At 42.6% G+C, this 60,948-nt stretch overlaps 2 protein-coding genes across 4 annotated transcripts in view; both read right to left on the reverse strand.

The window, feature by feature from the left end:
* Positions 1-3,934, reverse strand: part of pcsk1nl (proprotein convertase subtilisin/kexin type 1 inhibitor, like) — a 29,732-nt gene extending 25,798 nt beyond the window's left edge. Inside the window, exon 1 of the mRNA XM_060932752.1 lies at positions 3,857-3,934. Coding sequence (XP_060788735.1) covers positions 3,857-3,934 — 78 coding nt within the window. The remainder of the gene's footprint in view (positions 1-3,856) is intronic.
* Positions 3,935-8,935: 5,001 nt separating this feature from the next.
* On the reverse strand, positions 8,936-60,694 carry ssuh2rs1 (ssu-2 homolog, related sequence 1). 3 transcript variants are annotated; one of them, XM_060932472.1, is made up of 13 exons: positions 60,588-60,694; positions 60,395-60,459; positions 47,067-47,159; positions 39,554-39,629; positions 32,261-32,390; positions 31,855-31,915; positions 27,808-27,929; positions 22,078-22,140; positions 21,899-21,981; positions 21,649-21,741; positions 15,833-15,938; positions 15,619-15,726; positions 8,936-14,545 (listed from the first exon to the last, which is right to left on the reverse strand). In XM_060932472.1, exons 1-13 carry the CDS (start codon positions 60,608-60,610, stop codon positions 14,405-14,407), a joined length of 1,164 nt encoding a protein of 387 aa, XP_060788455.1. In that variant the 5' UTR covers positions 60,611-60,694; the 3' UTR covers positions 8,936-14,404. The 3 variants fall into 3 exon arrangements, with proteins under 3 accessions (XP_060788455.1, XP_060788457.1, XP_060788456.1); XM_060932474.1 differs by lacking the exons at positions 60,395-60,459; positions 60,588-60,694 and adding exons at positions 47,308-47,350; positions 47,497-47,624; XM_060932473.1 differs by lacking the exons at positions 60,395-60,459; positions 60,588-60,694 and adding an exon at positions 47,497-47,623.
* Positions 60,695-60,948: the final 254 nt, after the last annotated feature.

A 60,948-nucleotide genomic window follows, 5' to 3' on the forward strand; every position in this document is an offset into this window, starting at 1 on the left:
AGATTCTGGTCCATGTTGCTTCACATAATTGTGGGAGATCTCTCAGGTGCACATGCATGCTGTGAATCTCCTGTTCTACCACTTCCCAAAAGTAGATTCAGGTCCTAGATTCCGGTCTGGTGACTGCTGAGAACAGTGAGGTACACTGAACTCATTGTGATGTTTATGGAACCAATTGGAGGTCAGTTTGTGACATGTTGCAAGATCATGCTGGATGTAGGAATTATAAGATGGATACATTTTGGCCATTACCATGAGTTGGCCTAGTGGTTAGCGTGTCCACCTCTCGACCGGGAGATCGCAAGTTCTACTCACAGTCAGGTCATACCAAAGACCATCATAAAAATGGTACCTACGACCATCTGGCAAGGCACGCTGCAATATAGATGTGAGTGGGGGAAGTCAAACTCTTGCAGTTACCAGAGGACTAGTCCCCTCACTGTAACCCTAGCTGTATAGGCGAGAGGCAGAGGACTATTGAAACGGAGCTTGGCGCTGCACCCATATGCCTTAAAGAGTTGGTTAGTACTGGGACAGGAGACTGCCTGGGAAGACCAGATTCTGGCGTGAGAAGGACTTTGACATTTTGGCCATAAAGTGATTCATATGTTCAGCAACAGTACTCCGTGGCATTCAAATGATGCTTGGTATGAAGGGGCTCATTGTGTGACAAGAAAACATTCCGCACAGCATTACACCACCCCCACCAGCCTGAACAGTCTGAATAAGGGAGATTGGGTTCATAGATTCATGCTACTGATGCCAAATTTTCACCCTAACATTTGGAGAAATTGAGATTCATCAGACCAGGCAATATTTTTCCAAACTTCAACTGAACAGGCCTGAGCTTCCCAAAAGCATCGCAGCACAAAGATCATCGTTGAATGGTAGAGTGAGCAGCACAATGAACTCTCTCCTAGTTAAGACGCTCTTAGCATTAAGAGTCTTTTGGGAACCTGACCACAGGTTTGTTTTCCTTTAGCCCACTGTAGCCTCAGATTCCTGTCCTTCATCGACAGCAGTGAAGCCAGTGTGGTCTTCTGCCAATGTGGTCTTCACTGTTCAATGTCTTGTATGTTCTGAGATGCTTTTCTGCTCAACATGGTTGCAAAGAGTGATTATTTCAGCTAATGTAGCCTTCTTGTCAGGTTAGATCACTCTGGACATTCTCTTCTGACTTCTCATCTCAACAAGAAGGCATTTCATTGGATTTTTTTTTTCATTGTGTCCTGCGTGTGAAAATCTCATGAGTTCAACTTAAACCAGCCCATCTGGCACCAAGATCAAAAATTCCCCCATTCTGATGTTAGATGTGAACATTAAAAGTAGATGGCCTTTCGATTTCATAAAACCGGTGAAATTTAGTTCCCTCTGAAATTTGGTCATTGTGATGCGTTTATTTCTGTAATATCTAAAAAAATAAATAAAAATAAAAATACAGGCCATCCTGTGGCTGGGAAGTTATTTAATTTGAGGGGATTCCCGAGCAAATAATGTGCATGAAATTGCTCGCTTTGTGCAGTCAAGCAGACAGAGGAAGTCCGTGTGCGCATGTGCATGTTTACCTTTTGGTATCATCGTCTTCTTCTCTTGGATTTTACGGCAGCTGGCATCCAGTGTTGCATTACTGCCATCTACAGGTTTACCTTTGACCGTGCACTGACAGTTCCATCATTCTGTCGCTAAACAAATAGCTGATCACACGGAGGTGCTCGCTGACCACCGATATTTATTAGTTTATATAACATAACGTCTTTTCTTCTCGCTTTCCGTTACTGTAGTCGGTCTTTCACGTTTCATTCGCACACTCACGCCCTCCATTTTTCTCTCCTGTTTCAAATTTGTATCCCACAATGCCTTGTGTGAACGGGGAAAGCCCACCATGTGATGCATGATGTAGCATCTTGAATTGGGTCATGGTGAAGCAGGAAAAAATAGCGGAGAATTTAGGGCCATGTGGCTCACAATTCATTAATTGTTCTATTTAAAAAAAACTAATAAAATTGGAAGTCTGTGATTCGAATTCAGTAGCTTTCGGTCCACTGAACAAAAATAATTGGGTGTCGGGGAAAATTCTTTTTATGACCTACATTTGAAAAATCTGAAAGTCAGTCTACCTTCAACTGAAGTGCTTAACCTGTATCGACATGATTTTATACATTGTGCTGCTGCCACATGATTGGCAGATTGAATAATTGCATAAACATGCAGGTGACCAAGGGTTCCTAATAAAATATGCAGTTTTATTCTATCCACATTCACTGGATATGAGCTATCGCGCACTCCGATTGGCTACTCTACTACTCGGCTATTGGCTCATATACCGTGAGTAGAGAAAAACAAAATGGCGGAGCGTGTTATTGAACCAACTGAGGATGAAATAAAAACTCTACTTGAAAACAAACCCCCCCCCCAAAAAAAAGCAACAAAACATGGAATGAAAGTATTTGATGGTAAGAACTTTTTTTTAAAATTATTTTCAAGAATTATTATTATTGCATTTTTCACAAATTGCTCCTGTCATTTCGCCAGTTTGTTTACATTCTAAGCGGAAATTATTTTGTTGGACGTCTTGTATCAAGTTTTTATTTATTGAATTTGCAAAAAATAAAAATAAAAACGCTGTTTCTCAAAATCCAGTGAATGTGGATAGAATAACAGTTATACCACTCAATCTTGTCATACATGGATTTTGTGAAATAACTTAAATATATTGTGAAATTGTAATTTGCTTTTACGTTTGTTTATAACAAGGAGATAATTATATTATTTCTGTCATAATGCAGATCTCGCACTTTGTGACAGAGCAAAATGTAGACATCTCTTTGCTTGAACATGATGCACATACAGTGATGATTTTTTTTAAATAAATAAATATTCTATTCCATGGAAAAATATTGAATCTTGAATATTGAGTCCTTGACCTGGGCTTGGTCTGCCATTTCGTAGATATAGTATGTTAGACAATACGAGGCATAATCCTTATAAAAACCTGTTAGAACACATCAGTAATCCTGAAATGCACTGCTGTCCTTTCTCGGCTATTAAGCATAAATCAACACTCTTCTCTCTCCAGTATCACTGAACACGAAATTGTGTTTGTTTTTCCCTGTTCTGAGATTGCTCCATCATAACTAACATCCATAAAATAACCAGGAGGACCGTTTTCAGAAAAACAAATATCCTGTTAATCGTGAACATCCCTGGGGGTTTTGATATTTAATCTTCACCGTGATAGCTTCTCAATTTAGCATCACGTGCCTTTATAACCTGCGTGCGTTTTTTGTTTGCTGGAAACAACGCAGCTCGTCTCCTAGATCTTTCCAGACTTTATGAGGAGACATGTCTGTGTTGCCTGGTGATGAACGTGGGTGCGTTTACTTCACCTCACAAGTCACATATCCACCCAGCACAAATTAACACCTTCAACCAGATGGTCACATGGTTGTAACATTATTACGAATGCTTGGAGATGCCCTGGAAGGCATTTCAGATGTGTTTTGTCCATGTGTGTGTGTGTGTTTTTTTTTTTTTAATGCCATAAAACACATCTAAAATGCCTTTGAAAAATGGTTGTGAATTAATATTCAATACAATACATTTTCCTTGTGCACATTTCAGATAGCTTATACTTTACATTTTATATAGTTTATAATTTGCATAGAATTGTATGGTTTATATAGAATTTTATATAGAATTAAGCAAAAAATGGATGCAAAGCACGTGCTGAATATCTTTCAGTGACTTTGTAAACATCACGTTGCAAAGATAAAAGAAATATAGAACGTGTGTGTGTGTACTTACCATCATAAATAAGTGTGTGATGTGTGTGTGTGTGTGTGTGTGTGTGTGTTACCTTGGCCTCCAGCAGTGGACTGTGGAGGAAAGCCACACAGAAGAGCAGCAGTACGGAGCTGGTGTAAGGGCCCGACATCCTGCAGGAGAGAATGAAGCTGCCCCTAATGACAGACTGATACACCACCACTGAGCTCCGGACCACAGATGGAGTGATCCAGATGGAGGGCGGGGGAGAGAGTGAACAAGAGCGAGGGAGGGAGAGGAAGAAAAGAAGAAGGGGAGGAGCCTGTCTCTAAATAAAGAGGGATGAGAAAGCACTCCTGGGAGAAATGAGAGGCAGAATGAACAGTACAAAAAGTACACAAGGACGAGAGAATAATGAAGGTAAACGTGAAACGTGGTTTGCATGAAAGAGGTGTGTAACGTGAAGGAGCTTGAGATGGAAAATTAGGTGCCTCGATATCAGGACTCAAATAAAATCGAATGTGTGAAATGTATAAAGCATGTTAAATATTTAAACCAGGCTTATAACACATTAAAGAGGTGCTGCACAATTAAATATATATTTTTTAGAGATGTCGACTAAATGAGATGACGGTACTGTGATGAAATCAGTATCAATACTGGTGTTAATATTAACAAAAAATTACCATTTAAAAAAAAAAAAAATCCAGGTATCTCATTTCAGCCTGCGAGGTTGGATGTGGGTGGAGAAAGATGTCGTTCATTTGCACAAAATGTATACTGTTCCTAGTCATCAGGTGACATTGGGTATAACTAACAACCTGTTTTTTCCATCTCTTTCTCTTCCTGCCCCACTCTGTCTGTCTCTCTGAGTTACATGTCAATCCTGAAATTGAGATGCTGACCTCTTCTGCTCCTCGGACCTGCCTGATCCATCCTGATGCCCTACGTCTGGTTGGAGTCTCATCACATTGCTCCTGTTGAGGACGGCCCCATATGGACAGTCGAAAGTCACACTTGGAAGACGCTCTGGACGCTTACAGTAATGCTTTTATGGCTGAGGACTACAGTTGACTTGCTAACTTTAGGACTGCAGTTGTCATGAACAGTTTTGCACTCAAGTTTCCATCAATGAAGAGTTTATAACATCAACGGAACTGACTTCATGTTAAAACTGTTAACGTTATAGTCATATTGTCTGTTGTCGCCCAAATGAGGATGGGTTCCCTTTTGAGTCTGGTTCCTCTCGAAGTTTCTTCCTCATGTCATCTGAGGGAGTTTTTCCTTGCCACTGTTGCCACAGGCGTGCTCATTGGGGATAAAATTAGCTCATGTTTAAAGTCATTAAAATTCTGTAAAGCTGCTTTGCAACAATGTCTATTGTTAAAAGCGCTTTAAAAATAAACTTGACTCTCACCATGTATGGAGGCTATGATATACAAGGGTTAGGGTTATGGCTGGGCTGGACATCCAACACAGCCCACATCCAATCCTACAGGCTGCAGCCTGAGGCCTCTCTGAAAAAAACAGCCTCAATGAGGCTAATCGCTCATACCGGCCACTATTGTTGTTGTTTGCGAGTTTGAAGTCTGATCAGTCCTGTAGGAGGAGTAGCAATTTTTGTGAAATTGCATATGACCCCTGTGTAGCTGTAGCCATTGCAGGTGTCGCCACCTGGTGAACAATTCTTGTTGGTATATGTCTTTAGAGTCTTCTGGGTGAGTTTCAGAAGTGGACAAAGTACCCAACTTCATTACTTACGTCAAAGTACAGATCCTGCTGGTCAAATGTTACTCTGATACAAGTGAAAGTTGTCCAGTCAAATTTTTACTTAAGTTAAAGTACTGAAGTACTTGCTTTTAAAAATACTTGAGTATTAAAAGTACATTTTCTGTTAACAAATTGTTGTATTATTGCCACAATGCTTACAAAACCTAATGCCGTTACCAAAGACAGAAATGTGAATTCACAAAATGAACGCATGCTGTGCCATCATGGTGGTTTAACGTTAAGCTAGCTAGTCAGTGAAACTCCATCTGACATGCTAGCAAACTCTTTTCAAACTCGAAATCATATTGGGTCGCTAACGTTACTAGAAAAGAAAGATTTCTACATTCTGTTTATTTGGCAGGATTATGCTAAAACATATTTCTGAAAGGACTTCAGATAAGTTAACGTTATTCATGTTAGCGTAATTCCGTTTTTACATGCTAACTAACAGTGTCCAAGTTAACTAGCTATGTGTAGACGTTAGCCGTGGACAAGGCTACGGCAACTTGGCGGGCAAATCCATACAAAAAGTCATTTGACTATCCAGACTGCATAACTATTGCAACATTATTGCTAGCTCTAAAAGCACAGGACAACTTCATTACAAGCTTTCTCTTGGAATAAAATGTTTACATTCCTCTATATGCTTCTGCAGGTTGGATGGCGAGTTTTCGTAGGCCGTGATGTGGTTTGTTTTCAGCAAACAAAGCAAACATTTAAAACGGAATGAATCTTTAGTCCTTTCAGAAAACTGAAACATGGGTTCTAGGTATGGCCACGAATGCATGCATTCTCCAGAACAACTGCCCCTTTCCATTCTGCCATCAACTGATCATGTTCAAATAATGCTGCTGAGAAATCACTGAACTTGATTTTATCCAGTCTATGGACGTGACGTGACCCTAGTGATTACTGATCGGCTGTCTCAGTGTCACCTGCGAAAAAACCAATCACGTTTTAGAAAAGAAAAAAACATCCACTTTCAAAGCTGCTTCAGAGTAACGAGGACCTTGATAGAAATGTAGTGGAGTGAAAAGTACGATATTTGCCTTTCAAATAGTGAAGTTAAAGTCATAAGTTTAAAAAAAAAAACACTCAAGTAAAGTACAGATACTCAAAAAGTGTACTTAAGTACCGTACTCAAGTAAAGGTACTTCATTACTGTCCACCTCTGGTTAGTTTCAGTGAAAATGTCCCAGCAGTTTACGAAGAGTAGTGTTTAATGTGACGAGTCACCCAAAAATTTCAGACGCCCATAAAATGTTAAATATGACCGGTGGCACCAACTTTTATATATACCAACCTGGGGAACATTCCATAGGAGTTTGATCAAAATCTGATCACTCCTGTAGGAGGAGTAGTGATTTTCGTGAAATTGCACGTGACCCCTGTGTAACTGCATCCATGGTAGGTGGTGCCACCTGGTGAACAATTCTTGTTGGAATATGTCTTTAGAGTCTTCTGGGTGAGTTTCAGTGAAAACATCCGAACAGTTTACGAACAGTAGTATTTGGTGTGACGAGTCACCCCAAAATTTTAAACATTCATAAAATGTTAATTTGCATTCTTGATTTATATGATTAATAATTGCAATCAGTGCTTAATTTGTGAAGTGGGAGGTCCCGGAACGCCAAATATATTAAAAATACATTTTCGTGAGAGCCATATATAAAAAGTGACGCTGAATACAACTAAAATGCATTTTTACATATGACCAACAATTTGAGTGTAATATATTCTTTTTCATAATGAAGAGGCTCTTGACATGTCGTCTTCCTCCTGTCCCCCGCTGAATATTTTGACGCAAATGTAGCTTGGCGTGTTTCGAAGTGCCGCTTTATTTCATTGTTTCATTGATGCAATCTTGTCATTGTATAGGCCTATTGGACACAAAGCAGAACCCTCTCACCCCACAAAAGCGAATTCCTCTGTCCATTCCTGTTGAAATGTACGGTAGCCTACCAGTCACCTTTTTTCCCTTTTCGCCATGTTCTTTGTCAAAAGGCTTTGCTTTGCGGACAGCTAACTGACTTTTTCATTAAATGGAGGTGTACTTCTTGATCTCAATGTGAGCTGATTAATCTGCGAGCCAGATGCAGTCACCAAAAGAGCCACATCTGGCTCCCGAGCCATTGCAGACCCCTGCGTTAAGGCAACAACTGGATCAACAATTAACAAATCAAACACAGGTTACAATATATTGATGGCCATAATAAAACACAACAGACTAAAGACTTAATCTTGCTTGTGTATCTGACTGAGATTATAAAGAAAGTAAATAAATAAAATGGTCCTGGCATTTGCACCCACAACACAGCCCCATAGACTGTAGAACGCATTTGAACAATAGACCTACCACGTGTCAACCGACCCGGCAGTGGCCCCACTTGGCAAAAAATAAAATATCAGACATTATGATCTTAGAAAACGCTTTAGTGACGAACAGTGACAGACAGTAATATGTCGTAATATTATGTTATAAAATATTTTTTTATTCGGCTATATATTAAATTTATCTTCTAAAATAACAGACTGTACTCATATCATAACCGGTTTATTTCACCATTGGAGATCAGATCACACAAGACATGAGTTAAATGACTCATTTTAAGGATTTAAGTAGGGTATTTAAAAGCATAGCCTAGGATTTCAAGCATATTTCAAGTTTAAAAGCAGTGCCAGCAAACATAAGTGCAATCAATTCAAGTAATAGTTAAGAAATAAAAGGGTTTACAAAACAAGTTGGAGAATTCATTTTAAGGATTCAAGTTTTACTATATTCCAAGGCTTCAAGTAGCAGCCATAAGTCTCTCCCCCCCCCCATCTGTCCCTCTGAGTTACATGTTGGTCCTGGGATTGAGATGCTGGCCTCTTCTGCCCCTCGGACCTGCTTGATCCATCCTGGTGCCCTGTGTCTGGTCGGAGTTTTATCGCCCCACTCCTGTGAAGGACGGCCCCATGAGGACAGTTGAGGGTTATACCTGTTAAAACTGTTAATATTATAGTCAGGCTGTCTGTTGTTGCCCAAATGAGGATGGGTTCCCTTTTGAGTCTGGTTCCTCTCGAGGTTTCTTCCTCATGTCGTCTGAGGGAGTTTTTCCTTGCCACCGTCGCCACAGGCTTGCTCATTGGGGATAGATTAGGGATAAAATTAGCTCATGTTTTAAGTCGTTCAAATTCTGTAAAGCTGCTTTGCGACAATGTTTATTGTTAAAAGCGCTGTACAAATAAACTTGATTTGATTTGATAAGTGCAATTGATTCAAGTAATGGGTAAGTAATAACGAGTTTTTAAAAAGTGACGTGAACTGGTACACTTGCAGCAGGTGCTGGTGCAGTGTCACTGTGTCCAACGTCGCCCAACTTTGTCTTAAAATGAACCAATAATGTAACAGAGAGAACAGTGAGAGTATACAAATGCACAATGTTTATTAACGTACAAAAAAACAGCAGTATAAATGAAATCTTATTCATTGGTACGTGATTACAAAAGATTTCCATGAATACACGCATACATACACAATGAAGACTACATTTAATAAGAAGAAAATTCACTAAAATAAACGTCAATTATCAGTATGGCAGGAGTAAGGGATAAATCATTTTGGGCACGCTGTTATAGGAAAATAATCAATGGTGGTGTGATGAAGCGGAATTACCATTCAATCACCCGGAAATTGATAATATTCCAGAAGCTCTTCATTTCTATTGTACATCAATATACCACAGATATAATCATAACGGCTAGACTATTTTTAAGACGAAAAAATAAAATAAATGCAGTATATCATGTTTCCAAGAAACTCCTCAGTCCTCAAGGTTTTCCTGTGTCTGAAAACTTCCAGCTTTATCTCTGACTGTTACAAAACACCGACACTGGAGACTCCTTCCATAAATAAAATCTCCTTTTTGAAAATTTCACTACAGCAACAATTACACACAATTTTCAAAATACGCTTTATGTGACTGAAAAAATAAATCAGGGTTTTTGGACCAATCAGGATTGAGAATTTAAAGCGCTGTGGCATAAGTGCTATTATTCTATCCACAGTCACTGGATATGAGCAATCGCACGCTCCGATTGGCTACTCTAATCAGATACTAGGAGATCAGCTCATATACCACGAGTAGAGAAAAACAAAATGGTGGAGAGTGTTGCTGAACCAACCGAGGACAAAATAAAAACTCTACTCAAACCCCCCCCCCCAAAAAAAATTTTTTTTAAAAAGGCGCAACAAAATATGGAATGAAAGTATTTGATGGTAAGAACATGTCTTTATTTTTCAAGAATTATCGCATTTTTCACAAATTGCTCCTGTCATTTCACCGGTTTGTTTACATCCTAAGCGGAAATTAATGGCTCCGTTTTCTCAAAATCCAGTGAATGTGGACAGAATAAAACAGTTATTCCACTCAACCTCGGTGCTACGCGCCCTGTTGGTTATCAGCTCATGTACGATTCGATTTTGTGGAATAACTGCTAAACAGTAGTGACCTCTGACATGCTTAGATGACAAAAACACATGTATAAATGACAAAACAAAGGATTCTCCAGGAAAAATAAAAAAAAGTTGTTAGTCTGCCATCATTACTTCAACGTTTACCTGCTGATTGGAACTGTGTCAGTTTAAATCCCAAAAATGATATTGTTGGATCGTGAACAAGACCTTTCCCTTCAAATGCTTACCTTCATCCTGTCTCATCTGGAGGTCACTTTGGATAAAAGCATCACCCAAATCAATACACAGGTTAAGAGATCGGAGACAACATGTACACACACACAAAAAATTCTATAGGACCTACTAATTACACTGACAGAAATGGGGTACAGCAGGAGTCCATTTCTGTCCCCCAAGGTCCAATCTATACTAATGTACCCCCTACGGCTCATTATTGGACCTCAAGGTAACTATGTTCCCAAGCAGTATATAAAGGGAACAAATAAGTACCTTAGAGGGGACTGATCCAGCGACAAGCTGTTGTATCTTTAGCGGTACTATAATGTACTTTATTTTCTGAGTGTGTGCAACTACTATAATAAAACAATTAACATAACTAATAATTCACATTTAACACAAATGATTAATAGGGTAAGTATAATTTGTAATAATACTATTAGGATGAGTGGTGCCAGTTGTCAAGATGATTTAAAGGGGTCACGCAGTGGCGATAAAAGTCGCATTATTCTGCACCAGAATGCTTTCGAGATTCGAAATAAATTGACCGTCGATTTTTCAAAAGCTTCCCGCGGTTGTAATCGGTCCTTATTTGGTCATGCCCATCACTTGAAATTTCCCGCGTTCGCAGCGCCCCCTCTCGGTCAATGGAACAGCTGCGTGACGTCATACCAGTAACCACTCGGTGCAGTTGCAATGGCGGACACACCAGAAAATAGGAGCGATGCTGAGGAAATTAGCTTTGATTTTACCGATACAGAAGAAGAAAATGGCCCACAAGTAGAGATTTTGACAGCTGAATGTCCTGGTGGTATCCAGCCTTACAGATTTGAACCTGAGCGCTCATCTTCAGAAGAAAATGAGGACAGTTCTGACGACGACAGAAACGAAGACGAGAATGAAGAAGAAGACCGGCGACTTGAAGACTTGTTTTGGTTGGTTTCTCTGACTAAATCACTACTTGTGTGTATTTTTAAAGACCATTTTCACTTGAATTAGAATGCTGTGTGATTAATCTATGATTATGTGTAATACTGATAGCTGTAGGGGGTGAAAGTATAGCTAGAAAGATTGAATTCTAGCAACTTGACAGCTTGCGATCTCGCGAAATGCAGTGGGCCTTCTGATACAGTAGACCCCTTGATATTCCAGTTTTCATCATTTTCCTTTTATTGCGGTTGATTTTAACTTGATATTCAGTATGTTATAGGCTGGGAGTATTGAGCTTTGTATTGTATTGTTTAGTAAACGTACAATCGTCAGTAATAAGTGATAATTATTAGTTAAAGGCAGCTCTGTGGCATAAATCTTTCAATTAATCTTCTGTCATCCATTTGCTAAAATTATGTGCCACATATGTTATCAAGACAACACTTCATGTGACAAAAAGATGACAAATACATAAATGTATGAAAATCATTTTGTACAATTAATGATTGATACATAGAAACACTTAAAACATGTGTTTTAAACATTTTTTTTTCTATCAATACCTAGCCATGACCTTGAAATCAGATCCATTGATAACAGTCACAAATAGTGTTCAGTGTTCGTTGTTACAGCCAAACACAATACACCGATTAGGCATTTTGTATCACAGAATATTAATACATCATTTCATAGTGTTTTGAGTGTTCAAAACTATCCACAAACTGAATAAATCCACAAAATCCGCAATGCAAACAACTCTGGTAAACGCACGCTATAGAGAAAACATGGCGACAGGCCAGCATCACCCAAGGGAGGTTACTGGTATGACGTCACACATAAGTTGACCTAGTTAACGGCTGGCTGCCTAAATTTGGCTGTGCGCGTCAACTTTAAATGCTTGTAGCGGGCGCATCGTGACACCGAGATCGCGGGAAACCGAGGGGCTTGAATAACCCACCAAACCTGACATTTTGACACATGATATAGCCTGATTGCTGAAATTACCGCACGACGCCTTTAACAGCATGCACATTTTAAGGATCGTAAAACAAATGTGTGTGTGAGAGTGAGTGCGTGTGTGCGCACATTTAGGCCAATTAATCACAATCCTGATGAACTGCAGGGCTGAAAATTGAGCATTTTGGTTAAACAAACAAACAAAAAAAAGTGGTTGGAAACATTTAACTCTTTGAGTCAAATTTTAAGGTGACTATTCAGAGCCGACCTGCATATAGTACAAGTTTTCTTTCTTTCTTTCAATGTACACCATGCAATTACAATGCCCTATATTGCCAAAAGTATTTGCTCACCCATCCAAATTATCGGAATCAGGTGTTCCAATCACTTCCATGGCCACAGGTGTATAAAATCAAGCACCTAGGCGTGCAGACTGTTTTTACAGTTTGGAGCTGGCCCCTTCCTCTTCCAGCATGACTGTGCACCAGTGCACAAAGCAAGGTCCATAAAGACATGGATGACAAAGTCTGGTGTGGATGAACTTGACTGGCCTGCACAGAGTCCTGACCTCAACCCGATAGAACACCTTTGGGATGAATTAGAGCGGAGACTGAGAGCCAGGCCTTCTCGTCCAACATCAGTGTGCGACCTCACAAATGCGCTTCTGGAAGAATGGTCAAAAATTCCCATAAACACACTCCTAAACCTTGTAGACAGCCTTCCCAGAAGAGTTGAAGCTGTTCTAGCTGCAAAGGGTGGACTGACATCATATTGAACCCTATGGATTAGGAATGGGATGTCACTTAAGCTCATATGTGAGTCAAGGCAGGTGAGCGAATACTTTTGGCAATATATATATATATTTTAAATCAAAATGCTTCAGGATAAATGGAAATGCAGCACAGCTACAGCAGCACAAAACCGTTACTACACTATTTTTCCATTAAAAAAAAAACAACCTTTGCTGATACAGTTAATTAAGTGGACTTTACAAAACACAGTACAAGGCAGTCATTTTGTTAATTAAAAGGTAATGTTTTTATAACAATTGGAGTCATAATTAGGCAAAAAAAACCCCAATCAATCTCTGGTTAAAATATTGAGCAAAAATATGGGAATGATTCATTTCGGAGCCAAAAGAGTCGACTCTTCTTGGTGAATTGAGCCAAATGATCTGAGGTGGGTTTCCCAAAAGCCTCTTAACGCTAAGAGCATCTTAACTAGGAGAGTGTGTGTTCATTGTGATGCTCGCGCTACCATTTAACAATGATCTTTGTGCTACGATGCTTTTGGGAAACCTGCTTACAAACGAGCCAGGTTTTCTGTTACAAGTGGTTAGAGCTGCTCATCTTAAAAGCCAAAAAAAAAAAAAAAGTGAGCGATAGGTTATAGGGTATGGCCCTAATTGCATACACTGTGCTAAATACATAATATGTCGAAATATTATACATACAGGACACTTTTTCCATGGAATAAAAATGTGTTCTATTCCCTTCCCGCAGGTTTCATTCATTTGGCTCGATGGAATGCAATATTGTTAGCATATCGCTTATTCTACGTGTACTACATCACTCTACCCAATGGAAAACGAGTGTTGAATATGGTTTACGATACTGCATGGTTGTCAAGATATGACACACGTTGTAGACATAAAACTTCCGCACTAGTGAGTGCTTGTGACAATTTGTAAACAAACAAACAAACATGGCCACCTGGTTTCCTTCAGTAAATACGGAAGATTTTGAGAAAATTTTGAAAGAGAAAGACACGCTGAACACCCAGAAGGAATGTGCATGTATAATAATCATAATAGTGGCTGGCTTTTTTTCGTGGTGTATCATATATTGGATATCATGCTAGCTGAATGGAATATATCTGATATACCACTCAACACCAGCCAATATTATTTAAAAATAGTACATAACTTCATAAAAGTCAATGGAGTATGATTTTGATTGATAGTATGCCGTTTGTGATGGAGCACTCGGTGAGCTGCGTGCAATTAAATATCACGTGAATTCTGTATGGTTTATATCCACAGTTTGTGAAAGGCTAGATCAGATATTTGAACGTATTGGGTGGAAACAAGCGGGTCCAAAAGTAATGGAACAGACGCGATGTCCAAGAATCGAAAAGATTTCAAAGTGTTAACGAAAAGCATGAGACGAGAATTGTCTTGAACTATAGCCTACTAAGACAGGCTTTCACGATTTTGCTGAGAATCAATAAAGACTACACCAGTGTAAATATAATCAACATTGTGTGTCATTTGGCGTTTCAGCTGGTAAAAATACTGAATCACATGACAGATTACATGACCGAGCAGCAGCACGTGGCCGGGTAGCTGTCAGTGTACACGATGTTTTCAGTCCCAAACACAAAGTAAGAGTGGGACTTCCCTTTCCAAGCATAGTTCACCCGGGTGATGGGGACCAGCTCAATGGTGTGACGCTGCAGAAAGAAAGATTCTCAGATCAGTAATGTGACGATGACTTGTGTTAAAAATACCATGCAAATAAAATTTATGATGCTCAAGCATCAGTAAGAAGCTGATTAGTGGGGAGAAGTGAAACACTTGGGGGCCTCAGGGACGGATCCAGCCCAAGAATCTGACAGATGCACATATGCAGAAATATTTTCACTAATTTTACCAGATCACTATGAATTTTCACGGGGGCGCAGAGCACACCGAGCTCTTTCCGAAGAGGGCAGCCATGGCCCGTTACGACCGCAGCTCAGCCTGTTATTCGCCTTCGAAACCCGGTGAGAGCATGGCTTGCTGAAAACTTTTAAAATGAGCCCTGGCTCCGATTTAAAAATGCATAACTCGGACACAAAGTCATAGCAAACATTACAGGCACTTCCCTCTCCCCGAGACCTTTCGAAAAAGCTCAGGCATGGCCCGCTACGACCGCAACTCAGCCTGTTATTCACCTCCGAAGCCCCACGAGAGCACGGCTTGCCGAAAACTTTAATATGAGCCCTGGCTCCTACTTAAAAATGCATAACTCAGCCACCGAAAGTCCTAGCCCCGCCAAACATTACAGGCACCTCCCTCTCCCCAAGACCTTTCGAAACAGCTCAGGCATGGCCTGCTACGGCCGTGGCTCGGCCCCTTATTCGCGACGAAATTCGAGTTTTTATTTCGACCCCTTTCTGGAGCATTTTATTGGTTTGACCTAGATTCTTTGTCTCAGGTCACGCTATACAAAGCATCATGAGAATACAGGTAATTAAGGATCTCCGCTTAGCACAGGTGGTCGGATCCTCAACAATTGGTCTGTTGGTTGAGCGTGGCTATAGCCCATTTAGCCGGCTAGCGGTAAAGTAAACAAATGCCCCGTGACCGATGCCAAGTGGTGCACATATATTTGCATCGGTCTGGATCCGTCCCTGGGCCTGGTAAAGTTAAACAGACACACTTTCCTCTGGTTCGAGCATGAAATCTTAAACTAAATTGTTATATTTTGAGTTTTTGTTAACATTAATGTGGAATTAATATGGGTAGTAAAGAGGAACTGTACCTGCTGCAGAATGTGAGAAGTCTGGAAATACTTGGATTGATGTTCTTGTATTAAACGCTCAGACGCTTGGCTCACGGAAGGGTCGGGGAAACCCATCACCGGGTAAAGCTGTAACACACACAATCAACAAACTGTTTTATTCAGTCATCCACCCAAGGCACATTTATGATGTTTATGGCAAGTAAGTGTGCGCGCGCGTGCGCATTATTATTACCATGTACTGGGAGTCCGTGAACATTGCCCTGCCAGAGACATGACTGAGATTTTCTGACTTGAGGCCGCTCAACTGCTCCACCATATAACTGTCTTTATAAGTAATCCTGAGGAAAGCAAAACATTTACAGACCTCACACAATTTATCCATTCTTTTACATATCCTACACACACTACTGCTGCTTTTAAATAACTGATATTAGTATAAATACACAGGTGATTATAGAAAATCACGCACGCTGATTGGTCGATGTAGAGGAAAATCTAATTTTTAGAGAATTTATAATTTCTAGAATCTAGAGAGTAGTGATCAGAGGTGGACAAAGTACCCAACTTTGTTACTTAAGTCAAAGTACAGATCCCACTGGTCAAATGTTACTCCGATACAAACTGAAAGTTCTCCAGTCAAATTCTTACTCAAGTTAAAGTACTGACGTACAGGTAGTCGTCAACTTACGACCTACGCGACTTACGACCGATCGACTTTACGACCGTCTGGTTATGACTGGCAAGTGTTTCCCAGCTGAGCTAGCTGAGCGTACGACAGTTTCCGCCCCAGCTCCCGGCAGCGCCTCTCGCCGCGTACAACAGTTTCCGCCCCAGCTCCAGGCACATGCACGGTCTCTCTCGCGCGCCCTTGCGCACTCCGTCATACAGTTTCCGCCCCAGCTCCTGGTTTATGAAACGAGCAAATCAGTGGCGGCTGCTGGTTTTTAAAACAGAGGAAGCCCATTTTACGTATTCATCGTAAAACCTGTAGGCCGGATATCAAAGCATAGAAAGGTGTGCCCCATTAGCATAGTGAACTAGACAACCCTACCTAGTGGCAGAAAGTATTTTTGCTTGTACATTTCATGTTATAGTCTGGCTTGCCAGGCTAGTGCCTCATATCCTTAATCAAAAATATCAAACATCCAAAAATCACTGGCTATTCAACGAAGAGCCTTGAACAATCATACCCTGATATGCAACACAGAGTCTTTAACACAACACCCAGCTGTGCAACACATCCTTGAACATCTTCTGCAACACAGTCTGGAAATTCATAACCAGGTAGGCTATGCAACACACAGAACCTTGAATATTATACCCAGGTATAACCTATAACACAGAGCCCACACTGCAAAAACCTGGCTTACAAAAACAAGAAAAAAAAGTAATAAAATTAGGAATATTTTACTTAAAATAAGCAAAGTTATCTGCCAACAGAACAAGAAAATTTGACTTGGCAAGATTTTTAAAAAACAAGTAAATATATCTAGCTTTAGAAACCCCACAGATGTCTTAAAACTAGTGTATTTATACTAAAAACAAGTAAAGTTGTACTACTCACTTTAACATGCTAGATACTTTGTCCCCCAACCAACAGTTTGACTATTTCATCTGGGCGTATTGGTGTGCTCTGTTTAAGTAAGTGTTTATACCAACTGAGACCGCCAAATAAATCAAAATCAAAACAACAAACCAATCCATTTTGTAGCCTATTTTTGTTGCCAGATTGACAATACAACAATTCATTTCATTTAGTTATCTGTTTTGTGTTAGGAGATTAAAAGAAAGGATAAGATGCTTGAAATAAGAAATTCTGACTTTGACAAACTCGTCATGGTTAATATAACACCGATGAAATTATGGTAATTCTCATTTTAAGACAGAACTTACTCATAACCAGTAATAAAATCTCAATAACAAGTTATAATACCTTATTAAGATAATTGAGGGAAAAAATGCTTAAAGTAAGTGAAATACTCTTACACAAAACCTGCCTGGAAAGGAGAATTATCTTGGCAGACAAATAACAAGCACATTTTGTCTTGATTTAAGATATTTAATCTTGGTTAGATTTTACTTTTTGCAGTGCACCATTCTCTTAACATTACTGAACAATATACACACTTCAGATTCATGAACATTATATGATGCACACTATTTATGCACAAATTCTGCCCTCCGCTCCTTTTCCAGAAAATGGTCTGTGACCCTGTCATACCAGCTGGTTGTGCTTTCCAGAGACTTCACCAATTTCTGTTAGCAGCTAGCACTGCAGATCCCAATAAGGCTCAAGCTAGCCTACAACCAGATTGAACTACAAATGAAATAAACGAGTGAATTCACGAATGATCAAACTGATAGAATGGATGAAAGTTAACGGAGCACAACGAGTAATATTTACATTTATTTACAGAGTAATGTACAGAGACATCAATGAGAAGAAACGTTTATATGAAAAGAAATTCGAACAGCACTTTGGCACACGACTACACTTTCTCGACATCCGCTAGGGACTGACTGATCATGCTTCCGTGTTCCTTGCCGACGCCGAAGTACAGAGCCCGCCCTCCTCATGTCTTTCAAACACTACCTCCAATAATCCTTCATCAGCCCGGCTTCTTGTCCCTCCCACTGTCTCGTTTAGTCCCAGAGAAGCCCGGCTTCCCTGGAAGTGACGATTTTGTCGATTTTAACCAATAACAACTAGACGAAATTGGCTGTTCAGAGCCCTCTCATAGACTGCAACGGATACCCGGCTGCCAGCGCATAGAGCCCATTGAAATAAGAAAGGTTACAGCGTGTTGCCAGATTGGGAGGTTTTAAGTGCATTTTTGCGGGTTTTGAACATATTTTGGCTGGAAAACGTCAGCAGTATCTGGCAACGCTGGTTACAGCCTGGCAGCAAAGGTGATTCTCGTAGCGAACTGCAAATTCGTCAGACATCACTCAAATAAGTTACAGGATAGTTATGAACGTAAATACAATCTTGGGCATATATTATGTTATGCAAGTTATTGTTTTAATGAGAATTCAACGTCATAGATGCCGCAGTTTGGGGAGAGAATTTTAGGGGAAGCTCGGCTTCCCTTGTTGTCTCTGAGAAATCGCCCCTGGAGCAAATGCTCCTGCCAACCCGAGCGCTGCAACAGCTGATGATGACGTAGACGACCCACAGCCAAGCACCAGTGATGCCAGCGGTCACTAAATTTTGTATTTTGCTATGTTTTACATTTGTATTTCGGTACGTTTCAAACTAAAATGGTTTTCTATTTTTCACACCTGTATTTCGTATTTTTTGTTTTGCACATATTAAACGAATTGTACTGTACGCAGTGTAGTATGCAGTGTTTGACTTAAACCAAATAATGAGCCAAGGTAATGAAATAAGAAAATGTTGATGAAATAAGACTTTAAGATGATTACAATATCATTACACATCACAATATACTTACGTTCATTTAACACAGGCCGACTTACGACCAGATCGGTTTACGACCGGTCAGTCGTAACCAAACGCAGTCGTAAGTCGACGACTACCTGTACTTGCTTTTAAAAATACTTAAGTATTAAAAGTACACTGTCAACGCATCGTTGTATTATTGCCACAACACTTCCGTTACCAAAGACAGAAATGTGAATTCACAAAACGAATGCATGCTGTGCCATCATGGTGGTTTAACGTTAAGCTAGCTAGGTGAAACGCTTTGTGAATGTTATTGCAGAGAAGCCTGCTCTTGCGAGAGTATAATAAACTCATATTTCTGTCTCCTTTTTCCTAACAGTCTCAAGGTGTTGAATTATTACGCTTTTCCACCACATCGAGAAACGATTCGGACTACTTCTCAATCACCTCGAGCGACTCGGCAAAATGGCGGTCGATCGCTTCGTCACCGTAAGTGAGGAAGAATTACAAATGATGAAAGAAAACGCTGTTCCTAAAAGCACTAAAGATGCTACAAAGTTTGGTCTAAAAATATTCAAAGGTAAGGTGGAATTAATTGTGATTTATCGATTTCAAAACAAAAGTATTTTATATGACTCAGCGTAGATCAGTGACAAGTCTGCACCGTGCCTTTATTACATTTACATACCGCTTTTGAAGTTTGAAAGATTTTTTTTCTTAAATATATCTCATCTCATTATCTCTAGCCGCTTTATCCTTCTACAGGGTCGCAGGCAAGCTGGAGCCTATCCCAGCTGACTACAGGCGAAAGGCGGGGTACACCCTGGACAAGTCACCAGGTCATCACAGGGCTGACACATAGACACAGACAACCATTCACACTCACATTCACACCTACGCTCAATTTAGAGTCACCAGTTAACCTAACCTGCATGTCTTTGGACTGTGGGGGAAACCGGAGCACCCGGAGGAAACCCACGCGGACACGGGGAGAACATGCAAACTCCGCACAGAAAGGCCCTCGCCGGCCACGGGGCTCGAACCCAGGACCTTCTTGCTGTGAGGCGACAGCGCTAACCACTACACCACCGTGCCGCCTTCTTAAATATATGATTTTTTAAAATAAAAATCACCTGTTGTAGTGGTTAGCGCTGTCGCCTCACAGCAAGAAGGTCCGGGTTCGAGCCCCGTGGCCGGCGAGGGCCTTTCTGTGTGGAGTTTGTATGTTCTCCCCGTGTCCACGTGGGTTTCCTCCGGGTGCTCCGGTTTCCCCCACAGTCCAAAGACATGCAGGTTAGGTTAACTGGTGACTCTAAATTGACCGTAGGTGTGAATGTGAGTGTGAATGGTTGTCTGTGTCTATGTGTCAGCCCTGTGATGACCTGGCGACTTGTCCAGGGTGTACCCCGCCTTTCGCCCGTAGTCAGCTGGGATAGGCTCCAGCTCGCCTGCGACCCTGTAGAACAGGATAAAGCGGCTAGAGATAATGAGATGAGAAAAATCACCTGTGTATTTATACTAAAACAATCCATTTATACTATCCACCTCAGGCTCAGTGAATTTCAATGAATGATAACCTCGACTTCAACTCGATTATTATTCTCCGAATAACTGTTAAATAGAAGAAGAGTTCAGAGCTTATTGAGAAGTGGTCTGGGATTAGCAGCATTCCCACTCGAACCATATGCCGCCATTTTTTAAGACAAAATGAAAAAGGTTGAAAAGTTCTGCATGTGAAGGAAATAGCCATGTGGAGATAAACACTGAAAATAAATCAATCAATCGCATAATTTTGCCTTTATACTGTATAACGCGTAGATCCATTGCCGTGTGCTACCGGATGGTTTAAACAAATAAAGCAAGCTACGACAAATCTGTGAAAGCTATATTTCTAAAAATTATTCATCAAACATCCAGTTATTCCACGAAATCGAGTCGTACATGAGCTGATAGCCGATGAGGCACGTAGCAGAGTTGTCTATAAGCCATGTACGACGAGATTAAGTGGAATAACTGTTTTATTCTATCCACATTCACTGGATTTTGAGAAACAAAGCATTTTTATTTTTTGCAAATTCAATCAATAAAAACTTTATACAAAACATCCGACAAAATCATTTCCGCTTAGAATGTAAACAAACTGGTGAAATGACAGGAGCAATTTGTGAAAAATGCGATAATATTTCTTGGAAAAAAAAAAAGATGCGTTCTTACCATCAAATACTTTCATTCCATATTTTGTTGCTTTTTGTTTGAGTTTTTATTTCGTCCTCGGTTGATTCGTCAACACGCCCCACCATTTTGTTTTTCCTCTACTCACGGTATACAAGCTGATATCCTAGTAATAGAGTAGCCAATCAGAGCGCGCAATTGTTCATATCCAGTGAATGTGGATAGAATAAACATTTATATTAGGCCTATTAAATAAAGAAGTAATTTAACAGATCCATTTAAAACCAGGTTTTATAACACAGTAACTGGTTATACCGGTAGAATCATTTTTTAACCCTTTCTGTCAACGTCAAGTTACAAAGGCGTGCATGTTTATCACATTGTGAATGCTTCACACCGTCTCGCTCTCTTTAGGAAGGCATGATCGTCTAGCCTATTAAAAAGCTGCACATGAATGCTGAAGATCTCACCACTGGATATTGAGCTTGATGAAGACATAGAGCTGTCTCTTCCCTCGGCATGTTTGACACTCACGGGAGCCTTGTCCATGGCACCAAGTACAGCTACACACACACACACAGGTGAAAACACAAGCTTCTCTCTCATGGAAAATACCTACACTTGTGTAATGTCAATCTCATGCATGTAATAATATTTCCAGTTCACTGTATACTTGCACCATTATTACATGTGTATAACTGTAATAGTAATGTAGCTCACTTTTCTCTTCCTAAACCGTGACAGTGAGTGCAGCGATCAGTTCCGTGGCGAAACCCGCTCCCATTACACACCCAGCAGACTTTCTGAAAATAGATCACATTTCGGTATGTCACTCACACTGTCGGAGCATGCTCAATTATGGAGTAATGTGGACTGAAGTAACTTGAAATATGACTCACATTCCCAGAGCCTGCGCAGTCCTTGCATGGCTTTCTTCCCATCCCCAGACAAGTATGACAGCTCTGTGGAGAATCACACACACACACACACACACACACACACACACACACACACACACACACACACACACAAGAGAAGAACTGTCAGGGCTTTCTAGTCCTTCAGAGAAGCCCAAACACAGCATTTCAAATGTTATATTTAATTTTGTTCATGATAATTATTCTCTTCTAAGTCAGCCTCATTTTCTATCAAATTTACTTCAGAAATGAAATACAGAAATTACGGTCCTGAAAACATTAAAATAGTTATCCAATGAGATTTTTTTTTTTGTTTGCTGTGTCTAGGCTGAGAAGAGTTTAAAGCTGCTCACTTCATTGGTTAGGACTTCATTGCCGGGACAGAAGGCCATGGCAGTGTATGTTTATGTAGGAAGTGACAGATGAATTAACCAAATCAGACTGAGTTATAGTGGGAGGGACCAAAAATTTATCGCCCTACACAGACAGACATTCTCGAACCCCAATGTGAGCTTAACCACGAGTCAGCACCATCAGCGCAGCAGTGAAGTCACCTTCCAGCTGGTGTAGCGTTCATCAGTAGTGTTAGCGAATGCGAATTAATAAAGCAGTCAAGCCAGTGCCATCTATGGAGAGCGAGTAGCACAGGCTAACAACCGAGAAACTATTGCCGCTTTTCCACTACCAACGCGGCTGAGTTGGGCTGAGCCGTGTCGGGCCGAGTCGAGCTGAGTGGGGCTGTTGGAGTTGCATTTCGACTACAACCGCGCTGAACCGTGCTGGCTGGAAGTGGGTGGACACATTGGGTGGAGTTAGCGAAAGTGGGTGGACGTCACGTGATGTCGTTAGGCGGCGCAAACAGTGACATCAGTGACCTTTTAAGCGGTAGTCTCACAACCCGGATAGTAAACAATAAACATGGAGGACATGGAGTCGTTAGTGTTGCTGGTCTTGGTGCTGTGGCTTGTTGTCACCGACAACGCCAACAGATACTGGCAAGAGCGTATAGATGAGGCGAGGCGCATAAGGCTTCAGAAATTCTCGTAATTCGTACCGTAAAATACCAAATAATAGCCTGGGCTATTATTTGTCTCAATCACGTAAGAGACCCGGCGCGTATTAGAGACTAGGCGGCTATTTGGAACAAGCGATTAATTCCTTCTTCACAAACACCTTCCCCAAAATCTACCTCAAAACGGGGAAAAAAAATCATTCTCAGATAGGCCTACTTTTAACCAGTATAACTTACAGTTTGTTTAGAGTTAGATTACAGATAGCACGGTGCCGACTTCGGGGAATTTTGAAGACGCGCAGAATGCATCTTCGCATGGCACAGTCGGGGTGGATAAAGGATAAATCACACACCTTTTCCTGTTAATGACTAGTTAAGCGCATGCTTTACAAAATAATCAAGAAACCACACCATTGTCTGTGCGCAGCACTGTGATTTAATTACTCTGCAAAGTTATGGTCACTTGCTATCACCCTCACCCATGCAGCTTCCCTCCACCCTTTGCGCTTCGCGAGGTCTGTCAATCTGAAATTGCATGGAGGGCGCGACGTTGAAGCAACATAATTAGGGTGCGAAGTGTCAAACCAAAGGGTTTTTTCTTATGCTGAAAAATAAGTGACCTGCAGTGGCTACATACTGTCATCTTGCATTCTCACGTTTCTCTCCAAGACGTCTCCCTATTTGGCCGATATGAGCCTATTCCCCGAGTGAGTTGGTACGGTGGCTCGACCCTGTAGAAAACTTAAAGTTCGGATGAAAGTTAGTTGAATAGGTTACTGACTTGTAGGCCTACATGTTGCCTGCCTGACGCGTGCTTCTGCCCAACTTGCACGACAGATTACTTGTTGAAAAGGCCCCTTGGATTAGATTGGCCGCGAGCAGACTGAAATGCATGTTAGAACGCTCTCACCTTTTTTGTAAAGCGTCTTCCAGATCCGAATGGGTAAGGGCAAGTGAAATGGTATAAGGTCTTTAATAAAACTCAGTGTGTGCTTTGACGCATGCATTCGGCAATTTAGGTCGTTTAACAGAAGCAGCAGTCCAACCTTGGAAACCCGCAGTCCTCAATGTCACCACACACGCTGGCTTTCGTTGGGTTAGGGTTAGGTTAGGGGTATTCCTCATTCGATGACGTAAGTGATATCCCACACACCCATGTCAAACGTAATTGGCTAAGACATCTGTCAAAAGTTACGGAGTTGCATTCCTCAAGAAATATTACGGTAGACCAAGATTATAACATTGAAATGGCATGTTTATTATCACGTAAGTTACGTGTAAGTTACGTGTCATTCTGAGATGCGCAGATAGACAGTAAAGGGAATTCCGAATTCCCTTTACTGTCTATCTGCGCATCTCAGAATGACACAGGACAATGGGCGAACTAGATTTTTTTTTTTTTTCCCCAGCCACGGCGCGCCGGAAATCCGGCGCGGCGCGCCGGAACGCTATCACCCCTGCGTAACAAAATGTTGTAAACAGTATTATAGAAATAATTTTCATTCATTCATTCATTCATTCATATTGTTTCGGTAGAAAACTATGCAATGCAAAATCGTTTAAACACCAGAAAACCAGAAAAGTGCTGGGCCTCAAGATTCTAGATAGAACGTTCGGACGCTTTTTTTTTTTTTTAGACCCCGGCGAGTATTCGGAACCGGCCTTTATTTGTCACAACACACGCGTACACCCGGCCGTTAAAGGGAACTCGGCGGTTAATTGGAACTCGGCTATTATTTGGTATTTTACGGTAATTCTTCTTCTTCCAGGTTTACAGATCCCAGCGTGCTCGCAGGGCGTGTGTGGGCATGTGAGGACACTCCTCCTCACCAATCAGTGCACAGGGGAGTGTCTCCTCACGCCCCTAGCCCCACTCGGCTCGGTTTGGCTCGCTTCAGCCCCACTCCAAAACCGTGCGAGTTTTGGGTGCTGAGCAGGGCTGAAGCGAGCTGAGTCGTGCTGCTCTGAGGTAGTCGAAACGCGAGCCGTGTCGGGCTGAAGTGAGCTGAAGCGAGGTGAAAAAGGGTAGTGGAAAAGGGCCATAAGATTTCTGTCTCCAGACTCTTCTTCCAGTATTTTTCACTCAGACTTAAGTATTCATTTCCCTGCGTAATTTACTTAGCTACTTTTAAAATCAACATCGACAGCTACACACAATGGAGCGACCTGGCAGCCTGCCGCTAATCCCTTACAAAATCCTTTGCCCTGCTGCTTTTTTGGTGTCTGGCTAAGTTTTGGCTGAGCTCAAGTCCCAGGTCTAATAGTAACAGTTCACCACTGATATGCATACATCACACACTCCGTAATAATACACTCCATAATTTCATTTAAAACCATTAAGCCAACTGGTGGCCACGATGTGGGACATTTGTTGACTACTTTTGTGTCAACATGGCACATTGCAAGATAACGTAATAAATGAAATTCAAAGCACGATCATATTGAAAACTAATTTGTACTCTAGTACAAGCTAGTGGAGGGTTTCTTGAACAAAAAAATAAACTGGAGACAGAAAACCAACAGCGGCAGCGTGTCTGTATGTGGCAAGCGTAGGATGGCGGTAAGTAGGGGATTTGATTTACGAAATGGGCTTTATGATTCAGTTCAATTCTCAGAATATTTTGAAAAAAAAAAAATTGTGATTGAAAAGACTCCCATCTTACTTATGAATCATAAACAACGCAAAACAAACAGTATTTTTGTATGTATAAAACTAACTAAATAAAAATATATTGCTACAAACCAAAGTTTAATATTGTAAACAAAATGTTCTACAGTTTCACTAGGTCTTAAAAATAAATAAATAAATAAATAAATAAAAAATAAAATAAAAAAATCTAAATTCTCCAGCATGCACACTTTATATTCATGCAGATTGGGCCCTGGCGGCACGGTGGTGTAGTGGTTAGCGCTGTCGCCTCACAGCAAGAAGGTCCGGGTTCCAGCCCCGGGGCCGGCGAGGGCCTTTCTGTGTGGAGTTTGCATGTTCTCCCCGTGTCCGCGTGGGTTTCCTCCGGGTGCTCCAGTTTCCCCCACAGTCCAAAAGACATGCAGGTTAGGTTAACTGGTGACTCTAAATTGACCGTAGGTGTGAATGGTTGTCTGTGTCTATTGGCCCTTTTCCACTACCCTTTTTCAGCTCACTTCAGCTCACTTCAGCCCGACACGGCTCGCGTTTCGACTATTTAAGAACAGCACGACTCAGCTCGCTTCAGCCCTGCTCAGCCCCCAAAACTCGCACGGTTTTGGAGTGGGGCTGAAGCGAGCCAAACCGAGCTGAGTGAGGCTAGGGGCGTGAGGAAACACTCCCCTGTACACTGATTGGTGAGGAGGAGTTTCCTCACATGCCCACACACGCCCCGCGAGCACGCTGGGATCTGTAAACATTGTAAACCCGGAAGAAGGAGAATTACGAATTACGGGAATTATGAAGCCTTATGCGCCTCGCCTCATCTACACGCTCTTGCCAGTATCTGTTGGCGTTGTCGGTGACAACAAGCCACAGCACCAAGACCAGCAACACTAACGACTCCATGTCCTCCATGTTTATTGTTTACTATCCGGGTCGTGAGACTACCGCTTAAAAGATCACGGAGGTCACTGTTTGCGCTGCCTAACGACATCACCTGACGTCCACCCACTTTCACTAACTCCACCCAATGTGTCCACCCACTTCCAGCCAGCATGGTTCAGCGCGGTTGTAGTCGAAATGCAACTCCAACAGCCCCACTCAGCTCGACTCAGCCCAACTCAGCACGGCACGGCTCAGCCCAACTCAGCCGCGTTGGTGGTGGAAAAGCGGCATATGTGTCAGCCCTGTGATGACCTGGCGACTTGTCCAGGGTGTACCCCGCCTTTCGCCCGTAGTCAGCTGGGATAGGCTCCAGCTTGCCTTTATCCTGTAGAACAGGATAAAGCGGCTAGAGATAATGAGATGAGAGGAGATGAGATTGGGCCCTCTGGTGTTCAAACAGTGCAACTGCATTAGGTGAATAAATCAATAAAAATGCTAATTCTTGTGACTTGAATCGCTCATTCCCATAATGCACATCGTCACACCCCTCGTGGTAAATCTCTATTACCCCTTTTCCACCAAATCAGTTCCAGGGCTGGTTCGGGGCCAGCGCTTAGTTTGGAACCGGGTTTTCTGTTTCCACTGACAAAGAACTGGCTCTGGGGCCAGAAAAACCGGTTCCAGGGTAGCACCAGCTCTTTGCTGGGCCAGAGGAAAGAACCGCTTACGTCAGCGGGGGTGGGGGGGGTGGGGTGAGTTGTTAAGACCAACAACAATAGCAAGTCCACGATAGGGCGCCATTTTTAAATAAGCAGCGAGATATCATGGATGCAGTAAAGCGGCAGTCATCCATTATTGTTGTTGTTGCTGCTGCTTCTTCTTCTCCGTGTTGTTGTTGCTTTGATGTTCACGCCAAGGTTTATGCAAACGCAGCGACGTAACTGACGTATACAGTGACGTAATGACGTGGCTCCCCTTAGCACCGCGAGCTATGGAAAAGCAAACTGGTTCTCAGCTGGTTTGCAAGTTGAACGAGTTGTGAACCAGCACTGGAACTGATTTGGTGGAAAAGGGGTATATGATGAGTTTGGGACAGCAGTAGTTAAGGAAGCATGTTCATAACAGTTCTAATGACTGAAAGGTTGAGAGTTTACGTCAGCGAGTTTAAGTTTTCTGATTTCTTTACCTTGATTGAGGAGGTATATGGCACTTTGATGCTTTGTGTATGTTCCTGGAAGAAAGCAGGTGCTTGGGCTGTGATCGCCCACGGTGCTGGAGCAGGCTGGATAAACGCATCCACAGGCTGGCCTGAAACACATCACACACCAACTGGACTTTCAGAATATTTCATTGCTGTTTAAAGCTAGACTACCTTTCAGATTATTCAAGTGTAGGTCATAAAAAGAATTTTCCCCCCCGACACCCAATTATTTTTGTTTAGTGGACCAAAAGTTATTGAATTTGAATCACAGACTTCCAAATTTTTTTTAACAGAACAATTAATGAATTTATCTCCACATGGCCCTAAATTCTCCGCTATTTTTTCCTGCTTCACCATGACCCGATTCAAGATACTACGTCATGCATGACGTGGTGGGCTTTCCCCGTTCGCGCAAGGCATTGTGGGATACAAATTTGAAACAGGAGAGAAAAACGGAGGACGCGAGTGTGCGAATGAAGCGTGAAAGACCGACTACAGTAACGGAAAGCGAGAAGAAAAGACGTTATGTTATATACGAAGGAAAGGAAACGCAGGACCAAACTAATAAATATCGGCGGTCAGCGAGCACCTCGGTGTGATCAGCTGTTCGTTTAGTGACAGAATGATGGAACTGTCAGTGCACGCTCAAAGGTAAACCTGCACACACACACACACACGGACTTTCTCTGTCTGCTTGACTGCACAAAGCGAGCTATTTCATGCACATTATTTGCTTTAATCCCTTAAAATTAAATAACTTCCCAGCCACAGAACAGAACGGCCTGATATTTTATGAGATATTACAGAAATAAACATATATCACAATGACTACATTTCAGAGGGAACTAAATTTCACCGATTTTATGAAATCGAAAGGCCGTCTAGCTTTAAGGAAAGGTTCTAGCTGCTAGTTTAACTTTGCGCAAACCTAAATCATATTCTCATTCATCCAGGTCATAGCTACCTCAAAGAAATTGGATCAAACGCAACTGGACTTGGTTTTTAAGTCTTTGAAGACGTTTCACCTCTCACCAGTTCACTTCTTCAGCTTGTCCGACTAGACTGGACGAGTCCGACCAGCTGGTGAGAGTACCCAGGTAATTAACCTCTGTGGAATCATTATCAAGGCCACTGATGTCAATGTTTCTTTAGTGCTCCAGGGTGTGATAAAGTCTTTGGAGTCAACTTCATTAGTGCGCCATTCTGTTGTAACGACAGTCATTTGGGGTCGTTAGAGTTGCTGGAGTCACATTTGTGAACAACCGCTGTTCTTGGAGGCTTAGGCCATGGGCTAAGGCTACGTTTACATTAGACCGTATCTGTCTCGTTTTCTTCGCGGATGCACTGTCCGTTTACATTAAAACGCCTGGAAACGGGAATCCGCCAGCGTCCACGTATTCAATCCAGATCGTGTCTGGTCCGGTGCTGTGTAAACATTGAGAATACGCGGATACGCTGTGCTGAGCTCTAGCTGGCGTCGTCATTGGACAACGTCACTGTGACATCCACCTTCCTGATTCGCTGGCGTTGGTCATGTGACGCGACTGCTGAAAAACGGCGCGGACTTCCGCCTTGTATCACCTTTCATTAAAGAGTATAAAAGTATGAAAATACTGCAAATACTGATGCAAATACTGCCCATTGTGTAGTTATGATTGTCTTTAGGCTTGCCATCCTTCCACTTGCAAGTGGTAAGTGATATGCACTGAGATCACACACACAGCGGCTCAGTCCCGAATCGTGGCTCGTGCACTTCACTCGCGCGCTCTGTGAGCTGCGCAGGGCCGGAGTGCGCACCCTCCAGAGGGCACTCGCTGTTCAGGGCGGAGTGATTTGGAGCGCAGGATGCCTGCGGAGCCGAGCGTATCCGTGTATTGGTGTTGCTGTGTGCACACTAATCGTTTTAAAAACGTTAATCTGATGAGCCGCTGATACGGTCTAATGTAAACATGGGCTAAGTGTCAGCCCTGTGATGACCTGGCGACTTGTCCAGGGTGTACCCCGCCTTTCGCCCGTAGTCAGCTGGGATAGGCTCCAGCTTGCCTGCGACCCTGTAGAAGGATAAAGCGGCTAGAGATAATGAGATGAGATGAGCATCCACATGGGCAACGGATCAGTAAAATATCAGGTTCATATAGCAATGCAACGCTTGCTGAAAACGATGCAATACACATGCCACACCACTACGTGCGCTGTAAGACGGTCCCATCGGAGACACCAGAACAATAGAAGTAGACGCATGCGCATAACTGCGCATGTGCACAGTGACTATCCCTGTCACACGCACACACTTTCTCACTCCCTATCCTATGGATATAGTCCCTTTAAATCACGTGCTCGTTTTTTGAATGGAGACGCGGAAAGAGGAATGAACGGGGGTAGATGGAAGCCGGTACGCCAACATTCTGATATCCTCCAGAATTCTTTAATGGTCCGGAATAAATTGAATGCTACACGTTGATGGATTACTTTGTTCTTCTACGCCCTTTTTGAGGAATGTATTGTCGGACTTAAACCAACATTTGAAGAGGCGAGATCGCTCCTTTTTTTTTTTTCCTATTTTTGCTGGCGGGATTGACTCTGCCCTAAGGGCTATTCTTTCACTCTCTCTCTCACTCTCTCTCTCTCTCACTTTGCACCATTACACAATAAATATTCACAGTGAAAATATTTTGTAAGCGCGTTTCATGAACCAAGTTATAGGATTTGTTGACAACTCGCATCGAGTTCGTTACACTTCTACCCGGCGTGAAGCACATGTGGTTGTGACGTCATCGTAAACAAATCCGTTCTGCTCATCCAGACAACTTCGCAACGGCTCCGTTGCCAGATTTTTTCACTCTGGAACCCGTTCTCAAAAGATTTCGTTTTGGGGCACCCAAAACGCCGGTGCCGTGTGGACGCCAGGCTGAAACGATAAACAATTTTATCAGATTCACCTGAATCCGTTGCCATGTGGACAGGGCCTAAGATAAATCCTCGTATTGTTTTTGCACGGGTAAACAGGAGTTTCTGGGCTTTTTGTATGCATCTTTGAGAAGGTTGCTAGGACGCTACAAGTTTTAGTATCGGGTGCAAACAAACCACAGCTGCTCGGTTCACAATCCTCCCTGCTCTTCTCTTCCAGCAGGCATCACAGAGCCATAGAATTTACCCATAAACGTATTTATTTATTCAGCCCGCTGCTTGCTCTCTCTCTCTCTCTCTCTCTCTCTGTGTGTGCGCGCACACCTGTGCGGGTTAAATCTGACAAAAATAAAGGCTTGTCGTTCTTAATTTACCCACAAATGTATTTATTCCATTTGAAAAGTGTACAGCAAACCAGCTACCGGATTTGGGACACTACGACATCCTGAACTATTTAGTATTTGGCTTCAAACTTGAAACAAATTTTGTAGCCCACTAGATGGCGCTTTGCGGCCCACTAACGGGCTAGGGCTGAGTCGTTGAGAAACACTGATCTAAGCGATGCGAAAGCAAAAACTGCACGAATCTGCGGTGAACATTTTATCAATGGTAAGTGATATGAACTGGTTATTAATGAAAGAAAGATCGCAATATATAAGAAATATTGAATCGTTTAATCGCCTGGGCGTGCAGAAACTTGCTGCTGTCAAATGTGACAAAGTCGTGATCATCGAGTGCATGAGCCAACAATCAAAGGCTTCTGCGATTATTTCATTTTAAAAAGAGCTGTATGTCATTTCTGATGACGCTGCTTTTATTTTGCTTTTTCTTTCCATTTGGAAAACCAGCTGATCTCGACAATTTTAGGAGCCAAACTGCGGACACTAATCACGTCTTGGTGGATTTGGAGTGTCAGGAAATTTGTATAGGTTTCATTTTCACTGTGCTGTCGGAGCAGTGATGGAAAAAATAGAAACACTTTATAACGGAGAAAAAAAAAAAAAGGCTCAGCTGAACTCCTATATTTCAGTAATCTGGAATATGAAAAATTCATGTTTTAATAACAGTGAAGTGCGTCAGAAAGCACAAGCCGCACTGGACCCCAAAACCCGGAGAGTTCTTTACCCGTGTACGGTTCATGACTCCATTCAGTAGATCTCGTCTCAGCAAAGGTCTCCAAGCGATACTATACAGAAGGAACAGGATGAGAATAAAGCAAAAGTCAACAGAATTCGATCATAATCACACATGCAAGATACTGGTTTATTTCTGTTGCTTAAAAGAACCTATTATTATTATTATTATTATTATTTATCTGGATAAAAGCTAATTTTGACTAAAAGACTAATTTTGTAATAATTAGCGTTCAAACAGTTAGCATTAACGCAACATATCCTGATTAGTGTTTAGCTGTGGTTAGAGACATCAGCATTCTCCACAAAATTCTGTAATAATAATAATAATAATAATAATCGCTGCCTTTGGAGAAAGAAGATAATCATGTAAATTCAATTTTTTTTGCCCTCCCCACCCTGTAGGTGTTGAACGGCTCCAAGTTGGTGATGACTCCTTCTCGGGCCGGCGCAGAGCTGTAACAGCATTTACTGGATGCGTAGCTCATAAAGGCCTCACGCGCAGCTTCCTCTGTAATGGAGGTTATACTGGAAATAAAGAACAGCCAATCAATCAATCAATCAATCAATCAATCAATCATCAATACACATTCCAATTAAGCTAAAAAAAAAAAAAAAAAAAAGACTATTATACTCAGGGTGCTGCTAGAAATTTTGGGCCCTATGAATGAATATAATATCACCGCCCCCTTTACATTTCTGGTAACCTGACTTCTTCATGATGGTGTCAATCTACTGACGGTTCACCATCAATTCTGCTTCTCCCGTGCGCAGCTAACGTTAGCGCTGGATTAGAAAGCAACAAACCTAATGGTGTCACGCTCTGGCTCCGCCTACATAAAACTATACTATGTAATGAATAGGGAGGGGGTGAAATATAAAGACCGTCTATTCTAATAATTTTGCGGAAAACGGAAAACCAAACCAGAAGGTTGTTGTATTTGCTCGTTTTAAGAGAAAATTATTAAAGATTTTTTAAAAATTAACTTACACATGGTAATAATATTAATATTGTCCTCTGAGGGCCCTCTGTCAACGTCAATCGTCCTAACTCCCCCCCGATTATACTGGCTGATATTTTTATGGTCAAAATTTAAACAAAAACACTGTTCAGAATGTCATCTGGAGACCGAGTTTGAATCCAAGTGATGTTCCAGCCATCTGTAGGACTCTTGGGAGCAAAACTGGCCATGCTCTTTGAGTGGGAGGGATGTACTCTTCCTCAAGTGTCAATTGCAATGACACTAGCCAATTGTGGGCATCTTTCCCTTTTTCCACCAATGGGTTTCGTTCTGGAACTGTTTGGAGCATTTTGACCAAAAATAAATTGTTTGTTTTGGGAATGTGAAAAGTTAGTTTGCAGCCGGAACCAAAATATAGCTGTTTTTCCAGTGTGAACTGTGACATCAGTCATTAGTTTGGAGAGTTTCCATGTCTTCTTATTAGTAGTTTGTCCATGTTTGGTTTTTGGATGAAAACTAATATCTGCAATAACAGAAGAAATGTTTGCAGGAAATCAATCAGTGCGATCCGCCATCTTGTTACCACTGTTTACTTCCATTGTTTATTGTGTAATGCCCTCCATTGATGACGCATCTTTGATTACAGTGGTTCTGCTCAAAATGGGTGGAAATGCAGGCTGGTTCACGAGCTGGAACCAAGGCTCAAAGAATCCTGAACAGAACCAGTTCAAGCACCCATTCCCTGTTGGTCAAAAAGCAGCATCTATAAGCTTGTGTAGGTGGAAATGGGCAGATAACGATTTCCTCCCTGTTTCATACTGGTTCGAAAAGATACTGTCGCATGATAAAGTGGGCAGGAACTGGCCAAGACCTAACTAGGGGAAAATAGAGGAGAAAAAACAGGCAGACACCAACAGGAGAAGTCCTGCCTCAAGTGGAGGAGTTTAAGTATCTCGGGATCTTGTTCACGAGTGAGGGAAGGATGGAGCGTGAGATCGACAGGCGGATCGGTGCAGCCTCCGCAGTGACGCGGTCGCTTTACCGGTCCGTCATGGTGAAGAAGGAGCTGAGCCAAAAGACGAAGCTCTCAATTTACCGGTCGATCTACGTTCCGACTCTCACCTATGGTCATGAGCTTTGGGTAATGACCGAAAGAACAAGATCATGGATACAAGCGGCCGAAATGAGTTTCCTTCGCAGGGTGGCTGGGCGCTCCCTTAGAGATAGGGTGAGAAGCACAGTCACTCGGGAGGAGCTCGGAGTAGAGCCGCTGCTCCTCCACATCGAGAGGAATCAGCTGAGGTGGCTCGGGCATCTTTTTCGGATGCCTCCTGGACGCCTCCCTGGGGAGGTGTTCCAGGCATGTCCCCCCGGGAGGAGGCCCCGGGGAAGACCCAGGACACGCTGGAGGGACTATGTCTCTTGGCTGGCCTGGGAACGCCTCGGTGTTCTTCCCGAGGAGCTGGCCGAGGTGTCTGGGGAAAGGGAAGTTTGGGCTTCCATGCTTAGACTGCTGCCTCCGCAACCCGGTCCCGGATAAGCGGAAGAAGACAAGACGAGACCAACAGTTTTGTGGTTTGAAATTAAAGGGGAACTGAAGTCATTTTTAAACTTGCTTTATTTCTTAATTAACGTGTTATTCAATTACGTTTTCGGTTTTAGTAACCTTATATCGTGACTCGTATTGGCAACTAATTGCAATTAAATATTAGACTTATCGGCCTATTCGGTTTTTAGCCATGTTGAATTTAGTTTGTTTGGTCCACGGCAGGCATTGCTTATCCGCACGATCTTCACGAGACTTGTACGAGACTTCAAAACGTGAAGTGTCAGCCAGGTGTCAGTGCCGCCATTTTGAAAACTGTTTCCCAAACGAAATATTGCACAAAAACGAGCTTAAATGACGATTACTGCCTACTTTTTTCAAACTTTCCTGATTTGCTATCAAAACAAACAAAACTTCCGGCTTGATTACATCAGCATTCGAAAGAGGGCGCGCGCGTCTTTTGATGATGTTGGCAGATGTTGTTCACTTTGACTTCCGCTGTACGTTTTACTTCTGTCCTACGATGTCTCGCACAGGTCTCAACGAATCTTGTTTACGGCCATTGCTTTGACATATGGACTGATATATTACAGAGCATATTTCAAACACTCATAACTTGCTTTCGCAGTGACAAAATAGCGATCAAACATGCATTCTGATATTTAATAAAATGAGATAAATGGAATTTTGATTAAAAAAAAAAAAAATTTGACTTCAGTTCTCCTTTAATGATTTCAGGCATAATGGTTTCACCTTTGTACTCCGGGACAATCCATTTACTTTTTAATACATTACAGGATTTAAAAAAAAAAAAAAAGGTAATTTTAAGGAAAAAAAAAAAGCAAAAGAAATCTGGTTATGCATATAAATTGTGTATGTATGAAAAGGTTTAATAAACCATTGCAACAGAGACATACTTCTGATCTACAACTGCTACATGATACATTCATGATATATAGAAGATATTACACAGTGACATGAAGATATGCCGTTTTTCTTCGAGTGGTGAATGTATAGAGGATGTGCAGTCACGTGACCCGCACGTGTGTACTCCGCCCACTCCGGCATATTGGACGGCATCAGGATAGTTTACCTTGCACGAGCATAATGGATCCAGGGAGTAATCCCCAAGAAAATTCGGAAAATACCCCATCTACATCGCGCCATTACTTGTCCAAGTTTGTTCAGCATCTTGAAGGTGACGTGAGGCAGCGTTACGTGGAAAAGCGTTCCAGGTTGGGGATTGCAGATCCGTACAACTTGCCGCAATCCTTGTTCAGGGAAATTCGGAGCTGCGGTGCCGGCGATTTGCCCGATCTGGCCTAACACGACATTTACAATTTTCTTGTTAATCGTGAATCGTGTTACACTGGCAAAGCCCTCAAAGCTTACAAGAGCCTGGAAGCTTATAAATATTTTGTTGCGGGATGGATCTCTCAACTATACCTCTGGAAGGTTCCGAAGAAGAATGTCTATCATAAAGAGACTATGCAGGACGTTTTATCTTAAGAATGTTCGAAATTTAAACTCAGTTCCAGATAATGACAGGGTTGTAAATATGTGTGTTTTTGTCTGAAAAACAGTAAATCTGCGCAGCTTCCGCGAAAACGTGGGCAGTTTTCTTCTCATACTTCCTATTTTTCATGGACTGTAACAGCATTTGCTTATTTAGTAATTTTAATACATAATTTACTTTGATGAAATTATTCAGACACTCCAACGCCCCCCTAAAGAAAAAAAAAAAAAAAAAAATCGGATCTGCGCGTTTCAGCCGTGAACCGGCATCCGCCGTTTGCATCCCTGTTTAAACTCCTAGGTTAACCGACTTTAACCGGCTAATAAGGCTCGGTGGTCGGTCAAGATTTTTTTTTAGTTTTCGCCATCCCTACTATGGATTGGCCTTTCAAAGGCATATATGAGCCAAAAAGATAAAACATTGTCATAGACTAGGCCAGGGTAGTAGGGCTAGGCATAGCCATTTTAAACGTTAGAGACTGTCTAGTTTCTAAGTATGCAGCTATCATTCAATCCAAAAATCAACTTAACAGATGTACTAGGAGGGCGGCACGGTGGTGTAGTGGTTAGCGCTGTTGCCTCACAGCAAGAAGGTCCTGGGTTCGAGCCCCGGGGCCAGCAAGGGCCTTTCTGTGCGGAGTTTGCATGTTCTCCCCGTGTCCGCGTGGGTTTCCTCCGGGTGCTCCGGTTTCCCCCACAGTCCAAAGACATGCAGGTTAGGTTAACTGGTGACTCTAAATTGACCGTAGGTGTGAATGTGAGTGTGAATGGTTGTCTGTGTCTATGTGTCAGCCCTGTGATGATCTGGTGACTTGTCCAGGGTATACCCCGCCTTTCGCCCGTAGTCAGCTGGGATAGGCTCCAGCTTGCCTGCGACCCTGTAGAACAGGATAAAGCGGCTAGAGATAATGAGATGAGATGTACTAGGAGTATTGAATTAGATTACACCAAATGCTGAACAAGATATAACCATTCTCGAAAGATCTACTCCCACACACTTGATAATTAGAACGGGTTCGCCTAAGTTCTATGCGCAGCCTTGCCGTCCAAAATGGCGGATAACGAATATCACGTGACCTCGTGACGTCACGTGCACGCTCTCTATACATTTTTTTTACCTCAACACAAGAAGATAAACTTCATATCTTCACACCACTGTGTAATGTTCTTTATATTATATGGCTGCAACCACACACACAAAAAAAAATACGCAAGTTAATCAAAAGAATTTTAATTTTGAACCGGTTCACCATTTTGACAACACGCATCTCGTCAGCGGGAAAACACTGGGAGTGACGTCTTCAGAGTGAAAATATCAGGAAATATTATACACACAGGACACTTTTTCGATGGAATAAAAACGTGTTCCATTCCCTTCTAGCAGGTCCCATTCATTTGGTTTGATAGCATGCAATATTGTTAGCATATCGCTTATCCCATGTGTATTACGTCACTCTAATCAATGGAGAATGAGCGTTGAATACGGCTTACGATACTGCATGGTTGTCAAGACAACATGACGTCACACGTCGGAGATGTAAAACTTCTGTGCTAGCGAGTGAGCGACTGGGACAATTTGTAAACAAACATGGCCACCAAGTTTGCGTCGTTAAATACGGAAGATTTTGAGAGAATTTTGAAAGAGAAAGATGCGTTGAACACCTGAAAGGACTGTGTATGTATAATAATAATAATGGCTTTTTTTCATGGTATATCAGATATATTCCATTCAGCTACTTGTCTTCGACTTGTTCAGTATCATGCTAGCTGAAGGAATATATCAGATATACCACGAAAAAAAAAGCCAGCCGATATTATTTAAATGTCACTCAGATCCGCGATATATTTCGTATGAAAAATGTGCGTTTTCCAATACGAGAAGATAAATTTCATATCTTCAAGCCAACATGCGATTTTCTTTTTATTATATTGACACATTTACAAACAAAAAGTCCCCAAATTTATCAAAACAGTTCATCAATTTCCTCACGAGTGACATATTGAGATTTAGGTCACAGTTTTGGTTCTCCGTGTCCCGGATGGAGCGCGGGTGAAAAATAAGTGGCGTGTACATGGTCAGTAGTATAGTACAAGTCAGTGAAAGGTTCATTAAGGTTTATTTTTGAAAGGTAAAATCACTTGATAAAACACATCTTACTAAACAAAAGAGGCAGAAATACCCAATACTCTTCTGGCTAAAAGACTACTTCGAGCAAAGCTATTAGAGAACTGTTTTTGGTTTCTGAAAGACCCCGTTTGTATTCGAGATCTTTTTCTTGTTGTTGGTAGAATAAACAGGATCTGTCTCATCTCATCTCATTATCTCTAGCCGCTTTATCCTGTTCTACAGGGTCGCAGGCAAGCTGAAGCCTATCCCAGCTGACTACGGGCGAAAGGCGTGGTACACCCTGGACAAGTCGCCAGGTCATCACAGGGCTGACACATAGGCCAAGTTTACATTAGACCGCATCTGTCTCGTTTTCTTCGCGGATGCACTGTCCGTTTACATTAAACCGCCTGGAAACGCCGGGAAACGGGAATCCACCAGCGTCCACGTATTCAGTCCAGATCGTGTCAGCTCCGGTGCTGTGTAAACATTCAGAATACGCGGATACGCTGTGCTGAGCTCTAGCTGGCATCTCATTGGACAACGTCACTGTGACATCCACCTTCCTGATTCGCTGGCGTTGGTCATGTGACGCGACTGCTGAAAAACGGCGCGGACTTCCGCCTTGTATCACCTTTCATTAAAGAGTATAAAAGTATGAAAATACTGCAAATACTGATGCAAATACTGCCCATTGTGTAGTTATGATTGTCTTTAGGCTTGCCATCCTTCCACTTGCAAGTGGTAAGTGATATGCGCTGGGATCACACACACAGCGGCTCAGTCCCGAATCACAGCTTGTTCACTTCACTCGCGCGCTCTGTGAGCTGTGCAAGGCCGGAGTGCGCACCCTCCAGAGGGCACTCGCTGTTCAGGGCGGAGTGATTTGGAGCGCAGGATGCCTGCGGAGCCGAGCGTATCCGTGTATTGGTATTGCTGTGTGCACGCAAATCGTGTATTGGCGTTGCTGTGCGCACACTAATCATTTTAAAAACGTTAATCTGATGATCCGCTGATACGGTCTAATGTAAACATGGGCATAGACACAGACAACCATTCACACTCACACCTACGGTCAATTTAGAGTCACCAGTTAACCTAACCTGCATGTCTTTGGACTGTGGGGGAAACCGGAGCACCCGGAGGAAACCCACGCGGACACGGGGAGAACATGCAAACTCCGCACAGAAAGGCCCTCGCCGGCCCCGGGGCTCGAACCCGGACCTTCTTGCTGCGAGGCGACAGCGCTAACCACTACACCACCGTGCCGCCCAACAGGATCTGTAACGGTAGAAAATTATTTCCCTTTCTTATTTAATACCTTTTTTAATCAAAAGGTTCTTTAGGAAACAAAGAAGGGATTACTCTAAAAGTTGAGGTGCTTATTGACAGTAATTTGAGATGATAGCAAAAAAAGTCTTTAACAGAAATGATTAAAAAGATCCATAAAATCAAAAGGTTCTTGAGAAAAAAAAAAAATCTTGTATTATGGTATCAGTATAAAGGACACTGTCTGCCATTTGTATTTTTTAGAATGAAGACAGGCTGAGAAGGCGCTTACTTCCAGCTGGATTGGGCCGGGAGGTTATCCGCCGCAGGCAGGGGCGTTGAGGGCATCGGGGGAGGAAGAAACCCTCCTGTATACACCAGACGGAGAAAAAGACGGCATGAGAAACAGATTAGACGTTATCAGTCTGTTCTGAGTAAGAAAACAGGAAAGTTCTCATGAAGTGCACAATACAATACAACTACAGTTAACATTTCAACTGTAAAACAATACAAAAACATAATATTTAATACATATTTAACGATCATCGCTGGCTGATTATTTGACTGATTTAATGTTTTAGTGATACAGAAACTCAAAACGGAGCCAGTAAACAGCTGAACTCAAACTCATTTATTTTTCAAAAACAAATCATTTTGAATGTCAGGTGCACAGAAATAAAGCCTTAAATATTCAACAATGCTGCGTGGAGAGCTTCGAAAAGACCATGATTTCATGTTTCATTTCCTCTACATTCCTTTCATAGCTAGTTGAGTTATTAATGTCTTTATAAAAAGATATAAAAAAACCTGTTTCCGAAGATAATTAAATAAATTTTCCCTGAATGCAAAAATTTCAAAACAAAATTTGGAATAAGTAGTTGAATCAATCAATAAATCTCTCTCTCATTTACTGTATAATAGAAAGAAGCTCCATACTTAAGAGAATATGGTAATGTAATGACATGATTTTTAAGATAAGGTAAACTTTATTTATCCCTTGGTGGGGAAATTTACGTTTCAACACCTCATGAATAGAAAAAGGGTCAGGAATAAACAGTAACAAAAATAGAATGCTAAAAAAAGTATTTAAAAAAAACCTATAGGAAAAATATAGATCTATTTATGTATAAAAATAAAGTAAAAACAAAGGCCATGTACGTAATATACACAACAAAATAAGAACAGAACTTAAATTAAAAAAAAAAAGAGTACTACTTCAACTGAAGTAGAAATATTGCCAACTGAAATAGAAAGAGAAATACTGCACCAGGCAGTGAATGTTATTGCACAGCGTAACATAAATAAATGAGGATGGAATGTGTGTGTAAAGTCACCAAAAACATTACAAAACACACACAGGTTATGAACATAACTTTACACAATTATAAGTGTGAGACAGAGGCCTAACATACAAAAAACACCTGGAAGGCATGGCACAGAAACTGGCAAAGAGAAACTCACTCATCAGGAAGTTAGCAGGGACAACCAGAGGTGAACAAAGTACCCAACTTCATTACCCGCTGGTCAAATGTTACTCCGATACAAGTGAAAGTTCTCATCTCATTATCTCTAGCCGCTTTATCCTGTTCTACAGGGTCGCAGGCAAGCTGGAGCCTATCCCAGCTGACTACGGGCGAAAGGCGGGGTACACCCTGGACAAGTCGCCAGGTCATCACAGGGCTGACACATAGGCCAAGTTTACATTAGACCGTATCTGTCTCGTTTTCTTCGCGGATGCACTGTCCGTTTACATTAAAACGCCTGGAAACGCCGGGAAACAGGAATCCGCCAGGGTCCACGTATTCAATCCAGATCGTGTCTGGTCCGGTGCTGTGTAAACATTGAGAATACGCGGATACGCCGTGCTGAGCTCTAGCTGGCATCGTCATTGGACAACGTCACTGTGACCTCCACCTTCCTGATTCGCTGGCGTTGGTCATGTGACGCGACTGCTGAAAAACGGCGCGGACTTCCGCCTTGTATCACCTTTCATTAAAGAGTATAAAAGTATGAAAATACTGCAAATACTGATGCAAATACTGCCCATTGTGTAGTTATGATTGTCTTTAGGCTTGCCATCCTTCCACTTGCAAGTGGTAAGTGACTTGCGCACAGCGGCTCAGTCCCGAATCACTGCTAGTGCGCTTAACTCGCGCGCCCTGTGAGCTGCGCAGGGCCGGAGTGCGCACCCTCCAGAGGGCACTCGCTGTTCAGGGCGGAGTGATTTGGAGCACAGCCGCTGAGGAGGAAGCGATGAGCCGCACTGACACATTTCAACTTACGTGCCGAATTAGTCATGTGATTAGCGTATCCGTGTATTGGCGTTGCTGTGTGCACGCTAATCGTGTATTGGCGTTGCTGTGTGCATGCTAATCGTTTTTAAAAACATTAATCTGATGATCCGCTGATGCGGTCTAATGTAAACCCCACCATAGACACAGACAACCATTCACACTCACATTCACACCTACGGTCAATTTAGAGTCACCAGTTAACCTAACCTGCATGTCTTTGGACTGTGGGGGAAACCGGAGCACCCGGAGGAAACCCACACGGACATGGGGAGAACATGCAAACTCCGCACAGAAAGGCCCTCGCCGGCCCCGGGGCTCGAACCCGGACCTTCTTGCTGTGAGGCGACAGCACTAACCACTACACCACCGTGCCGCCCCAAGTGAAAGTTGTCCAGTTTTACTTAAGTACTTGCTTTTAAAAATACTCGAGTATTAAAAGTACATTTTCTTTCAACACATTGTTGTATTATTGTCACAATGATTACAAAACCTAATGCCTCTGAAGCAACCAACTGGATAACTAGCTTGTAGAACCTGTAGAATAAACACCTGGTAGAACGTTACAAAATGAAACACAACTGAACTGAAATGACAATCCAGCCTGAGTAAAACCCAGGTCCACACCTCGAGCTTAATAACTGCCCAACAGCAACACTGCTTTAAGCAAGACAAAAAAAAAAAAATGCAAGACCATCATCTGACATCAAAACAAAAAATTCCAACAATTTGTTGTGACTCAGTAGTACAATACTGTCCATCTCACAGGTCTCGTACGCACGCGTCTATGTATTCATGCACATATGAATCTGCCTGTGCCATCATGGTGGTTTAACGTTAAGCTCGCTAGTCAGTGAAGCGCCACCTGACATGCTAGCAAACTCTTTTCAAACTCGAAATCATGTTAGGTCGCTAACATTACTAGAAAAGAAAGATTTCTACATTTTGTTTATTATGCCAAAACATTTCTGAAAGCATTTCAGATAAGTTAATGTTATTAATGTTAGCATAAATCCATGTTTACATGCTAACTAACAGTGTCAAAGTTAACTAGCTATGAGTAAACATTAGCCGTGGACGGGGCTACGGCAACGTGGCAGGCAAATCCATAGAAAGTCGTTTGACTAACCAGACTGCATAGCTATTGCAACGTTAATCGCTAGCTCTAAAAACACAGACAACTTCACTGCAAGCTTTCTCTTGGAATAAAATGTGTACAGACCTCAATATGCTTCTGCAGGTTGGACGGCAAGTTTTTGGAGGCCGTGATGTGGTTTGTTTTCAGCAAACAAAGCAAACATTTAAAACAAAATGAATCTTTAACCCTTTCAGAAAACTGAAACATGGGTTCTAGCTACAGCCATGGGTGCATGCATTCCCCAGAAGAACTGCCTCCTTTCATTCTGCCATCAACTGATCGTGTTCAAATAACACTGCGGGGAAAATCACTGAACTTGATTTTATACCAGTGGCGGCTGCTGGTTTTTAAAACAGGGGAAGCCCATTTTACGCATTCATCGTAAAACCTGTAGGCCGGATATCAAAGCATAGAAAGGTGTGCCCCATTAGCATAGTGAACTAGACAACCCTACCTAGTGACAAAGTATTTTTGCTTGTACATTTCATGTTATAGTCTGGCTTGCCAGGCTAGTGCCTCATATCCTTAATCAAAAATAGCAAACATCCAAAAATCACTGGCTATTCAACAAAGAGCCTTGAACATCATACCCTGATATGCAACACAGAGTCTTTAACACAACACCCAGCTGTGCAACACATCCTTGAACATCTTCTGCAACACAGTCTGGAAATTCATAACCAGGTAGGCTATGCAACACACACAACCTTGAATATTATACCCAGGTATAACCTATAACACAGAGCCCACCATTCTCTTAACATTACTGAACAATATACACACTTCAGATTCATGAACATGAACACTATTTATACACAAATTCTGCCCTCCGCTCCTTTTCCAGAAAATGGTCTGTGACCCTGTCATACCAGCTGGTTGTGCTTTCCAGAGACTTCACCAATTTCTGTTAGCAGCTAGCACTGCAGATCCCAATAAGGCTCAAGCTAGCCTACAACCAGATTGAACTACAAATGAAATAAATGAGTGAATTCACGAATGATCAAACTGATAGAATGGATGAAAGCTAACGGAGCACAACGAGTAATATTTACATTTATTTACAGAGTAATGTACAGAGACATCAATGAGAAGAAACGTTTATATGAAAAGAAATTCGGACAGCACTTTGGCACACGACTACACTTTCTCGACATCCGCTAGGGACTGACTGATCATGCTTCTGTGTTCCTCGCCGAAGTACCGCCCTCCTCATGTCTTTCAAACACCACCTCTAATAATCCTTTATCAGCCCGGCTTCTTGTCCCTCCCACTGTCTCGTTTAGTCCCAGAGAAGCCCGGCTTCCCTGGAAGTGACGATTTTGTTGATTTTAACCAATAACAACTAGCTGAAATTGGCTGTTCAGAGCCGTCTCGTAGACTGCAACGGATACCCGGCTGCCAGTCAGTGTTGCCAGATACCGCTGACGTTTTCCATCCCAAAATATGTTCAAAACCCGCCAAAATGCACTTAAAACCGCCCAATCTGGCAACACTGCTGCCAGTCCATAGAGCCCATTGAAATAAGAAAGGTTACAGCCTGGCAGCAAAGGTGATTCTCATAGCGAACTGCAAGTTCGTCAGACATCACTCAAATAAGTTACAGGATAGTTATGAACATAAATACAATCTTGGGCATATATTATATTATGCAAGTTATTGTTTTAATGAGAATTCAACGTCGTAGACGCTGCAGTTTGGGGAGAGAATTTTAGGGGAAGCTCGGCTTCCCTTGTTGTCTCTGAGAAATCGCCCGTTTTATACAGTCTATGGACGTGACCCTAGTGATTACTGATCGGCTGTCTCAGTGTCACCTGCGAAAAAAAAAAAAAAATCACGTTTTAGAAAAGAAAAGGAAAAAATACAGATACTCAAAAAGTGTACTTAAGTACAGTACTCAAGTAAATGTACTTCGTTACTGTCCACCTCTGGGGACAACATGGGGAGCATCCCAGAGTGTGCTAAGAACATCAGCACTAGCATTATGCTACAGTGTAGCTGAATATTGTGCCCCGGTATGGGCATGTAGCACCCATGCGAAAAAGACTGACACCAAAGTGAACAAAAGCATGTGAATCACATCTGGCGCCATCAAATCAACACCAGTAGAATGGCTACCAACAATGATCAACATTGCTCCACCACATCTTCACAGAGATCACTCAAACACCACCAGTGCGCCTCAAAACACAGAAAGTGCCACACCGCTCAAACAAATAATAGAAGCAGCACCTGCTACCTCAAGATTAAAAATCAAGAAAACCCGACCACGAAGGAAAACTTCAACATCAAAACTTTCTGGAGAGAGGAATGGAACCAAAATGTTCCCAGAGGTGGGGAACTAATACAGGACCCCACCAACCCTCTACCTGGCTTCCTCAACCTAACTAGAAGACAGTGGACTCAATGGGATGCTCCCCATGTTGTCCCCAGAGGTGGACAGTAACGAAGTACATTTACTTGAGTACTGTACTTAAGTACACTTTGAGTATCTGTACTTGAGTATTAATTTTTTGGCAACTTATGACTAACTTCACTACATTTGAAAGACAAATATTGTACTTTTCACTCCACTACATTTCTATCAAGGTCCTCATTACTCATTAGGATCGCTTGGATCAAGACATGCCAGAACAGCCACCAGTCAGTTTACATCGTTGGGGCTAGATCGAGTCCCCGATATGCTCTAAATGTCAGGAATCCCCACAAGACACTGACCACCTAGTGTTGCATTGCCCAGTAACAGCAGTGCCAGGGGGCTGTGCCACTATACATGGAGGCAACACCTTTAACAACTGGCTTAGAGATGCTCATCTGGAGGCATACGAAACTACTACAAGCATGAGACTTAAATAAGAAAATACTTGCAAATAAAAAAGGATATTGTACCAAATAGTAATATTATTGCACAGGATAAGTAAATGATGGCGACAAGATCCAAATAAAGTGACCACTAACATTGAAAAGCCATTTTTGATGGCTTTTGTGACCATATGATGTCCATACGTATACCATTACAGGGAACTCGATCTTAAATGCAGGGCAGCGTATCTCATATCCAGTGCTTATTTTACATTACAGGTATTTAGCAGACGCTCTTATCCAGAGCGACGTACAACGTACCCAGAGCAGCCTGGGGAGCAGGTGGGGGTTAGGTGCCTGGCTCAAGGACATTCAGCCATTCCTGCTGGTCCAGGGAATCGAACCAGCGACCTTCTGGTCCCAAAGCAGCTTCTCTAACCATTAGGCCATGGTTTCCCCCATTTTATCCTTCAAAGGACTGGATTTTCCAAGCTCACCAGGCCTTTTTATTGGGATTAAATAATGCTACACTTCTAGCATTACTTACAACAAGTATTTCAAAGGAAACCTTTCAAGACATGACATCATTATAATAAGTTATCCTAAAGAGCTACAACCCAAAATCTTTACTAATAGCAAATAAATAACGGGACATTAACGACCCATACTTACCACTTTATCTAGCCCACATAATCCTTCATGAATGACAGTGATATAAATGTATCCCAGTTTAACTTGCTTTTTAAAAAAAAAATAACGTGAGATTATTTACTAACACATTTTACAGAAAATATTCATGACAGTCACATATAAAACTAGTTCAAACAGTTTTGTTAGTCCACTAGCTTGTTGGACAGTTAAACCAGACGACTGTGATCAAGTTTGAAATATCAAGCTTGGAGCTCAGACGCTGCATTTGCTTGAGGAGGATGTTTTCCAGCAGGTTTTTATCCGACTGTTTTTTTTTCCCCCCATAGCGGGCAGCGTTTCTTTGCCTCGTCTGCCTTTTTTTTTTTTTTTACCCAAACAATTTCTTACTCCGTTCTGCACACTCATGTAAACATAATTACTGTATAGTTCAATAGCAATTATAAGCATATTTTCTTCGTTGTAGATAAACTAAACCTACTGCGGATCGAGATCCATTAGCTCCTATGTCCGATAATATTGGATGGTAACTCTATAGTAATGATATAAAGTGAAAGCGCTGGTTCACTGCTGTCCACCAGGCACCCAGCAGAGTTATGCCATAATAAATATCGTGGTGTTGTTTCTGGTGCATGGCATGCGGCGTCAAAGAAGGGAATAAATACGTATTCGTAACTGTGATGCGCATCTCATTATTGCGATCACAATAACGTCACAAGATGACGCAGTGATTTACTGACGCCAAATACACAACACTACACAATTCGATGGTTCATTCATGGTGTGATAATATTATTATTTTATTCAGGTTTATTTTGTGCCATTGCAAATATTTCGCTTGTACATTCATCAGAAGCTCCACTTTTAGGCAGTGACTAAATATATACAGTATATTGTTGTTGTTTTTTAAATAAATAAACAGTTTTCACCTCCTCCGCCAGCCAGTGTACCCTCATACCCAGGCACTGTGTCGTAAAATCCAGCAGGGGGCGCTGATGGAGCTGCAGGGGCATTAATCATGGCTGAAACAAAAACAGAAGACAAACACAGTAAACCTGTTAGGTTAGAAGGGAAGGGAAGGGAAGGGAAGGGAAGGGAAGGGCGAGTCTCAGTCTTAAAGCACAAAACCACAGCAGAGCTTTCTTTAAAAAAAATAAAGAAATAAATCACATTTGTGTGGGTCTGTATGGACACAGCATGCTGCTTAACAGGCCTTTGGATGTAAGAAGAGGGGGGGAAAAGACACATGACATGATGAAGTTATTTTATGTTGTTTATAGCGAAGACCATAGCCATAATGGAACATTTTGGAAAGCAAACAAAAGCATGCAAGTTCTAATACAATGAATGATGACTTACCCTCAAACTCTAAAGTAGGTCTTGGAAATCTAGATAAATAACTAAGAACAGGAGAACTCACTCCACTCACTCACTCCACTGCTGCTGCCTTTTTTTTCCCCAGATGAATGTTGCTGAAAGGCTACCAAACACGTTCGTGACGTCACTGACTAAACTGCAGATAATTCAATCCTGATCCATATAAGCACCTGCTTAGGGCTTAGTGGCCTCCAGAGGGCGCACAAGAGCACTTGAAATGTCCAACAAGAGCTTAAAAGTGTTTGTGAGACACATGATGTCAATAATAAATCGTACTACTATCATAATACCCTCCCAAGTCTTGCAAAAGTATTCATCCCCGTTGGTGTTGGTCCTGTTTTGTCGTATTACAAACTGGAATTAAAATGGATTTTTTTTTTGGGGGGGGGGGGGGGGGGGGGGTAGCACCATTTGATTTACACAACATGCCTACCACTTTTTTTTTTTAATTGTGACACACAAGTGTTGCCAGGACAAAACAAACTTTGCCCGGCAGCACTTATTTTATACCGATATGTTGATAATGACTTTATACCTAATATCTCTCAGATTTTGAATCAGAATCGTATGTTTGTGAAAGACCAGTTAGAACCAGAATCACGTGTGTTTGTGAGAAAGAGAAATAGAATCAGAAGAAAGATATTGCGAAAAACAAATAAAACGATTTTGACCTTTTTGGTGACCTTGACCAGATGACCCTCAAAATAGGTTCTATTATGCCCCTTTTCCACCAAAGCAGTTCCAGGGCTGGTTCGGGGCCAGTGCTTAGTTTGGAACCGGGTTTTCTGTTTCCACTGACAAAGAACTGGCTCTGGGGCCAGAAAAACCGGTTCCAGGCTAGCACCAGCTCTCTGCTGGGCCAGAGGAAAGAACCGCTTGGGGGGGGTGGGGGGTGGGGGGGTGGAGTTGTTAAGACCAACAACAATAACAAGACCGCGAAAGATCGCCATTTTTAAGCGACGAGAAGCAGCAGCTGTACAAACGCGAAGTCATCCATTATTATCATTATTGTTGTTGTTGCTGCTGCTTCTTCTGTGTTGTTTTTGCTTCAATATTCGCACCAAGGTTTATGCAAACGTAGCAACGTAACTGACGTATACAGCGACGTAATGACGTGGCTTCCCTTAGCACCGCGAGCTATGGAAAAGCAAACTGGTTCTCAGCTGGCTCGCAAGTTGAACGAGTTGTGAACCAGCACCAGCACTGGCCCCGAACCAGCCCTGGAACTGATTTGGTGGAAAAGGGGTATGAGAACAATCAGTCCTGAAAGTTTCATGAAGATTGGTCCAACCGTTTTCCTGTAATGTTGCTAACAAAGAAACAAACAAAGAAACCCCACCGAAAAACAATACCTCGCCCCCTGGTGGGCTCCATCCCAGGCAAGGTAATAATTAAGATGGAAAAAACAAACAAACAAAAAAAAAAACACAGAACTCTGGAGTGTGCATAGGTATTCACCCCCCCCAAAAAAAGTCAATACTTTGTAGAGCCACCAGTTACAAGTCTCTGGGGTATGTCTCTATTAGCTTAGCACAGCTAGCCACTGGGATTTTCCCCCCTTTCCTCAAGGCAAAACTGCTCCAACTCTTTCAAGTTAGAGGAGTTGTGTTGGTGTACAGCAAATCTTCAAGTTATGCCACAGATTCTCAATTGGATTGAGGTCTGGGCTTTGACTAGAAGAAGAAAGAAGAGACTTCCGGGTTGGGCCATGGAGTGAGAGGTTGTGTCTGAGAGTGGCTCTCCTTTTATTGTTTTAAAATTAGATCTACCTTCATACTACACACATTCGTTTTGACTCTGCCAATGCGCTTAGTGCAACGCTGTTTAGCGCTACCAAAATGACAACTAAACTCAAAACTCAGAAATCGAAAACTGGTGGAAAAGATGAAGTCTTAACCAAAACGGAAAACATGGCGGCTGCCTCCCCTGATGCATTACCGGACGACCTGGGGAAACTCCGATCGATCCTCGTGAACGACATGACAAAAACAGTACAGTCTGCTCTTAAAAGCGAACTCGAAGCTGCGTTGACTCCAGTAAATGCTACGTTGGAACAAGTAAAAAGACATACTACGAATCACACGAGGAGCGCATTCGTGGAGTTGAGGATCACCTGAGTGAATACAGCGATCGTCTGGTGAGTGCAGAGACTGCCATCACTGTTTTACAAGACGAGAATGCGTGGCTGAAAAAGAAACTAGATGACCTGGAGAACCGGTCGCGGAGATCCAACCTGAGAGTGGTCGGCATCCCTGAAAAACTGGAAGGTTCGGACCCTGTTAAATTCATGACTGATTTTTTTCTGGAGGTGCTGGGGGCCGAGTTCTTTTCGAGACCTCTGCTGCTCGACAGGGCACACCGAGTGGGAGCTAAACCAGCTGACGGTCAGCCGGCAAGACCAAGGGTATTCTTGGTCCGCTTTCACTACTACCATGACAAGCATAGCGTTAGTATGCTGAGGCAGGAGCTAGTCTTCCGTGGTCACTGAGTGTTTTTCCACAACGACTACAGTGTCGAGGTGGGGAGAAAGCGAGCAGCGTTCAAGGATGTGAAGTCTTTGCTCTACCAGAAAAGGATCAAGTTTGCTTTACTATATCCAGCCCAGCTCCAGGTCACGCATGAAGGTAGAAAACACCGGTTTGACACGCCAGAGGCAGCTCAAAAGTTTTATGACTTGAACTGGGGACAACACGACGACTGACTGCAAAATCCATTGCCATGGCTAAGTTAATCTTCTTTTCTAGTGATAGCCCACTGTTTTAGTATAACCATAGAGGTTTTTTTTTCTTCTCTTTCTCATCGGTTTCCTACAATCTAGTTAACTTTACCTTTTGACTATTTGTGGGTTATAATAATAATAATTATGTCTGTCAAACAGCGAATATTTATATTTAAATAATGTTTTCTTAAGCTAGGACCTCACTTTGAAGGTGGTAAAACATAGCACACATCCCTTAATGGAGGGCCACTCTCAATCAGAATGTTTTTGTTGGTTAAGGATTGACTTTGGAAGTTTGTAATTGTGTGATGCCTGCGATCATCTTCAGTTGGGGAAGGAGATCTAGGTTTGGGGGGTATGTTCTTAAGGGATGTTCAGGGAAATCACCTAGGCAGCTCATTTTATTTTTATTTTTTTTAACCCATTATATGTTCCTAAAACAGTCTGTGCGTACATTGCTAAGTTCCAGGTCCTGTGTGTCTTCTAAGGCTACATCCACACGACAACAGCAACGAGATGTTATTTTAAAAAATATCGCGTCCAAATGGGCAACGATCAGTAAAATATCAGGTCCATATGGCAACGCAACGCTTGCTGAAAATGATGCAATACACATGCCACACCTCTAGGGGCGCTGTAAGACGGTCCCTTCGGAGACACCAGAACAATGGAAGAAGTAAGGACGCATGCGCATAAACTATTATGCACGAGACTTCATATTAGCCACAAAGTCAGGAAAATCTGTTCGTAAAATTACGTTATAATGACCAAATACAATGAAAAGTGTCTGTGAATATTCTCAGTCATTCAGGTCATAGTAACTATGGGTGGTAAAAGAGAGCAACTGGACTTGCTTGAAGATTCTTGAAAACGTTTCACCTCTCATCCGAAAGGCTTCTTCAGTTCTGTCTGACTGGTAGGGAGTATCAGGTATTTATCCTCTCATGGATGAAAAGCTCATCTAATGCCGCTTTTCCACTACAAACGCGGCTGAGCCGTGCCGTGCCGAGTCGAGCTGAGTCGAGCTGAGCGGGGCTGTTGGAGTTGCATTTCGACTACAACCGCGCTGAACCGTGCTGGCTGGAAGTGGGTGGACACATTGGGTGGAGTTAGCGAAAGTGGGTGGACGTCATGTGATGTCATTAAGCAGCGCAAACAGTGACATCAGTGACAGTGGCGGAACAAGTCAGAGCCGGGCCGGGGGCGGGACAAATGACCAGGCCCTTTATTAAAGCTTATCATAACATCATTTTAGGCTACAAAACGTCCGCAACTGCGGTGTTTACCAATTTCAACACTACCGGGTGCAACTATGTTATTTAGTACATCAAGTCCTTCAAACGAACATGTAACTCAGAAACAAAAAACATTAGGATACTGTACATGGCTCATAATAAAACATCAATAGCCTATACTGCGCACATTATTTGAAGGGCATACGAATGAGCGCTCAGAGGTTGCAACGGTGACAGGAAGAGTCAGAAATAAAAGGAGGGCGGTGCAAACCTCACTGAATGCACTGTGTTTACCAATTTCAACACTACGGGGTGCAACTATGTTATTTTGTACATTAAGTCCTTCAAACGAACATGTAACTCAGAAACAAAAAAACATTCGGCGACATACTGTACATGGCTCATAATAAAACAACAATAGCCTACTGCGCGCATTATTTGAAGGGCATACGACGAGCCTTGCGCTCCGCGAACTCGTCCACGATGCTCTGTATGTCACTGATTCAGTGAGCTTTTCAGCGGTAGTCTCACGACCCGAATAGTAAACAATAAACATGGAGGACATGGAGTCGTTAGTGTTGCTGGTCTTGGTGCTGTGGCTTTTTGTCGCCAACAGATACTGGCAAGAGTGTATAGATGAGGCGAGGCACATAAGGCTTCAGAAATTCTCGTAATTCGTAATTATTCTTCTTCCGGGTTTACGGTGTTTACAGATCCCAGCGTGCTCGCGGGGCGTGTGTGGGCATGTGAGGACACTCCTCACCAATTAGTGCACAGGGGAGTGTCTGCTCACGCCCCCAACCTCACTCGGCACGGTTTGGCTCGCTTCAGCCCCACTCCAAAACCGTGCGAGTTTTAGGGGCTAAGCAGGGCTGAAACGAGCTGAGTCGTGCTGGTTTTTGGTAGTCGAAACGCGAGCCGTGTCGGGCTGAAGTGAGCTGAAGCGAGCTGAAGTGAGCTGAAAAAGGGTAGTGGAAAAGGGCCATATGGTGTCGTTGAGTCATCCTGTTGGTGTGAGTCACTGGGGCTGAATGTGAATGGCCTCGAGAGTCTTTGGGGTGATCAATGGATTGCCCGTTAAGGTGATCAATGGAATGCTGATTCTCTCTGTCCTCCTGTGAGCCACTGAAAACAGCTGGGTTTTGGTGTGCATTCAGTTGTCTGGGAAGTGTGCCAAGGACTGCATTGTAGGTGGCTGATAAATTATGTCTTAGACCCCCACCTCTGTTCAGTGATGGCCGTTCCAGGTTGACAAAAATAGCTTCTTTAACTCCTCGCTCATACCAACGATCCTCTCTGGCTAAAATGCATACGTTGGAATCCTGAAATGAGTGTCCTTTGTTGTTAAGATGAAGGTAGACAGCAGAGTCCTGGCCTGAGGAACTGGCTCTCCTGTGTTGAGCCATACGCCTGTGAAGCGGTTGCTTGGTTTCACCAATATACGAGTCCGTGCATTGCTCACTGCACTGAATTGCATACACCACGTTGTCCTGTTTGTGTCTGGGTATTCTGTCCTTAGGGTGGACCAATTTCTGCTTCAGGGTGTTACTGGGTCTGAAACGTACCGGAATGTTGTGTTTGTAGAAGATCCTCCTGAGTTTATTATTTACAGTCTATTTCAGTACTAGATAAAAAAATACTCAGAGAAGCCTTCTGCTGAACTATATAAGGAACGGGTTAATTTTTAAAATTTAATTATCTCACTACCAAACAATCAGAACAACTCATTCTTAAGACACGTGGTCTCTACTATGAATATGGTGACAAATCAAGTCGCTTGATGGCCCACCAGTTGAGGCGTCAAGCTGCATCCAGGCATATTCCCCTGATAAAGGATACTAATCAATGCTCCACAAATAAGCCAAGAGAAATTAATAGTATTTTTAAAATAGTTTTACTCCTCTCTTTATACCTCTGAATTCCCCTCTGATACCACAGATATGGAATACTTTTTGGATAGTTTAGAAATACCTAGTCTTAGTTCTGAGGAATCAAAAAAAATTAGACCAAAATTTCACAACAGAGGAGTTAACAAATGCCATCATCACAATGCAGAGTAATAAATCCCCAGGCCCGGACGGATACCCAGTAGAATTCTATAAGAAATTTAAGAAAGAGCTCACTCCAGTTCTCATGAAAATGTTTCAGGAATCCTTGGAATGTGGCTGTCTACCTCCCACCCTCTCACAGGCTTCCATATCTCTTCTTCTTAAGAAAGACAAAGATCCTACTCAGTGTGGTTCTTACCGCCCTGTTTCACTTTTGAATGTGGATGCCAAAATTCTGGCTAAAATATTAGCTCGTCGGCTGGAAAATCTCCTTCCTCAAATAATATCAGATGACCAAACAGGTTTTATTAAAAATCGCCATTCTTTCTCTAATATGTTAGTCTAACATGACTAACACCTTCTGCGCGCTTCGGCAGCGCACTGATATCTGAGCTCCGTATCAGTGCGCTGTCGAAGGCGTACTAACACCTTCTGTGCGCTGTCATTATAGTGCGGACTTTCCATAGCATAGAAAATCGCTACGTTTCAATTTGTGTAACTGAACTTGTTTCATATCACTGGTCATATAAACCTATGTAAACAGGAAAAACGCGGAAGAGTTTGGTCGCATCTAACTACAGCCCCAAAAAATACCACTGGCCATGCTGAGCCTAGCTACATTGCTAACAGGAGTGAAAGCGTGTCTGACTGCGTCTGACTGACTGGGAGGTCGCGCAAAGCTCAGACAGGTACGGAGCAGCTCGTCTCAATTCAAATAAGAGCATATTTCATTATGGAAGTACGGTGTACTGTTCCTTTAAAGCTGGAAAAGATTAAATTTACATTGAGAGGGTCTGTGGAAAAGTTCTATTCCAAATGGGAACCATTTTTGTCATATTTTGACAATCTGAAAAAATTGCCCATGGACTGAGTATCCCTCATACCTGTTTATCTTTTCTTTACTCTTCTCTTTAATGTTTATTCTCATCTGGTTTTCTAATTCCTCAGTACATATGTATGTATGTGTAGATATACTATGTATATATATATCTTTGAACGCCTCATGGAATGGCAATGACTGTCATTATACCACCTAGTTGGTTATGGACATATATGGACCCATGCTTAAAATGAATATTGACACACGACTGTGAAAAAAATATATCTACATTTGGGAGATGGAACTGTACACAGTAATGTATACTGTACATTGTTTTACTTTTTTATTTAATGTTTTTTTTGTATTTATGTTGTATTTATTTTTGCTTCTATTACTATATTTGCTGCAAAAGGTGAATGGGGAGGGTGGGTGAGGGTTGTGTTCGTGTTTTGTCTGTTGTTTTAAAAGAAAGACCTGGAGGAAAAATATTTTCTGAAGATATTACCTGTATTGTTTAAATCCTTCAATAAAAAATATAAATAAAAAAAAAGAAGAAAGAAGAAACCTTTATTCGTCACATGCATACAGTACTTCAAGCACAGTGAAATTCATCCTCTGCATTTAACTCATCTGAAGCAGTGAACACATGTACACACACCCAGAGCAGTGGGCAGCCACACTAGAGCGCCTGGGGAGCAGTCAGGGGTCAGGTACCTTGCTCAAGGGCACTTCAGCCCAAGGCCGCCCCACATTAACCTAACTGCATGTCTTTGGACTGTGGGGGAAACCAGAGCACCCAGAGGAAACCCACGCAGACACAGGGAGAACATACAAACTCCACACAGAAAGGCCCTCGCCGGCAGCTGGGTTCAAACCCAGAACCTTCTTGCTGTGAGGCGACCATGCTAACCACTACACCACCGTGCCATTCCAAGACATTTAAATATTTCCCTTTAAACCATCTCATCTCATTATCTGTAGCCGCTTTATCCTGTTCTACAGGGTCACAGGCAAGCTGGAGCCTATCCCAGCTGACTACGGGCGAAAGGCGGGGTACACCCTGGACAAGTCGCCAGGTCATCACAGGGCTGACACACAGACACAGACAACCATTCACACTCACATTCACACCTACGGTCAATTTAGTTACCAGTTAACCTAACCTGCATGTCTTTGGACTGTGGGGGAAACCGGAGCACCCGGAGGAAACCCACCCAGACACAGGGAGAACATACAAACTCCACACAGAAAGGCCCTCGCCGGCTGCTGGGTTCAAACCCAGAACCTTCTTGCTGTGAGGAGACCATGCTAACCACTACACCACCGTGCCATTCCAAGACATTTAAATATTTCCCTTTAAACCAATTGTTTCAAATTGTCCCTTTTAAAAAGCTGCATTATATATAGAACAAACCGACACAGCAGGCTGTGAATTGGAGTCATGGTTCTTATTATATTTACAACACAATAACCTCAGACAGGAACAAAATTAAATATATACCAAATGTAAACTTGTGCACAGGGAATCACACTACATGTCTGTCTAAACAAAGAAAATCTCCAGGCTAACACAGTGACCAAATGCCGCTTTTCCACTACAAACGCGGCTGAGCCGTGCCGTGCTGAGTCGAGCTGAGCGGGGCTGTTGGAGTTGCATTTCGACTACAACCGCGCTGAACCGTGCTGGCTGGAAGTGGGTGGACACATTGGGTGGAGTTAGCGAAAGTGGGTGGACGTCACGTGATGTCGTTAAGAAGCGCAAACAGTGACATCAGTGACAGTGGCGGAACAAGTCAGAGCCGGGCCGGGGGCGGGACAAATGACCGGGCCCTTTATTAAAGCTTATCATAACATCGTTTTAGGCTACAAAATGTCCGCAACTGCGGTGTTTACCAATTTCAACACTACCGGGTGCAACTATGTTATTTAGTACATCAAGTCCTTCAAACGAACATGTAACTCAGAAACAAAAAACATTAGGATACTGTACATGGCTCATAATAAAACATCAATAGCCTATACTGCGCACATTATTTGAAGGGCATACGAATGAGCGCTCAGAGGTTGCAACGGTGACAGGAAGAGTCAGAAATAAAAGAAGGACGGTGCAAACCTCACTGAATGCACTGTGTTTACCAATTTCAACACTACGGGGTGCAACCATGTTATTTTGTACATTAAGTCCTTCAAACGAACATGTAACTCAGAAACAAAAAAACATTAGGCGACATACTGTACATGGCTCATAATAAAACACCAATAGCCTACTGCGCGCATTATTTGAAGGGCATACGACGAGCCTTGCGCTCCGCGAACTCGTCCACGATGCTCTGTCTGTCACTGATTCAGTGAGCTTTTAAGCGGTAGTCTCACGACCCGAATAGTAAACAATAAACATAGAGGACATGGAGTCGTTAGTGTTGCTGGTCTTGGTGCTGTGGCTTGTTGTCACCGACAACGCCAACAGATACTGGCAAGAGCGTATAGATGAGGCGAGGCGCATAAGGCTTCAGAAATTCTCGTAATTCGTAATTATTCTTCTTCCGGGTTTGCGGTGTTTACAGATCCCAGCGCGCTCGCGGGGCGTGTGTGGGCATGTGAGGACACTCCTCCTCACCAATCAGTGCACAGGGGAGTGTCTGCTCACGCCCCCAACCTCACTCGGCACGGTTTGGCTCGCTTCAGCCCCACTCCAAAACCGTGCGAGTTTTAGGGGCTAAGCAGGGCTGAAGCGAGCTGAGTCATGCTGGTTTTTGGTAGTCGAAACGCGAGCCGTGTCGGGCTGAAGCGAGCTGAAGTGAGCTGAAAAAGGGTAGTGGAAAAGGGCCAAAACTGTTTACCTCCAACGTGTGCTCCTTTGATGGTGATTCGTTGTGCAAGAGGGAAAACTAGACAGAACTCAATGCCAACGGCGTCGATGGGGATGCCTCCGCCTGGTAGACTACACACCTTATTAAGGTGTGATTTGGGGATGGACATTTGACCACACAGTAATCTTGACCTGTGACCTTTTAACCTCACAATCTAATCAGTGCATGTTTGTCCCAAAGAACACAAATGGTGAAAGTTTGGTGAAATTCCTTTCATTTGCCTTGGAGATATTGTGTTCACAAGGTTTTCGGACAGACATTTGACCTCACAGTGACCTTGACCTTAGACATTTTGATCTCAAAATCTAATCATTTCATCTTTGTCCCAAAGTGCACAAATGGTGAAAGTTTGGTGAAATTCCTTTCATTAGTCTTTGAGATATGGTGTTCACAAGGTTTCGGGACGGACGCACGGATGGACGGACAACCTGAAAACATAATGCTTCCTGCACCTTAAGGTGGCGGAGGCATAAAAAAAAAAGATGATACGAGGCTGCTGACTGGCCATGTTGTTTGTTAGCCAAATGTTTTTGGCTGATCAGCTTTATGGCTTGTTATAAAAGCTTATGGGAAATAAGGTGTGACTGAGAATGGCACTAATTACTACTGAATTAAAATCTTAAGTAATTTCCATGTTGCCAGAAACAGAGAGCAAGACTCAGCTCATCACTGATATGTCTGAAGAATATTTTTTTTTTTTTTTATGCCTCCGCCACCATAAGGTGCAGGAGGCATTATGTTTTCGGGTTGTCCGTCTGTCCGTGCATCCATCCGTCCATCTGTCCCGAAACCTTGTGAACACGATATCTCAAAAGCTAATGAAAGGAATTTCACCAAACTTTCACCATTTGTGCGCTTTGGGACAAACATGAACTGATTAGATTTTGAGGTTAAAAGGTCACAGGTCAAGATTACTGTGAGGTCAAATGTCCATCCCCAAACCTTGTGAACGCCATATCTCAAAGACTACTGAAAGGAATTCCACCAAACTTTTACCATTTGTGCGCTTTGGGACAAAGATGAAGTGATTAGATTTTGAGATCAAAAGGTCTAAGGTCAAGGTCATTGTGAGGTCAAATGTCTGTCTGAAAACCTTGTAAACACAATATTTCCAAGGCAAATGAAAGGAATTTCACCAAACTTTCACCATTTGTACATTTGGGGACAAACATGAACTGATTAGATTTTGAGGTTAAAAGGTCACAGGTCAAGATTACTGTGAGGTCAAATGTCCATCCCCAAATCACAACTTAATAAGGCGTGTAGTCTACCAGGCGGAGGCATCCCCATCAACGCCGTTGGCATCGAGTTCTATCTAGTTTAACTTTAAATCTAAATTTCCAGACTTACTGGAGCATGTTAAAAACAGATCTTAAGAGCCTGAAGATAAACTATATACAGTATTGTGAACAGAAATGTGTTTGGCGAGTCCAGAAGACTGCTTTATCCATGTGGTGACCTTGGGTTAGAAAACCTCGGTACAATGTTTTGAGAACCGAGTGTTTTGGCAGCCTCCATGAGCAGATGAGGACTGAACCTTGAAAGGACAACATCTATGTATGTGCATGAAGATTCAAGAAAACTATTCCTCTTCCCTAAATTTGTGCCAGCTTGGATCTTTATTTATTAAGAAGAAATTCAGGAAGTGAATTCACAATCTGTCAACAACTTGACATCAGCCTCGAAAAAGGGGTTCGAGGATATTTTAGGGACCACCAGGTTCTTTGATTTCCTCCCACTGTGCAGGTAGATGACTGCAGAATGGGAATTATGTCTAGGGGTGAATGTGTGTGTGGTGTCCTGTGATGGATGTCTTTCCATACCGGGGCTTGGTCCCGTCCCGTCCCATACCGGGGCTTGGTCCCGTCCCGTCCCATAACGGGGCTTGGTCCCGTCCCGTCCCATACCGGGGCTTGGTCCCGTCCCGTCCCATAACGGGGCTTGGTCCCGTCCCGTCCCATAACGGGGCTTGGTCCCGTCCCGTCCCATAACGGGGCTTGGTCCAGTCCCGTCCCATAACGGGGCTTGGTCCAGTCCCGTCCCATAACGGGGCTTGGTCCAGTCCCGTCCCATAACGGGGCTTGGTCCAGTCCCGTCCCATAACGGGGCTTGGTCCAGTCCCGTCCCATAACGGGGCTTGGTCCAGTCCCGTCCCATAACGGGGCTTGGTCCAGTCCCGTCCCATAACGGGGCTTGGTCCAGTCCCGTCCCATAACGGGGCTTGGTCCAGTCCCGTCCCATAACGGGGCTTGGTCCAGTCCCGTCCCATAACGGGGCTTGGTCCAGTCCTGTCCCATAACGGGGCTTGGTCCAGTCCTGTCCTGTCTCATCCAATACTGGGGATTCATCCTGCCCCATACTGGGGATTGGTCCCATCCTGTCCCAACCCATATCGCGGCTTGGTCCCGTCCCATCCTATCCCCGGGTTGTTCCTGTCCCTTCCCATCCCAACCCATCCCGGGGCTATTCCCTTCCTGTCCCATCCCATCCTGAGGCTGTACCTGTCCTGTCCCCTACTGGGGCTGTTCCTGTTCTGTCCTGTCCTGTTCCTGTCCCATCCCGGGGCTGTTCCTGTCCCATCCCGTCCCGCGGCTGTCCCTGACCCGTCCCGCGGCTGTTCCTGTCCCACACCCAGTGCTCCACATCCATGACATCTCTGACCAGGAGAAAGCTCCTACTGATTTATACTACCACTAATTTATACTACCACTGCTACGACTACCATCACCACCACCATTTTTTTTTTTTTTACATTTAATTGTTGCTTTAGTGTTGTGCTGAATGTAGTTTCTAACTAATGTGCTGTTGCTTAACTGTTTTAATTGTGCAACTCCTAAAAATCCAGCACCTCATCATTCACACACTCATCTCGCCTCCCGTTCTCGGATTGGCTGATGGTGAATGACGCAACAGCAACCCGCCACTTGTATTGGTCCGTGGAGTGAAGACTTACCGGAAGCGAGCTTGTTTCTGCGCAACGGTTGCACCATAAATTGTCAAACATTTAACAAAGTAAGCGCACTGATCACGAGTCACATCACAGCAGAAAAGACACAAATGTTATAAAGGTGAAAAGAACTGACAGTCACACAGGGACACACCGTCTCCAAGGGGAATGACGCGTCCTCCATTTTATGGAAGAATATAATACATTTATATTTATTTTAAGATAATTAACATGACTTTACCTGGTCCTGCAGGTTCTGAAGGCATGTACCCAGGGTTATCAACGCCCCGTGTAGCTCCATAATCACTTTCAACAAAATAACAAGTAATAATAAAACACATGTATATACAGACTCCATCATCACATTAAAACTAAACGTTTATCACCAAGGCTACTACAAAGAACAAAAATGCATCATCAAATGTTATGCTTACTTAAAGCTTGGACTCGTCGCCATATCGCCAGACTCCAAACATCTGGCGTGCAGAAGTTTTCAGGGTGAAAGAACTTCCCTTTACCTCATGTGACCACACTGTGACTCTGCCACGCCCCACACCAATAAAATACAGATATTGAATTACAATTTATTTATTATAAGATACAAAAATTATTCTCAATTTTAAAATGTACACACGTGCTATTGTATATCACGTGTACAAAATCAAATTTGATCTCTATTTGTTGGTCTGTAAAGAAATTGGCGTCATGACGCTCGGAGCGGTGATGTCCAATCAGCCAGCTCGCTTTCGAATATATTTGCATGTCAATGACAAAGCTTGAATAGCTGACAAAGAA

The sequence above is a fragment of the Neoarius graeffei genome, chromosome 10 (assembly GCF_027579695.1).
Source record: "Neoarius graeffei isolate fNeoGra1 chromosome 10, fNeoGra1.pri, whole genome shotgun sequence".
Classification (NCBI taxonomy): Eukaryota; Metazoa; Chordata; class Actinopteri; order Siluriformes; family Ariidae; genus Neoarius; species Neoarius graeffei.

What these genes read in the sequence shown, in the direction of transcription:
- ssuh2rs1 (XM_060932472.1), bottom strand. Translation starts at nt 60,610, where the DNA reads ATGGCGACGAGTCCAAGCTTTAA. An exon ending in GCGACGAGTCCAAGCTTTAA is followed by an intron (nt 60,460 to 60,587) that starts GTAAGCATAACA and finishes TTTTGTTGAAAG; the next exon opens with TGATTATGGAGCTACACGGG. An exon ending in TCACGGACTCCCAGTACATG is followed by an intron (nt 15,727 to 15,832) that starts GTAATAATAATG and finishes TGTGTGTTACAG; the next exon opens with CTTTACCCGGTGATGGGTTT.